General features: G+C 44.7%; 2 protein-coding genes across 2 annotated transcripts; both read right to left on the reverse strand.

Moving 5' to 3' along the window:
* Positions 1-2,065: 2,065 nt before the first annotated feature.
* LOC135904846 (pancreatic triacylglycerol lipase-like) lies at positions 2,066-18,346 on the reverse strand. Its single transcript, XM_065435831.1, has 7 exons — positions 18,137-18,346; positions 12,712-12,790; positions 11,957-12,096; positions 9,709-10,023; positions 8,174-8,426; positions 3,054-3,248; positions 2,066-2,382 (listed from the first exon to the last, which is right to left on the reverse strand). The coding sequence occupies exons 2-7, from the start codon at positions 12,761-12,763 to the stop codon at positions 2,117-2,119; spliced, it is 1,221 nt and encodes a 406-aa protein (XP_065291903.1). The 5' UTR covers positions 12,764-12,790; positions 18,137-18,346; the 3' UTR covers positions 2,066-2,116.
* A 3,596-nt stretch (positions 18,347-21,942) lies between these two features.
* LOC135904825 (pancreatic lipase-related protein 2-like) lies at positions 21,943-46,363 on the reverse strand. Its single transcript, XM_065435810.1, has 6 exons — positions 46,215-46,363; positions 40,656-40,846; positions 31,199-31,510; positions 30,313-30,565; positions 23,703-23,897; positions 21,943-22,361 (listed from the first exon to the last, which is right to left on the reverse strand). Exons 1-6 carry the CDS (start codon positions 46,234-46,236, stop codon positions 22,132-22,134), a joined length of 1,203 nt encoding a protein of 400 aa, XP_065291882.1. The 5' UTR covers positions 46,237-46,363; the 3' UTR covers positions 21,943-22,131.
* Positions 46,364-69,651: the final 23,288 nt, after the last annotated feature.

The following is a 69,651-nucleotide window of genomic DNA, read 5'->3' on the forward strand; positions in this document are numbered from 1 at the left end:
CGGGCCCCGGAGCCGACTTCGCCTTGATGATGTGCAGGACCACCCTGATTTCTTGCTAGGAGAAGTCTCTCTCGAGGTCCTCGTTGGGAGAGCCCGAGTAGTTCCGTTGTTCAACGGTTGGAGGTCTCTCAAGGTAGAGCTTCACGATTTCATCACCCATCTCAGGGATGTTTCCTGTGTACTCGTGTCTGAGCTTGGTCATTTCCGTTTTCGCCGTTGTCTTCGTGCCCGACGGGTCGAGCAGGTGCTTCAGTATCTTGCACGTCTTGTCCGTGTTGATGTTGCCGTCAATGGCGTCGCATACCTCGTCCCAATCCTGATTGCATAACTGGGCGCAGTGTGTTTCGATGTTCTTGTTTAGTTCCGCGATTTTGGTTATGGAGCAGCGATTAAAGCGCGACTATTTCAGAATGGAGCAAGAAAGCTTGATTTCATTCAACAAAATAAAATTCCTACTTAATGTTACGTACTTGTGGGGAGAAAAAATAGACAAATCTGTTTTACTTGATCCTTTATCAGAAATACATGTTTTTCAGCACTCGCTGTAAAAGGGGGCGTGGCGTTTACGCCGTTATCAATTGCAGTACGGTCCCACTGTTGATGCGTGCAGAAAGGCGTGCTCGTAAAGTTCACCTACTACTATACGGTCCCCTAACACGTTGTGCTGTTTGGGTTGCCAAAGATTGTTTGAATTCGGGTGGCGGGGTGTTTGCCAGGCTGTATTTCATCGTTGTTCAACCCATTAGTCAATAGTAGTGAGTTACGCCAACCAGGTAATTATTTACTATAGCTGCCTTCATGCGGCTGTGCTGGTTTAAGAGCTAGGGATGTGATGATGCCGACCAGCGCTCAAGGTAATAAGCTTTTTCTGCTTTGGGAAAAAAAACTTTGTTCATGGGTACGATTTTTGACACCCGTATGGGTGACGATTTGCTGCATCGATTTCCGTGCTAAAAGTTCGAAACGCCCATCGAGTCAAATTAAGAGGCATTTGAAAAGGCAGCTCTAGTGGCAGGCCACAAAAACAAATGTCGCGCCTTTGACAACAAAAATGTCGTCACTTCTTTTTTAATGGATATGGCGTCGCTGTGTTTTGTGTTCAGCCGGAAGAATGCTATGCCTCGTCACACATGTGGCGCTAAGTCACATGAACTGCCGATGAACCGCCATGTTTGGAACGTATGGGCTTCTACTGTACAGAAGCTTCGCTACCAGGTACGTATATTTATCTTGCCAACCATTCGTGACATTGGGCATATCATTATTGGCCCAATGGGCATATCATTATATCACATCGCCTGTCCTGTGTAATTCTGTCTTTTGCTGCCATTATTTTTGCGCTGCCTTTAATATGAAGATCGGCCAACTCACCCAGTTTTACACTCTATTGCAGATCATTAGAGAAGGCGGCTGTCCAATAGGAAACAGATATTATGAACAAAAAAACAACTGTGATTTTGTTCTCGGAGCCCTTGCGAGTTTCAGTCGAGCTTACGTGTCCCAAATATATACTAATATTGCATTTTTGCCAGGACACGTGAAAGCACTGTACACAATTCACACTTGGACGCTTGCGACTGCGCCGATTTTTTTCGCTGTAGTCGCAGCTTCGAAAACATACTTCAAGAGTGACGATATATATTTAAAAGGCAACGCGGTGACCTTTAAGAGTGTACTATATGGGGAGTTAGAAAAGTTATCAAAATAATGGCGTAGTTTGTTTGCTCTGTTTTTCTTGCAGCATTGAAATTCCAAATCCCGTACAGCAACTCCAGCATGGGGCCTGTCCTTTCTTACGCTGACTACGTCATAGCCGACTCGGAGACTGAGTTGCGCTGTGCCACTAGCAGGATAATGGGTTCCGTGTTCGTAGCCGGCTGCTTGGCAGACGTCCTAGATCGAGCGCTATACGTCGCGTCTGCCTCGCGAGTTCTCATTGCATTTCTCCCTGTTCCCTTCTCCGTCATCTCGCAAAATGGTTGCGAGTGCAATACGCACACGTGATTCGTCCAACGAACCCCGCAGGTACTACCATGATTCCGTAACTGCTCCATATAATTTGTGAACTGCAATCACGAAATTGTTGCTAAGCCCGCCACATTCCTTTATTATTGTATTATTCAGGCTGATGTTCGGCATATCTGGACGTTGCACTGCCCGACTCGACTGGCAGGCAAAAGGGTGGTTCGTTGTTTGTTCTCAGGAATTGTTCGCCACGTCCGGGTGCCTTCTCGCTGCCGTAGCCCATTTCGCCGCTAGGAAGCTGGTCACATTTCGTTTCAGTAACGCCCGGTCGACATGCAGTGGACACGAACTTGCACGAATCAGACAAAATGGACTCGACGAAGTATTTGTGCGCCCTCCTGTGGCGACAGGAAAGACCTGGAGCGAAATGAGAGTGCGCATTGCCGTTTGACTGCAGCTGGACATTCAGTAAAACGCGGTTCGAACAACAGGTAACCCATGAGCAAAAATATACGGACTGCTGGCTCACAGAAAAAAAATACTATTTATTCGTAATCCAGGCGCAGTAACTGAAGTTGATGAATGCATTGGAAAGTTCTCAATGACAAATTTGGACTGCAGTACTGAATTTCAAGTTACATTCATATGCGGAGAAGAAGAAAAAAAATCGGCTTTATCAGAGAATCCCTGGTCCGTATATTTTGCTCAGGGGAGCGCAAACATTTCCACACAGCATGTGAGCACCAGGAAAAAGTACGAAAATAATGCGAATTGCGTGCCGGCTTTCCAGCAGCTTATCTTTTCAGACGTTCATCGCTTAGACAGCAGCAATAAATACAGCAACATCTAGAATTCCTATCGCTTCTACGAGCACAGGTCACTCGTCTCTTTGCAAGTGCACATTTAAAGAGTACCCCACTGAAAAGCTGAGGAGAAGAGAGTTACTTCAAAAGACTCAAACATAGCGGTAACGTTGTTGCGTCACTCATCGCCTTACGTGTGACCTCACTGATCTGACCGGAAGAAATGATGAGCGATAAGAGAACCGCTCTTGCGTGCACGCTGACGCTAGATCTCCGTATACGCACTAAAAGTGTCGCAACCAGGTTGCCTCTCCTGGAAATTGGGATAAAAGTCCACGTGGCCGGCGGCAGCTTGCATGCCAAGGTCCCCATTGAGCACGTTCCAGCCGTAACTGGTGTGGATAATGTCCACGAACATCGCATCCGCCTTGCTCACGTGGACGTCGCTCTCCTCGAAGAGCGGACCCGCTGGATCCAGGGCTGCGCAGTAAAGACGCGCACTGTTAGCCCTCGCACAATGTTTGTCGTTCAGCTAATGAAATTAGAGCGCATTTGAAGTAGACTGCTACGGTTGCAGTCTCACCCTCCTGGTCGATCAAATTCCTCTTGATCAAATACTTTGAATTTGGTTGACGGGCAACGCCATTCCAACACAGCTGGGAAAGGGGAAAGTGCTAATAATTAATTTGTTTGACACACACCATGGAGTGAGACTGCGCTGTGTCAGTTTGATGAAGAGGCTAAGTTGTCACATTATTGTATTTATATGTTTCATAAGAGCTCCGGAGCTACTTAATTATAACTAGAAGCAATTTTTTTAGCTCTTTCTTTTTATGAACATCCGCCTCTTGATATATGAACTTATCAAGTGTTAATAAGAAATCTGCTAATGCCTATCCGTGCCTTTATCTTACGATAGGGCCTCTATTTATGACATTTGTGCTCAAAAACGCCTTTATGAATAAAAAGGATGGCCTCTTTTGTTAGGGTAAGCTGGGCCCTATAATGCAGCTACGGTTTCTATCAGCCCGTTCCGGAGAACGATGCACTTGCGCAACTTACGTAACCTTTTGTGGTCGTTCAAAAGGAGATAGTACTTGTCTCCTGCTGTCTCCTGGATCCTTTCAACATACTATTGGTCGGCCGTACGTGAGTAGTGCTATCGTTAAAGCCGCATTTAAGAAACCTTAAATACTGATGGGCCACATATAATTGCACATGTAACCTTAAATTAGCCATAGGCTTCATTGACACTTCGACTCCCTCGACTCGATTACTGCGAACTGCAGTTCTGAACCTCCGTAATAACTTCAGGGCCTATTAGAGAGACTATACAGGGTGTTTCAGCTCAGCCGGGCCAAATGTTAAAAAAATTATCGTTTGAGCTACGAGAATGCAACCAAGTTGATATTCCTCGCAGTCCTCTTGACCAACTAAAACTATATTTTACTATGAGTTTAGGTAATTAATAAAAAATAATTATATAACCAACTTTTGAAGCTTTGATTTAAATGCAAAAGCTTGTGTAGAAGTTGTAGAGCCTAGTGAAAAACATCCAAATATTTTCTTTCTGTGCTGATAACTGCAGTGGTTTTAATTTTTCCGGCCTGCAACCAAAGCGCGCGATATTTGAAAAAAATACCACGTGACTACGCGCTTGCGTACAGCGACATTAGTGTGTACTCAAACATTCTACCATCGAAGTAAATCGACGCTGCACGCAGACTGAAGGCATGTATAGGCCGCTAAAATTATAGGTGATGGTCCCACCCGTCATCCACGATGGCGATGCATCGTTGATGAGGAGTGCGACTTCCTCCTCCTGCTCTCCGCCTTCCTGGCCCTTTACCCTGTCAACAGCAAAAACACTGGCAGAGCTTCAAGAAATACCATGCGTTATTTATCGCATATTCCATCGCTTCAACTGACAAGATGTCTAGGCAAAAGTGGAAGCCACGACCATTGTATTCTACTTCAGTTGCTCAAAGTCTGTTCGGGCGTTCGGTCTGCGTGCATCATCGACTATTCGTTCGTGGAATCTTTGAAGGCACTGATGTTGCATGCATAAGTGCGCATTCACGCGGTACTTTTTCAACTCTTGCGTGCTTTCTTTACAGTCCGGAAAAAATTAGAACAGCTGCAGCTGTTCGGGCGTTCGGTCTGCGTGCATCATCGACTATTCGTTCATGGCATCTTCGAGGGCACTGATGTCGCATGCATAAGTGCGCATTCACGCGGTACTTTTTCAACTCTTGCGTGCTTTCTTTACAGCCCAGAAAAAATTAGAACAGCTGCAGCTATCGCCACGGAAAAGGGTTGTTGGACATTTTTCAGTAGGCTGTACAACTTCTACATTAAAGATCCTGCGTTTAAATTGATACTTTCAAATTTCTTTAATTAATTACAATTAATTACTTAAGATCATAGTGAAAGATACTGTGAGTTGTTTAAGACAGCGAACAATACTAAGTGAGTTTATTCACGTAACTTAAGCTTGGATTTTTTAATGTTTACCTTGACTTTGCTGAAACGCCCTGTAGTTCTCGCAGACGTTTGCCACCTCCCGTATTTTTATTTCGCGCCTTTGCTTGATCGCTTCGCTATTCTTTCCGTCTTTCTTTTCCCCTTCCCCTTCCCCTAGTGCAGGGTAGCAAACCAGACGCTCTTATGGCTAAGTTCCCTGCCTTTCCCACCCCATTTCTCTTTCTCTCGCTTTATGAGCCTTCGAAGTGACTACCATGGGATCTTCAAAACCACCGATGCTTAAAATACGGCGAAAGCTCCTGTGTCACTTGAAGAACTCCTGGAATCTCCTGGACTACTCTAACAAGCACATTCGCAATCTTTAAAACTCCTGGAATATAAGTACACCCTAACAGCACTCAACTGAATGCTTCAGAAATTCTCTCGGCACAGGGCGCTTGACGTACGTCACTTTTCGAACCTCGCGACTGTGCCAAATATTCTATGAAGCAACCTTTCTAGGCACGCTTTTCCCTTCGTTTGTCGAATAAACTTTCAAATCTACATTATATGTTACGTAATTATTCGCTATAGCCCAGCAAAACTATTCACTGTATCCCTTACAGACTTTTCGCTTCACGCAAGTATACAGAAAACAAATTTCACGAGTGTACTTATTTTGTTCATTTTAAATATCTTCCGATGTGGAACGACGTATAAACAAATCGGCTATTATCTCTTCGCTTGCGCAAAGTGGCCGCGGCGGGGTAGTTACGACGCCAGGCTTAAACCATGTCCCCGCTTATTCTATCCCAGGTACCCTGTTCGGCTATCTTTTTTTCTTTTCTAACGTTGCGTCGTGCGGTACCTGAACCAAAGCGTGACAAACGAACGAACAAACAAGACCCGCTGATTTCTCAAGTTATAAATTATCTTTAGAGTATGTATGTATGTATGTATGTATGTATGTATGTATGTATGTATGTATGTATGTATGTATGTATGTATGTATGTATGTATGTATGTATGTATGTATGTATGTATGTATGTATGTATGTATGTATGTATGTATGTATGTATGTATGTATGTATGTATGTATGTATGTATGTATGTATGTATGTATGTATGTATGTATGTATGTATGGTAACTGAAATCATGAACTGAAAGTTATAGTAAATATTTACGCAGCGCGTCTTTTTGGTAGGAGCTGCAAGTGCATTTAAAATAAAGCGGGAATGGTATCTAAAACGAGTATATATGCAAAACTTGCGCCCGCATTTCGATAGGGGTGACATGCGAAAACACCCGTGTAGCTGCGCGCTGACGTGCGTCCTGCAGGACTTTTATTAAAGTTTGTCCAATTCAATCCCCCACTATGGCGTGCCTCATAATCAGATCGTGGTTTTGGCGCGTAAAACCTCATAATTTAATTATTTATTTTATGCAGAAGTGTCGCTACGCTCTGTGTCTCTATCTCTTACGCAGCAACGTAACTGAAAGCCACAGATAAGAATAATTTTATTGCTCTAATTATCATCTAATATTTTAGGAACAACAAAGGGAGACACCTACGCGCACACACAGCGCTGAATAGCAACTACGTGCTTTAGTCGAAGTACAAAAGCCTTACCTTTCCACGCATTACTCAGCTGCGCAAACGAATTCAGACTATTTTTAGAGGCCCACCGAGAAGGCTACTGGCAAAATTATTTTTGTTGGCAGCTAATTTCCCAACCTTATAGTATATTTCCTGGATAGCTTGCGTGCGTGATTATGCAATACGCATCCAGTCGTCTTTTTCCTTTACCTTTATTTCTTTTACCTTTATCTTTTTTTAATGCTTGAGCAACAACCATTAGACAATGCACTTTTTCTGCGAAGCAGTTTTGCGCAAATTGCTTATCTTCTCCAAGATAAACTCAGAAACGCCGAACCAACGCCGGAAGATTACAACGGAAGATTAGGTGCCGAAGACAATGGCATGCACGCAACAGGCTCTCTACTTGCTGCCATTGTCCTGTGAAAAGATATACGAACCGTGCATTCCAATTGATGTGTAAGTGACAGATTAAGAGAACATAGCTAAAATTCTGGAAACACTGCTGTGCCCGGTAATCTTACCCTTCATCACCACCAATGGGAATTCGGTACTCTGCCTTCCACGCCGTCCTTGAATTGACGTTACGGCGCAAGCATCCAGACAAGCTAACATGAGAAACAGAGGATAACGAAATTGAACGCAGAAAGGCCGATTGTGTCAGCAGTCTCTTGATTAGTCTCCCTGAAAATGAAATCGAACTTTTATGCGCAGCTTCGTAATGGCTGGTAAAAAGGCTCGGATGAACTTGCTTACAATTGCTAACGCACGAAAAAAAAAAAAAAAACGTCGCCCTTCAAATAAAGCATTCCGTTGCCATTCATTGTTACGCTGTGTACGTATGTCTTCTTTGGTGCTGTTCTCACCCGCCATGATTTATCAGTGGCTATGCTGTTGGGCTGCTGAGCACGAGGTCGCGGGATCGAATCCTGGCCACGGCGGCCGCGTTTCGATGGGGGGCGAAAACACCCGTGTACTTATAGTTAGGTGCACGTTACGTAACCCCAGGTGGTCCAAATTTCCGGAGACCCCCATACGGCCTGCCTCATAATCAGAAAGTGGTTTTCGCACGTAAAACCATAATTTAATCCCGGTGCTGTTTTAGGGCACTGAGCCGCGTTAATGCGAAGATTCTATTCCAGTGCAATTCCTTTTCATGCTTCATCAGTGGTCCGAGTGGCACTTCACCTGCGTTAGAAGCAGGACTGCCCGGTCGTGATCGTTGAATGACAGGAAGGGAATAGAATCTAGCCCCATATAGGAATCGTTACACTATACCGGCCCTACATTTTGCGTGAGCCCAAGATGGCTTTTCAAGCGCAATAGAGGGTATATGTCCACACCAGTGATCCTGCCCAAGCTGCGTCCTGTCGAGTTGAGAAAGTGGCGGCCGCAGAAGCCAGACGCTTGACCGCCCAGGCTGAAGCCGACTACATGGATGTTGGCAGGATCCACAGCGTCAGGAAAGACGCGTACCAATGATTGCAGCGCTAGAGACACCTGGCGCCCGATGAGAGCGCTGTTGCCTGCAGCCGCGAAATAGTTGGGGGAGCGGCAGCCGTTGGCCCAGTCCACCAGTATCACAATGGCATCCTCCTGCGTGTCGCGTTGACGCACCCGAGAACCTCAGGCACGGGAGAAGCAACAAGGCACATGGAAACAATATCCTGTGATATTCGGCACAAGAGCAAGTAAACAAGGAGAAAAAGGGGAATATAGGCTTGCATTAAAGGGGCCCCTCACCAGGTCTGGCCATTTTTAGCTGACAAGCGCAGAGCATACAATGCCCGCCCATGATCGTGTTTGCGAAGAATTACATCGCTACGCGCCGCGGAAAGGCCTGAAATTTCAATCCGAACGTCGTTTCTCCTCTTCACTCGCGGCGAATCCGCCCGGAGAAGGACTGTGACGTAGTCGTGCTGCTGCGCCTACGTAATGGTGTCCGCAATGTGACGCCGCTCGTGGTGACACGTGACTTCGAGAATTATTCAAGACAACATCTGTTATCTGTGCGATCCGTTGCTTGAATTGACGAATTGAACTTTAGAGAAATAATAAAACGCACAAACCGAATGTCTGCGTATTTTTGTTTTACTTCGCACCGAAGCAAGAGAGATGTACTTCCGCTTCGTCTGCTTGTTCCCATGGTCGTGCAGTCACGTGCGCAGGTACCGAAACTATGCCATTTTCTACCGTGTTCCAGCGCGTGATCACGCTCTGCGATCCGCTTGTGCTGCCACAGTATTCGTGTAGCACTGAATTATCCGCTAGTCATGTTTTCTTGCGCACAGCGCGCGAAATCATGCGCTGCGCGATTGAGACAACAGCTCGCGCGCGGCACAGTCAACGGAAATGCGTAGCGCAGGAAAAAAAAAAGCGAGGAGAAAGAAATGGACGCGGGGCCTGTGACGTATGCGTCACGCGATCCTCGAGCTCTGGTATAGGAGAACGCAGGGAAGGAATTTCGCTTGCGAAGGCTAAACGGGGCGAGTGGACAGAGCGTCTTGCTTGGCAGTGGAACCCACCTGTTGAAATCATGGGTTCGCGGCGCTGAAATATTTTTATCTCAGCTATTAATGAGCCGATTTGAAATTTTTTTGCGGCAGAACGCTCCCTAGAGGACACGTGACAACTTCCAGCGTATAACCCAAATTTGCTATGGGGCCTGGTGAGGGGCCCTTCACGAAAGTTCTGCAACAGTGTTTCGCCATAGTGCTTGAACAAAGCACCCGTCACTCGTGAAGTGGTGCTCTATTACTGGTGCAGCATACCCCCCACCAAATCGGAGACGTAACACTGACTCGATTGGACTACTGGTTTAGCAGCCAAGCTGCAGCGAAAAAGAATTAAAATTCCCTCGAAAAGTGCAAATCTGTACCTTCTTGAGCAGAGATGTTTTGGTGTAATGGAGCCACGGAGAAGCGACGGACTGCGTGAATCCGTGCAGGAGAACCACCAGCTTCCTGGGTTCCCGGAATAAATGCGTATAGGAAGCGATGGACCTAGGCCCCGGTTCCGTAAATACTGTCGGAATGTCGTCGTTTTGCCGGCTGTACACGTGGAACTGCGTGCCCACGTCTCGTGGATTTTGGGGCAGTGCTATTGGGTGAGTCATGCGGTCCCACCTCGAGAAGCATCCCACGCCGGTGTAACAGACGCTCTCGTGGAGCAACTCTATCTTCTTTCGTTGCTGCTGAAAGGCAATGCAGAGGTGCGATGTCTCAGGAGTTTCTTGCTGACATGCTTATTGGTTAGGATACTAACACTTCACCATATGGGAAAAGGCCGCTCGTGGATACTAGTATGTGCACGTGTCTCCCAACAAAGAGCGATATTTCCAGACATCATAAGTAAACGCAGCGCAAGCTAAACGTCGGTCGCCTATGCCTATGTCGGTCGAAGAGATTCGAAGAAAATGAACCGACGTTATAAATGTATCGAGAAGCGGGCTTGTTTCATCAGTCATTTCGGCATGATGCCCAAGGGGATGCACCAAGCCTTGTCCTGTCCATGGCAGAGCTAGAACGTGCGAATGCTCAGGCTAAAAATTCAGCATGGTTGGCTGGGATATCTTAGCAGGTTTATAGCACGAAAGTACTGAGAAAGTAAGAACATCGCATTTTGTCTTTCCCGTCCGTCTGTGTGGTTTTGCCTTATCAACATATGCGAAAGTAGGAATGCTCGTGCTTTTACGTTAAAATGCGGCCGTGTTAGTCGTGCAGACCCATAAGAAATTGTACAGGGTCGTCCACTCTTAGGGGAAGCACCTCATTATAATTCAGTCGCATGATTCCAATTTTTTTTCCAACTTTATGCGAGAAATATCTGATGACCCCCAACGCAGATATAATCAAGGTTACTCTTCAGCACATATGTCTAAATTTAAGCTTCTATAGCGCTCGAACGCTAAGTCCATGTTTCCCCTAGCAGTGAACGAACAATCCTGTACATTATTAGAACACAGAAACAATTGTCTCTTGATAACCGATAGCGCGTCGTGTCGCGAATGTGCAGCGTGTCCCTCCCATTTTGCTTCAACAGCTGACATGTTCTAATGCTGCTGTCAGTGTGGAAGGCTTCCGCGCAAAGTGTCATAAATACAGTACAAGCACAAATGTATATCCGCAATTTACTTTCTGCAATGTGCTTGGGACATCAAAATTATAACAAATATTTTCATTTCTCAAATGGCCCAATTTGTTGTCGTTTATTTCACTGACATCATCACTAGGAGATTGCTCGTGCCAATGGAAACGTTCGTAGAGAACGTTTTTTATGATATTATTAATATCTTTATTAGAGACATTTAGGTTGACGTTGTTCGCCATAGAAGAAACTGGGTGTACTGCCCTTCTATGGCACCTGAAATATACCAGGAAGCGCTGCAGATAATGCGATCAGAAAGAAAGGGATAAAAATATAGTTATATGTTCTCCCAACGTTTTACAAATGTTTGCTGATCAGGAACCATATTCTCAAAGAACGTTTTTGGGCTAGAATTGCCCGGAAAAACAGGCGTAAGCCAATATTCATTAGGGCATGTTATTACAGCCGCTAGGCGGTCAATAGCAAACTGCACTTACAAAGTAAATGCTTCGTGAATTCGGCCCCGTATACATAAGCACCAACGTCTATATAAATTTATCTAGTGAACATAATTATTTCCCGAGTAGTGGACATAAGTATATAATCCTGGGCAGCCATTTAACAACGTCGAATGGCACATTGAGGTCCGCAGAAATTGTGACGTTCTCACTTTCGAAGGAATGTTTTATATTTGCAATAAAAAGCGGCAGAGTACCTCGTCTGTGTTAAAAGACTCGATATGACGCATAGTTGCATAAATAATGCAAACGTATCCCCCTCCCCTTGGACCCCATTGGAATTCAACCAAGAAGTCACGTTGTTTTATGCCTTGTGTCCCGTATAAGAACGGTTTGTGTTTGGTTGGTTGCCTTCACTAACATAATGTTCTCTCACATGGTTGGTCAGTGCCTGTTCTTACTAAATTCCCTAGCGTCTACACTACTTTGTGGATGCGGGGGCCCACATTCGCCTTTTTTTTTTCTTCAGAGGCGGTAGCCTGGAAGCGTCTTGTTTGCAGTGAGCATTGGTTGTGAACTCACCTTTGCAATTTCAGTGTCGTAGTCGATGGCTTTGATTATTTCAACATCCCCAGACTTGCTTTCTCCAAGTTCAATGTAGTCTTCGTGAGAAGCGCAGACCGCAGCGGTTGCTAGCACGGTCACCAAAAAACTCGGTCCCGCTTGTATGGCGATGGTTGGGTTAAAAGATATGTTCACATGAGTGGCCTTTACTTTTTTAATGGACGTCAGGTGCAGTTTGTTCTAACAAACCGAACATTATAGCACTCGGGTTACTGGACAGGGAGCTATCAAATTTGCGCTTTTTTATTGTGTATTTTTCTCGCTTTGTAATTGGTTGTGTACTCATGTGACTGCGCAAACGTTACCATTTTTTACTCAATTCGAAAAATGCGAAAATCAAAACAATATCGTATTTCTAGTTTGGGTATCAGAATCTGCAGTTTATTCAAGCAAGATGAACAAAAATTTTGAAGATTTCTATTTTTTAACTTAGCAGCACGAGTTTTCCAACTACCCTTCACAACACATTCCTTAACAGCTAACTTGTAAAATATATTTCCTTTTATGCAGAAATGAGGGAAGATGCTGAAAGATTAAATGATATATAGAGAGAAATTCACTTTAACTGCATACCCGTGAACAATTACCCGTGAACGTTTTTTTTTCGTTCTTTTGTTCATCATCATCACCCTAGAGTAAGCACTCAAGAAGCAAAAGCAGATTATAATGACGCTTCCTGGCACGTTACTTGCCAGTGGCTCTTGAAAACTTACATAATATGCAGCGTATTTTCATTATTTTGAACTGCCAGGAAGGGACAAGCATGTTCTTTGTCGAGCCTTGAATTTCAACCTATGATGCAAAGAGACATAGAAGGCGTATATCAATCATAATGACCTTTACATCTGCACGTGTGGAGTTGGCATGACACGAGAAAGATAAGGCAGCGATTCGGCCTGTCGGCAAGTTCGTATCTGCAACCTTGTCCTGCAAATATCATACGCTAGCATAGCGTCTGCTGTTCTCCTGTAAAACGAAGCTGCTAAGGTAAGTTCCGCAATGGTTCTCGTGAGGCGGTGTGACGGCGTGGTCGATATCAAATGCAAATGTAACGCAACGTGTGTCGTAGGCCCGAAATTAGTTTGAATTTTAATCATGAATGATTGTAAAATTAAAGTTACCTTCCGTACATCTCATTCAAATGGACAACAAATCATACGTGCGGCTTTCTGTAGTCAATAACCCGCAATATTTGTTAAACGTTGCCTGCGGTGGTGGAAGTGGACGTCGTGGTGCTGCAACGCCGCCTGCGTGGGAGTCGTCACCAAGAACAGGCAGCCACGACTGCACTCTTAAAATTTGCACACCCTTATGGATGTAGTAGGGGTGTTTCGGTTTTTTCACCCTTGTAAACACCCTTGAAACGCCTTTTTTTTTAAAAAAAAGAATGTTCCACAAGAAAACTTTCTTGGAACAGCTCAATCCTTCTTATTTAATCCTAATTTTATAGGTGTACATTAGCAAGGCTATAGCATGATAAATGAATGTTGGCAGGTTACGCATTTATATTATACTGCTGCGCCAAGCAGTGGGACATCCTGTGTCCTTAGTGCAGCATGATTTGTTATTACGCTGTGCTGCCTGGTGGCAGTGAACCATCACTGCAGAGGAAGATGACGAAAAGCATGGGGTGTGTGTCTTGCTGCTATGGCGAAACCTTAAATTTTTTTGCCTGAAAGGACTTCACATTAAATATAGTACTACATGCTCAACCAGGGGAGCAATGTGGCCACACCTTTCACATTCTGACTCATGTACTGAACAAGATAGTTACATAGCTAAGGCTAGGCAGCATTTACAGTACCTAGGCGCTCCATTGACTACGCGCCTTTAGTGAACGCTCAAATACTTGCAAGAACCCGCCATGGCTACTTAGCGGCTATGGTGTTGGGCTACTAAACACGAGACACGCCGCGGTTGCTCAGTGGCTATGGTGTTGAACTGCTGAGCACGAGGTCACGGGATCGAATCCCGGCCATGGCGGCCGAATTTCGATGGGGGCGAAATGCAAAAACACCCGTGTATTTAGATTTAGGGGCACGTTAAAGAACCCCAGGTGGTCGAAATTTCCGGAGTCTTACGCTACGGCGTGCCTCATAATCGGAAACTGGTTTTGGCACGTAAAACCCCATAATTTTTTTCTGTTTTTAAATTTATATTTTTGTCAACCATACTACTAAACTACGCAGATCGCGATTGCAGTAGCGCACAGTAAATGCTACCTTCCACCAGTGTCGTTTCCCACGTTCTGTGATTCGCTGCAGGCATTAAATGGGATTTCTTAGAGTATTCGCCGCTCCAAATTTACTAGGCTCTCTCTATGGGTTATATAAGGTATAGGGAGCCAGCGCTATCAAACATGAGCCGTTACTGCACATCGGAAGTCACAAGTGCGGTTGCGGCCCATTTACTTGAGCACATCTTGGCTTATATATCGCAGTGTTGAAAGGCCTGCATAAATTCAATACCTAAATGCATTCCCCCACAAATCGCTTTGTGTTTTTCAACTTTTGACTCGACATCATCGCAATGCTATGTATTCGAGTACTCTGGAAGGCCTAGACAACAGCTTTTCAATAGCCGTTAGATCTCGTGAATTATTATTTCCACAATCTCTTGCGCCCCCTCCCTAATCGCTTCCAGATACCCCCCCCCCCTCCTTTTCTTTGTGGTCGAAACTACTCGTAACAATTTTTATTCTGGAAATTTACAAAATATCAGTCATCCTCAAATCAGGTGTCACTTACCCTAGGGCATATATTAAAAGAATATGGCAACACTGTACAGTTCTCTAGGAATGGCTCCATAAATTCCCCTCTATTGCAGCCAAAATTGCACCAGCTTTTGTCATCAGAAGATTTCTCTTTCGATGACACAGCAACTTTAATCATGTACTATGACTCAAAGCTTAGTGACTGAAAAGCCGGCCCTGCAGAGGTGTAAACGCGTGGTAAGAAATAGTATTTTATATCCGAGAGTACACCGCGAAATTAGGAATAGGACGAAAGAGGTTTGAAGAGAACGGCACTTTCTATTAAATAAAAATTTTATTACAACGAAATGGCTATATTACACATAGGGTCAGTTCACGTGCAGAAAAGGCAGTATGGCTTCATAGATAAGAATAAGCGACACTGTTGTATATATCTTAAAACATAAGCTTGATAATTCGGACAGACTTCGGCAGAAAGTTTACAAACGAAGCTACGAACTTTTTCTTAATCAACCTCTAAAGCATAACACGCGCGTGATTATTGCTGACCGATTCAGCTTCAGTGTAAACGATTTCCTTTTCTGAGAATGAACCACAAGCTTTATCACACAAGAACCCTCACATTTTAGCAATGCGATATACAATTAAATTAATAAGCTCTTTCTATGCATTCGTGATGGGGAAAATAAGTGTGCTGTGTAATTACTTAGCTTAACAGCCATGCTCTGAATATTACGAACAGTCTTCTCGACCCGGAATGTGCCACTGTAAGAGGTGTCTGATATTCAATGTCCACTTGACATCTTACAAATTGTTTCTGTGATTAATTAAACACGTTGCCCCTTGACGTACCTATTACCCTTCTTCGCGTTTCTATATGACCGAACAAATCCTTTCGCTTTCTTTTTTTTCGGGGGGGGGGGGAGTGGGGGGGGGATTTGACTCAATGCAATGCAGTTCGGACGTGGAAGGGCGCAGTGACGACATTGTTTTTCATGTGCCATTGGCTTTCTTCAGAACCACAGAAACGAGCCGCGTTATAGCGTCATGGAAACATATTTAAGAAGCATTTCTTGGACGCTCTACCACTTTAAGATAGCACTTATGCCCTAAGACATATATCGTTCTAATTGAACGTTACTAATTAGCTAATTAAACGCCCTTTAAAAAATGGTCTGAGGAACTGAAGACTACTACGAACAATAATCTGTTGGTGTCATACGTCAAGGTGTACTACCCTAATGTTAAATGTTTGTTCAAGCTACTTGAAACACCTGATATACAAAAAAATACTTTTACACAATGCCGTGTTCCTAGACATAGATAGGTAATACTTTTTTGTTAATGCCAAGCGCTACAAAAAACATGCCCGCCGCTGCTGTGATGTTCGTGAAGGAAAAATTGGCGTTTTTTTGGGGGATCCTCTGATTTTAATAAACTCAGAGACATTTATGCAGGCCTGCATGAAAGCCATGAAACCCACGAAAGACATCAGAGACACACACGACATACATTAAACGTATCGCGTCGAGTGAACCGCGTAGAGGTCGATTTATTATTGGAAAACCGTTTCTTTAAACACTGGTATTCGATTTCAAAATTACACTCTATAACAGCCTCACTAGTTTCAGGGAGGTTATTCATGAAACAGTGCCTCTCTCAGTGGCAATACTAGCTAGTTGGATGTTAAGTTTATTGGTTATTGCACAAGTGCGGTTCTGGTACTGCTTTCTTTAATAACTTGTTTTTCTTCGTATCAGTTCCAGATAGAACAGACTGCCTAGATATGTTACTGGTTGCCGACCCAAAAGTATACCACCAGGCTTGATTTTTGGCGGGAATATAGTTGCTCACTAGTCGCTCCATTTTTTTTTTCTTCTGATGTCTCTGTTTTAATTTGTGGCATGCCACAATGCTAGACACTGCCTACAAACAAGGTAGTATTTTTCTATGGTAATGACGGAAATAGTGAAGAAATATGTCAATATTACAGTAATGGCATTGATATCGGCTGGCCGCTCGGCGCTCTCACGCTCTGACGCCACTTTGCTGGGTTTCTTGTTTATAGCGCCGCTATACCTTGTGCTTATATAATTCTAATCGTAACTACTGACAGCGCCGCGTGCAGCATTTGCACTTGCGCCGACAATGTGTGATCGCACAAAAGCACACACGTGATTGTTTACCATAATGCGAAAAGCGGCTGCAATGTCTGCTTGCCTCTAGCAAGCGTAGCAGCACTTTCGTCGCTTCACGCGCGGAAGGTATCGCCTGAGGCCCCGTGTGTTTGGCAAATATGTTCTGGGAGTAAGTGCCCTGCGTTCCATTTCCAAATATATTATCTGCCTGCTAGCCCAAGTCGGTTCGACAGTCGGGTTGTCACGGAGCAAAAGTTAGTGAACAATAGTTTCAGTCATTAGGTGCGCACAAAATGACAAATGCGCTGGTAGGTTCGCTAAATGTATCTGGAGCTGTTCGACTGCTTTTTACTGCTTGGTTAACGCACATGTGTGTTTTCATTCATTGGCATTTTAGATGTTCGTTTTGCTTATTTCTAGCTAAATTATTTCACTTTTCTAAAGCAGAGGAGCAATTCTGGTTAATCTCCCTGCTCGTTCCTTCTGTCATCCTCTCATCAACCTAGAGGTCGCGAGTTCTGATTTCTAGACGTGGAAACCCGCATTCAGATAAGGGCGAAACGCATTTTGACTTTCTAGTCATACTTCAGTGCACGGTAAACAACGCCGGGTGGTCAAAATTACTCCAGATATATGTCATGGCAGCTTGCTTTTCAATGAAACTAATGTTAATTATACCTTTATTACAGGTGCGACGTTCTAAAGAAAAAAAGTTTCGGCGCAAACGGAACGCATTCATTGCTGCAATACTTTATCACGTGCGTGTACCACTTCAAGAGCAGAAAAACACGGGGCTTTCAAATACTAGCTTCCAATTTTCATTACTTTTTAGTAAGATGTTGCATTGTACAAGAGCTTCAAGCAAAGGAGTTAGAAGGTTTACCTTTCTGGTTGTAACAATGAGTGATTGTACACAGTTACTCGTTGGCATGCTGACGTTATGTTCTGTTTGATGGTGTGATATAGGATGACATCACACCATCAAGAACTCTTGATGCTAGAAAGTAATACATCCGCTCTGACGACCTAACATCAGCACTGATGTCCTTCCCCAAAAAAAAACAATCAGGTCCAATTATTTTCCTTTCAGTTGAAAAGCATTTACTGGCTTCAACTCACTCTACACAACAGATTTCTTTAAGGGCAGCTGAATTATACTTTAGCGTGATATAATTTTCTAAAACAGGGATATTTTATTACGTACAGCTTCAGTAAAGAAACAACCTTGTTTCCACGGTCATTTCATCGATTTTCAGGACGGGAAATAGAATATACGCAGTCTCTTACCTGGTATAATTCCCCGTTGCGACAAGCACAGCCTTCTGAGCGATGACTGCGGTGAATTCCTTGCTGTATCAAAGAGCCAATCCCGTGGTAAAAAAAAAGTGGAGCGCGTGTCACGCTTCTTGCAGAAGCAGGCCTGCTTTTCTCTGACAGCAAAAACAGGAGATGGTCAAATGCTGAAACCAGGTGGTGACCCGCACTCTGCCGTTCGGATTTATGGCTCGTGTTTACTGGACATGACAAGGGTAAAGGAGTTCCGAATTGCTGAGCGCTGAAAGCTCATATATACACGTCTCCGCCTGCCTGCATCACTCCTGCCCAACGTATGTTGCTCTTGACATGAATCCATGCGGGCGACCACGTGTGTATGTCAATGTTCTGCCGCATCTTCCACATCGAGATTAGAGCTGCATGCATAAGAGAATCAATCAGTGCGCGCTACAATGTCCCGGAGGTCACGCCGAACAGGGCACATCGTGTTTTGTGCTCTCGCTGTACTTCACGCAGACGTATTGTTTGCCTTGGTGCTCATGTGTCTGTGAACACGGAGAACTTTTCGTAACGCAGCCTTCGATCTCTACGCACACCTCCCTTCTGCATCAAGGTTCAAGCTTTGTTTCTTTTTTTTTTATTATCCGTGACCTAGATAACTACAGCGTTGCTTTGCTCGCGCCTGTCTTGTTTTTCGGACCTGTTCACTTTGCTAAGAGCAGCTGCTGATATTGTGACTTGATTCACTGAAATGTTTAGGCTGTCGTCAAAAGAAGTCATTGATCACAAAGCATACTAGAACAATAAGCTGAGCTATGCAATTTATTTGAAACGTGCTGCCGGGAAATGCTTCGTAAAGTCATGTGTAGTAATTTGTACAACTTTTTCAGTCTCTTCTAATAAAAGGAAAGCTGAAACAAAAGACAGTTACTGTAAACGAAGAAAGTAATAAGTAAAAACAAAACGAAGTTGCCTATTGATTCTTGTCTAGTGTGGTTCTTCATGCGTCTACACTTGATACAATTAAAGCTTACCCGGTGAACGCTAATATATCATCCTATAGGTTGTTCAAAGCCAAAATAAATGCTTGTTTATTTAATGGCCGCCTACTGCGAAAAATTTTTGGCATCTGTTGCTCTTGGATACTGCCTCCACGGAAACGGGCATGATCCTTTGGAATTAAGACTCCGGCAGTCATTAGCGTACACTATTCTAATATCCTGGTACTGTAATTGCAAATTTGAGGCGGGGAAGAAGCAAACGCTTATTGAATTTTTTTACGAGCATGTAGGTGGTCGTTCTTCGTTTAATATTTTGTGGGTGTCGCCTTGCAATATTAGTCGGATTTGTTTTGTGGGGAGGTGAATTTGTGGGGAGGTGAATTGGAGGTGAATACTGAGTCACCTTTATTTGAGCAAGTTCATGTACTGGCGAGGAGCAGGGGTAGGAGAAAAGAAAGAGAGAAGACAGGAATGTTAACCAAAAACTCACCTGGTTTGGTGCTCTACGCTGAGTAAATGGGGGAATAGGAAGATGAGAAAGAGGGGAGGGGAACACGTGGTGAAATCGCGCACGTGCGCGGACAGCACCACTTAACTGACAAAACTTTGATATGCAAGGAATTCAACCCCCTCAGACTCACATGCAAATTTTGTACCCTCACGCCTTAAAAATAATTCAACGTGAAAAACAACCCGCACATGAAAGAAGAGGGAGAAGAGAAGAGAGAAATGAAGTTTGTTGATTGAAAAAGCCTCATAGAGAAAGCGCATGCTCCCACACCCGAGCTATTTTTTTATTCTACATGTCAGTGTGTTTTTACATTGCATTGCCTTACATATGCATTGCGTTTTTCCTGCCAACTTTATTGCTCTTTTTGTGTATGCGTAATTTCTTGCACTGGCTATCTTTCAAAGTATCACAAGCTTTCCCAGCAAGCGACGCCTCATGATGGTGGTAAGGGCTCTGTGTATTTGCTGTGCATACACAGAGCCCTTACCACCATCATGAGGCGTCGCTTGCTGGGAAAGCTTGTGATACTTTGAAAGATAGCCAGTGCAAGAAATTACGCATACACAAAAAGAGCAATAAAGTTGGCAGGAAAAACGCATACTAATATATTCAATGAAAGGGCCACTAGGCTACCTCGTCTTAGCTGTTGTCACGGGCGCTTGGTTGAACGTCTGCCTCAGCTATCGGTGTCTGTGGGTTCATTTGATTCCGCTACAGTCATCCCATCGGCAAAAGTGGGCAGAAGCATTTACCGTCCCGTATCCTGGCATTTTCAGGCGTGAACTGTTTTTTGAGAGAGGAGGCTGCACCTTCGCAATCCGAACAGCGCAAAGAATCTCAAAGGAAGTTGAGATGCGGCTTCTAGCGTGGCAATGTCACTTGTAGCATCCCAAGTCCGCCATACAGTTAGGAATCCTTTATGCACGCAATATTTTATGGATTCGCCCTTCTACAAATTTCTATTAATTCGTAATAGGAATGGCCAACAGTGCGGCGTGCAATTTGTGCGGGTGCGATGAGACTCTAGAGCACCTTCTGTGTCACTGCCCATCCTTTCACACTCAACGACGAACTTTACAAGCGAAACTCAACCTGCTAGATAATCGAGCACTCTCAGAAGAAAAGATCCTTGGACCATCATAGCCCATGCATTCTTGCATGCAAGAAGGCCACAAAAGCCCTTCTGTGCTTCTTGAAAGACACTGGATTGTATGAACGCTTGCGACAGGGGAGATTCCTCTGTGACTGACTGCGAATGACTATTATCTTTCTTTTCTCTCCTTATCTGTCCTTACGTTTTCCCCTCCCCAAGTGTAGGGTAGCCAACCGGGCACGTCCTTAATTAACCTCCCTACCTTTCCCTCTTAGTTTCTCTCTCTCCCTTTAACGAAGCTTGGTGGGGATGTCCTCCCATTTCTGATCATTTAAGCTTTAAAATGACTGAGTCCCTGGGACTGAGTCACAGGCCTCAATGACAATAAGTTTATTTTATCTAAGCAAACGTTGATGAAAAGCTTGACATACGAGTTGTTTACATCTTTAAGTCAGCTACGCGTAGCCTAACATTGGATCGACGAAATTCATCCGAATTTACAAGCACACGCCTTGATGCCCTGGATCCTAATTTACAACTTTGTATTCCGTCCGACCTCCCACGACAAGACTGTATCCTTCTAGCCCGTCTGTGGCATGGAGTATCATATTCAAATGCGCACACCTTTAGATTGGAATATTCAATTGCGACTTCTGCTGGTGCAGCGAAACAATCGCGCACGTTCTTTGCGAGTTCCCTCGTTTTAACTCGCAAAGAGCAGGCTGCTCTCAGCCACTCTAGACCAATCGGACAAGCGCCCACTGACGGAAGACAACATTCTTGGAAACTGGCCTACACAAACATCAGCGCGAGAGCTGTGAAGGCGCTGCTGCGTTACTTAAGAAATGCCGGACTGTGTGCCGAATTGCGACTTTGCGCTGTATGACGTTGAATGTATTAGTGGTACGTTGACACTGTGTATACCTATGTGGCGCCTTCGCAGATTGTGTGGCAGCGCCCACAGCTGTGTATATATATCTATATATATACATACATATATATATATATATATATATATATATATATATATATATATATATATATATATATATATATATATATATATATATATAAAGATCAGCACCACGTAAAAGACATTCTGCCACCAAAGAGAGTTATTAAAAAACAAAAGCACCTTTTTAAGTGAGTAAGCGCAGCGCTTCCCAAGCAGCAGACTTTACCGCGCATATTCATATATAGACTCGACTGCAGTTGTTGACGATGTTTATTTCACACATGATTACAAGGCGAAGAAATGCAATGTGCAGCTTCTCTGGTACGTGCGTGCATCTGCAATCTCTGCCGCACTATGCCACTGGGACGGTTAGTGGTATCACTTTAGTAGCTATATATAGCTTCGCCCTGCATGAGACCGTGCTGCTTTAGAACATGCAATGTTGCTTCACGCCTTACAGAAGGGGTTGTTTCCGTTGGTCCACAGGAACTGGGCTCCACGACCTTCGGCACTGTCGCTGAAGTAACCCATTTCGCCATGAGGTCCCGTAGAATTGCACTTCGAATCCAGAAAGCTGTCAATGCTTTCACAAGGGTTCGACTTGAATAGGCAATGTCGGTTCTCATGTATGGACTCCATGAAATACTGTACTGAGCGGCGGTGATGGCAAAGCACATCTGAAAAAGAAAGTTTACAGTGCGCTTCATCAGTAGTTGCTGGCATTGGAGCAGACTTTAAAAAAATGTTGTGGGTTTTTGTATGCCAAAACCACAATTTTATTATGGGGCACGCCTTAGTGGGGGACTTCGGAATAATTTTGGCCACCTGGGGCTACTTGACGTGCACCCAATGCACGGTATACGGACGTTTTTTTTTTTGCATTTCTTTCCCATCGAAATGCGGCCGCCGCGGCTGAAATTTGATCCCGGGCCTTCGGGCTTATAGCACTGCAACGCCATAGCCACTGCGCCACCACAGCGGGTACGAGCGGACTTGTGGTGCTTGTAATTTGCGCTGTTTTTCTCTGAGCAAGTTTTTCTCTCAAGCCTACTGTGCCTACTGTGCGCCATCGTCCGTGTTTTTTTCGTTTTTTTTCTTTCTTTCTTTTGATTCGCCTGTATAGTAATTTTGAGCCTTTTCCTGCCGAGACTTGGTAGCAATATAAGACACTCTGTCATACACGTGTGCAAACTGCCTTCCACAGTGACATCACTTTAAGTGTATCCTCTGCACGTCGCTGAGTTTGATGACGTTAAGCTGCTCGTCACGTGAGGTTGATGTGCAATGGCGGCCTCACCTCAGATTTACTCATCGGGCCTTTAGCTCTACATCATCCCCAAATTGTAAGGCACAGCTGCTGAAATATTCGGCTTGCGTGCCTTTTTCTACAATAAAATAAGATAGGACAGCTCTCGCAGGCTGAACGTCGTCTTCTACGTGATCTGCCGTATTTCATACAAAAATATGCGGCCTCACGTACTTTCTATGAAATCATATAAAATTGTTCTTGTTATGTAATTTTTATTGGTATAGTAATTCCTTGAATCATATTGACTTGCCGAAACGACACAATAAAAATTTTCTTAATAGTTTTTTTTTCTTTTTTATTTATTCGAATATAGGTGGAACATAGCTTACATTTTTTCTCCGGATGCGCGAAGCGCTTCGCATCGAATTGTGGTTTAGTAAGTATCAGTGCAGTCCAAACCCGACAATGAATCAAAGTATGGTCCAGGCGTCGACCAATGGCGCTACAGTTTTACGGAGTAAGAGCATTGTGAGACCGGCCCCTGTTTCGTCTCTATTACAATGCCGGCGTTGCTGTGGATACCTCCCGGACTGCCCTAGACTGCCCGAGAGGCGGCTTTCATCGCATGAGCGTGCGCGTATGCAACATCTCGGGCACTCCTGCACAGTCCGGGATGACAAATCAAAGAGACTCAATGCCTGCGCAACTCTGAAATAACAGTAGCCCTGTCAAAACACGAAGTCACTAATGTAAGTACAGGTATGCTTACCGAAAAACCAGCAACCTGGCTGCGACCTTCCACCGTTTGGATAGAAGTTAACATGGCCGAAGGGGCTCTCTATGCCCAGCAGTCCTGCAAGAACGTTGCTCCCGGCTGTCGTGTGGATGGCGTCTACGTATGATGCGTCCTCCTTGCACACTTGGAATTCATAGGACTCGAAAAGTGGTCCGGCTGCGTCTAACGCTGGAAGAGAGTGACGTCAGTTAGAAAAATCCCTGTATTTTGGCACGTTTCTGTGGAAAATCGCCTTACAATGCTATATTCTGCATGACTTCCCCTATGAAAATGGTCATTGCCTATATGTTTCCTTTATGTTTCCTTCTTGTGCCCTATGTGACCTTTATGATTCCTTGTCCTTTGTGTGACCTCCGGGACGCCAACTTTGTGTGTACCACATGTTTACTCATCCTAACGTATACCTCGAGGAAGTGACCTTTATTATGCCTCTAGGATGTGTCCTTTATGTTTACGGCAGGATGTTAACTGGGTGTGTACTATGTGTTACCTGAGTGTACACTTGAGTGCACATGTAGGTGACATAGAATGCACATAACAACTGTCTGTACATATAATACAGGCAGATATATCTGTACTTTGTGACAGCCGTTGATACACTCTGCAGAGTCATTGTAAGTACTAAATCTTGACTTATCCTTTCCTTTGCCCCAAGAAAACAACCCTTATTATAATTATTGTAGTATGTGCCCTTTGTGTTTACGGCGGGATGTTACCGAGGTGTGCACTTCAGTGCACACGTAGGTAACATAGAGCATTAATCTATATATGGTGCATGCACTCTTTATATCTTACCTACATGTGCACTTGAGTGCACATGTAGGTAACAGAATGTGCGCAGTAAGCATCTTTTGCGAATGGTACAGTTAGAGCTATCTGTACTGTATGTTAGTCACTGGCAGATTCAAGGAAAATGCACTGCTTGCACCCCTCGCACTAGACATGCCGACCGGCACTAATTGTGGCTATATTGTGCGGAAAATCGAGCATGCCATGAAATAGGAAGGTGTATATAATGGTGCCATGCATTCTCCTAATAAATAAAGTATTTCTTACTTTTTCAACCTGCTATTCTCCAGTAGCAAGCCATATCTAGAAATCTGCAGTATTTAATCTAATATGCAAGAATTTCGTGAAAGTTGTGCGCCAGCTAGGCTATCAAATATAGTTCATTGAGTGTTTAAGACGGTTCTCATAGCAGGCGTCTTTCAGATGCTCCGCTTCGCCTCCAGTTTGGGAAATAATCTACTGAAATTGTGTATATATATATATATATATATATATATATATATATATATATATATATATATATATATATATATATATATATATTTATATATATATATACATATGTGTGTATATATGTGTATATATATATATATATATGAGCACTATGTTACCTGTGTGGGCACTCTATGTTACCTGGCTGTGTACTCCCTCGAGTGCTCATCCAGGTAAGATAGAGTGCGCTTATATATAGTGATTATCTTTTGACACATGCTACAGATAGATCGTCTACCTGCACGATGTATTAACTTTAACTACTGGCGTATCAGAGTAAAAAAAAAATGGGGGGGTGCACCTGCCTCCCCCTCCCTATCTATCTTGGCCGTATTGATCACCACGCGCCATCAACACTACATACGTACATCAAAGCCTCATGCAGCGAATAATCCCTCACGACAAATAACAATTGCGCGGCGGCTGGAGACGCGGTGGCACGACGCGCAGTGTTCGATGGCTTGCGCTACATGAACCGCAATAGAGGCGGACGCCTCCGCGGCCAATCTGCCGCTTTGCTAGTGAACGTATATGATTATACAATCATTTAAGTAGGTGTTCTCGTCGCTTTCGCGCTGACCACAAGTACGAGTAACTGCTGTGTCGATATTAGCACGCGTAGAAGAAGGGCAGCGCGGATCCCGTAAATGCTTGCTTGGGCGTACAACTGAATAATTCACAATTGTGAGTTGGCTGAGTATGAAAGTTGTGTGCGGGGTATGGCCCTATTTGATTATGCGAGCATGGAAGCAGTACGCCTGCTTCACTTTGGCCGATGTTCCGCTGCCGCTGCAAGCCAGCCATCGCCACATTTTGTTGCCTTTATTCCTTACGCTACGGGAAATATGGTTCCACCTATTCAAGATAAGGCCTGACATTCTCAAAAACACGCCACTGGGCGCCATAAGAAGCGTGTATATGTGTGGCGATTCCGAATTTCTGATCGGTGGGTGTCACAGCTATCGCGGCTGCCCGCACACCGTGCGCCATGGCAAGCAGACGGAGATGCACATGGTGCGCGCTGATTGGCTCGTGTCCGCCGGCAAAAGTTCGTGCGTAGTTCGTCTAAAATCTCTGTATATACTTTAAAAAACAAGGCAACACACCAAGACACATTAAACTCAATAATTTGTGTTTAAATACCAGCCTTCCTTCCAGCTACGATTTTTTTAAATCTCGAAGGCCGTGCTTTTTCAACATGTACGCCCTAAAAGAAAATACAGATCTCGGAGGCTAAATTCACTTGTTAACCGCAGTGCGGCGCTGCCACAGTTGACGGTGAGCTGGGCCACGTTGTGTTGCGGTGAGTGGTGAGAGTGCACGTTGCAGTTACACGGTAATTTTTTTTAATAATATTTTCGAAGTGCCTAAACAAACTGTGATCCGTACCGTGTGCATTAACCATCAAGAAACCTCTGGACTCGTGTAACGCCATTAGTTCGCCTTATGTTTCCTGTGATACGCCAGTGTCTTATGTGTACTACAGCGCCCGTCCGAGCTGCCTTTGTTCTCGCCTGTCCGCGTTCGCTCGTGGAATACCTGGTACTGTGGCTTCGAATTATGGTGCGTGGAAGAATTTGTTGAAAGTTGTGCTTTCGTGCACGGGTATTCATCGGCAATTCGACAGTGTTCGCGCCGGAAAGAGCGTCGTCGCGTGGTGCCTGCGAGACTAAGGAGCCGTTTGCCGACCACATTGAAGGTAAGCAGGTCTGACGCTTGCGCGCGTTCTCGCAGCTTCTGGTTCATGTAGTAAGCTTTGTGGAACGACAACAGAACACGTTCTGAGCGTATGTTGACCATGTTGCTCTGCACATTTAGCAAAGCGTTTCACGAGGGGAGTTTCCGTGAAATGTATTATTTCTTACCGCTTACTTGCTTTATGGAGTGATGTGCTACCACCGCTGATCGTTGGGACTTAATGGGCAAATATTTACGTAAACGCTGAAAGTTACTGTTTTCTCGGTAGTTTCCCGGCAAGAAATCCTTCCGTAGATATGAATTTCCGCAAGTTACGTGTGTAATACATGTCGGTGTGTCACGGGCATCGCGAGTTGGCACGCGACTGCGATGTTTGACACTTGAACAGATATTAGCTTGTGTGAAGTTTACTTTATTGATAGTGTTCAGTTTGAAGTCCAGCTTCGCGAGAACTTGTCTGCATTGTTTGTGTTCGACGTGCTCGCGTATTTGTCTTTTATATTGTAGGGCAAGTATAGACCGACATAACAACAGCGAAATTTCTTTTTAATCGAGGCATATCAATCAGACGCTCGTTTTCATTAATATTTTCATCCGAAGAACAGGATGTCAGTGCCTGCGATTGTTAAAGACAGTGGCTTGTAGCACTGCCTAATAAGGGATGCGATTTTCTAGCGATGCTTTCCGCTCGATGTTTGCCACTCTTATAACCCACCTTCCATGGCTGGCTGTTCTAGTTAATAACGATAGCCGAAAGTCGGTCAGATCAATGAGCAAAAGGAGTAGCATCGGAAAAGGGTCGCTACAAAATCGCGGCCTAGGTTTTAGACCCTTCGTAATCGATTGTTCGTTTGATTTACTAGATATTTGAGTTTTGGTGATAATTTCCCAGGTAGTCTGATGTTTGCTGCTGGTTTTATTCCCGCCTGAATTTTACCATATAGCAGTGTAACCACTTGAGATATAACTACGAGACATTTGTACAAGCAGGCACACAAAGATTTGTTGGCCAGTTAACTTCTCCTAAATGTCATGTACTACTTAGCAGCTGCTGCAGAAATGTTTAAACGAATTTGTGAGCAGTTTATTACCTGAGTGGACTGGCAGCTCAGTCTGTTTCAAACAACAATTAGTTAAAAGCTTCTGTGTTGCCCTGATGTTTTTATGAGCTGTTTTTGACTGCTCCACGTTTCTTAGCTGCGTGCATACAGGCCAGGCTGTTCTTGCTTATATGAATATTTTTGAATGAGTGAAAAAGATTGGCTTTTGTTTTATTTTTCAGGTCCCAAGCACCACATTCCAGAGGTCTGCTGTGAGCAGACGTGGCGAATTGCAGTAACATCCAGATAGTCCAATAAACTGTTCGTAGTTTCAGACAAACCTTTGCAAAGTATAGTCAAAACTTTCTTTTAAAAGTGCGAGTACTGATCCAACCTGGTCTTTCTATCCAAACATTACATTTTATATTAGTAATAAAGACATAACTAGAACAGCAGCACTGCAGTGAGGAACGTACACATGGCACTCCAAGTGTTATACTAAAATAATCTATGAAGTCTAATTACTTTGTAATTTTATAACAAATTGGCATGAATTTCTGTGCTATAGCAGAGTTCCAATCCGTGCGCTGCATCATGTAGGGAACAGTAACCTTACAATGAAAACCAATGCAAAACTTTTCAACTCAGGAAATGTTTATAAAAATAAAATGTACACACGGAACTCTTCATCTATGCATGTCTACGTAAAACACAGGATTTCATCACTGCGGCCACATAAAGGATGCATAAAGGTAGGACACACGAAGGAAACATAAAAGCAGTGGCCAAATTTCAACATGGAGGAAACATAAAGTACGGTAACATAAGGGATACATAAAGGGAGGACACATGAAGGAAACGTAAAAGCAGTGGCCAAATTTCAACATGGAGGAAACATAAAGTACGGTAACATAAGGGATACATAAAGGGAGGACACACGAAGGAAACATAAAAGCAGTGGCCAAATTTCAACATGGAGGAAACATAAAGGACATTTCCTCATGTGAACTGCGGGAAACATACAGTAAACATAAAGGGCATAACCATTTTCATAAGGGTTAGACAATTTCGAGAATATATGTCCGAGTTTAAGCAGCTTCCCATCATACATATTCAGTGAGCTGCTCCTAATTCCTTTCAAATTTTGGCTGATTTGGGACCCGTTAATCTATAGAGTTTTTTTTATTCACTAAAAGAAAAACTAGCGCTACCGTACTGTTCTATATGCATAGGAATGCAGGGACATGGTGACTTTGGATTGGCATTTTCTCGTAGAGCTGAGACACTGTGAGGACATGTCTGGCTAGCAGCGTTCCGTCTGTCACAATGTTTCGTTTCTTACTAAAACCGCGTGTAGAATGACAATTTCTCTATACTATTATGTAAAAAAATTCAATCAACCGTGACCATTCTTGCTTGGTTGTGCAATTTATAAAACATGAGCAGTATACCGGTGACCGCTAAGGTTAGAATAAAAATTGCAAGGTCAGCGCTCACAATGCGTCAGTTTAAATTTTTGTTTTTGTTTTGCTCGTTCGCTTGTTATATTTAACGAGCGTAAACAGTAACGAAGTGTGCCATAAAGTAAATATGTGACTTATGATGATTTCATTCTAAGAAAGCAATATATGCGAGAAAATTGTGAAGCTTTAAGCCAAGCCCCGTGGGAGACAAGTCTCGCACGCCTACATAACGGCATTGGTAAGGTGGCACAGAGTCTATAAGGGAACTAGTCACCTTTTTATTAATAACCACTTCTCTCAGCCGAGTTCGTCATTTATTTTGGTGCTTTCGTAGATTAAAGAAAGATAACTTAGACTAAAAAGAGACCTTGGATGTGCTCGCAAACGACGTACCACCATGAGAATTAACGGCTTCCTGTGTCGTCACAGACTGTGGTAACCACCAGCAAAATAATTAAGCATAGTACTTGTTTGGTCACGAGGGGAATTACGAAACTGAATTATGGCTTTCGCCTAAAATTTTCATATCCAACAAAACAACTCATGCCAACATACTCTGAAGGCTGCCAACATAGCCTCACTTCGTGTTGGCCGTATGTGTCCCTTTACAAGTACGAACGCAAGTGGTCCTACATAGTGTGCTTAATTGTTAGCAACGTATTTGAATCATCGTGCGCGAAAAATTATGGGTGCCAACTTACTTTATTTTAACTGTAAAAGTAGATGCTTTACTTTGGGAGAACCTCGCATAGGTTGAAGTAATGCAACATTTCCTATAGAAACGCTCAATAATTTCTGGATTGCAACATGACTGCGGAGTTCTTTTCTGCTTATTCGTACTGCGGTCTGTGTACTTTCAGATACTTCTGTTTATGTTTGTTGTGCTCCGAATAAACTGTAGTCGCAAGTTGTCGCCTGTCCTGTATCTTTCTTGCTTTCGTCCTTGTCTTTCAGTGTGCGCTTGTTAAAACCTGCAATTTCTTAGAGTTCTGCAACCTGCAAATTTCTTAGAGTTCCTAGATGACGATTTAGGCAACCTCCATATTTTGTAGCTCCTTGGTGCGCTCAAGCATCGAGGATGGACGAAAATTGTATGCATACCGGTGATGCGCCCAATTTTGGTTCCCGTCGCGTTGAAGAAATGACGTCCGCAGAATCCGGCAACCTGTGCGCCAAGACTGTAGCCGACCAGGTATACTTGTGTGGCGTTCATGGTGTCCGGATGAGAACGTATGAGTTCTTGGATCAGCAAGGAGATCTGGCGCCCTACCAAAGCAGTGTTTGCTGCCGCGGAGACGTAGTCTGGCGACTTACTGCCGTTCCTCCAGTCGACCAGTACCACGTTCACATCATTCTGCAAGTATTAGCAAAGAGTATGGCATGAGCGAGGCTAAATAAAGAAATTTCCTTCTCGGGGATACTTATTTTTACGTAAGCGTTCAGTCATGGTGCTACTAAAAGCAATAAGTATATTTCTTTCGCTTATAGATGGAACTCAACCTCCCAAAGCAACAGAGAGGCTTTGAGAGACTTAAGTGCGCCTACATTTTTAGCCAGTGGTTTGGCTTTATTCACATGCGTCGGTTCGTATTGATCATGTACTGAAATTATGCAGGCCTTTTCAGTTTTAAAAATAATTAGTTTACCGGGTTTACGAGCCGAAACCACTTTCTGATTATGAGGCACGCCGTAGTGGGCGACTCGGGAAATTTGTACCACGTGGGGTTCTTCAATGGGCACCTAAATCTAAGTACACGGGTGTTTTCGCATTTCGCCCCCATCGAAATGCGGCCGCCGTGGCCGGGATTCGATCCCGCGACCTCCTGCTTAGCAGCCCAACACCATAGCCACTAAGCAAACACGGTGGTGCCTCTTCAGTATTGAACACCCTTATCTTAGACCAACTCAACCAAGAAAAAGCGTCAACACTGCAGTTAGGGCACATTGAACGATCGGTCGCGTCGCGTGGTTGTTTTGAGCAGCTCACCAGATTCAAGAAGGCTTCCTTCAGCTTGATCACCCAATTCTTTTCCGCTGAAGCGCCGAAGCCGTGGATCACAAAGACCAGTTCCTTGGTTTCGTTGAAGTGAGCGACGTCGAGCGTGGCGTTGTCAGCGTAGTCTAACAGCACCGGAGTATCCTTGTTAAGTCGAGAGTGGAGCAGGAATTTCGTCCCAATGACTTCCGGCGACTTCGGACTGGAGACAAAATGGGAAAATTTTCCGCCTAGGCGATCGAAGCAACCGACCTTGTCGAAGCACACCGTGTGATCGCTGTAGAAGGCATTCTGTGGAAGTTTCTGCGGAAATTAAAGGCAGAGCGTTTGTAACTGTTGCACTGTTCCCAGCGACAAGATGTCGAATTGTTTGAAAGCTTTTTTGTTTCGCGTGAAATATCTTTCAGCTTAAAAGCTGTCGGAAAAGTTTTGTTTTGATGAGGCGGATACATGATTGTAGAATGACTGCAGAGTGCCTATAACCATAGAATCGAGTAGAAAAGTTATCAAAGAACATTTTCCTTTCGTATGCAATAAAAATGCAGTGCTGAGTTGTCTGTTTTTCTTTTTGTCAATTTCTATGGGAAGTTCTGCAAATGATTATCTGGGAATTGGAACAATAAAAGAGGAAACGGGGTTGTACACTCGCGCGTTGAACATTTGAAAAGATGCAACATGTGTAGTTACTTTGGCGGCTGGCTGGCAAGAACCTTACCGGGCAAATAAGCTAGGTAGCAAGAGCAGGGAACTACCCTACGTTAGCATCCCTGACCTACAAGGTCAAAAAGCAGATTTCGGACACACCCGCATACGTAGTCATCAGCAACAATATGTTAAATATTTATTGATTCATTGCCATATAAACGGACGGGGGTGCAGGGGAGGGGATTTCTCGTGCGGCATTCAGGAATGGGGTGCAAGGCAAAAAGGAGAGTAAAGCATCTGTGACACGTGAAATCGCAGAATCTGAACGGATTTCTAGACTTGCAGAGGGATGTGTCAGCATGGCCTCCATCACGCTAGCAGATGAAGAGCTGGCATATTTACGCATGCGCAGATCATAACCCCTGGCTCGGACAGCACGTATATATTGGTGAACCATTCACAGTCACGTTGTTGGAAGTTCAGCACTCGTCCTTATCGTCTCGTCTCAATCCGTGTCTTTCTTGCGCTACCACCTTTTAAAATATGTACCAACACTCCCAGTTCGCCACATTGCACAAGGCGTATTATAAAACAAAACCAGTCTCTCTTAAAAACTCGATGAGGAGACGTGAAGTTTCTTTTCGGGCTATAACTGATCCCGCGGGAAATATAAGGTGTTGCAGGCGCGCATGCGGAAGGTTCTTGCTCTGCAGATTCTTCAGGAGAGTGTCTCTTTCATCTTGGAATTGCTGGCAGGACCACAAAAAGTGCTCAATGTCTCCTGTCTCGTTGCATGCCGAACAGTTCGGAGAATTGATTCGCCCCGTTTTAAATAACCAGGCCGGTGTATTTGCAGATCCTGTCCTTATTCGATATAGAAGTGTGGCTTCCTCTCGGTGCAGTCGCTTGGTTACGCAGGGCATATGCGGTGGAACCCAAAGCGACGCAAAGTGATTTCGAATGTCAGATTTTTGCACTTGATTACTCTTTGGGGCCTTGATTTTGGGAGGATGATAGAGCGCGGCGTATGCAAGCGCATCAGCTTTTTCGTTTCCTGAGATACCAATGTGGGAAGGAATTTATTGAAACTTTACTGTGAAGCCTTTGTTGTTGAGCTCTTTCACGATGGCTAGTGATTTGCGTGGGAACTTGAGGGATGGCAAACCACGGTATATTTGTTGTAATGCGGCCTTTGAGTCCGTAAGGACAACCACATTCTGCGGAGGCAAAGTCTTTAATTTGCGCAGAGCAGAAGCTATTGCTGCGCCTTCCACAACTGTCGACGAGGCTATACAGTCCAGACGGCCAGACCACGTATATCTTAGAGAGGGAATATAGAATGCAGCTGCACAGCGGTCTTCGTCTGCCTTGACAGAGCCATCTGTGTATACTTGTAGGTGACTCGGGTAAATCGTGTTCAGGTGTTCCAGGACTAATGACTTGGCTTCTGCAGATGGAATGCAGCTCTTTGATTGCAACCGTGGTACACTTAAGTTGCATATGATGTCCTCGAATGTCCAGGGTGGTTCTATCCTTTCCCTTTGTCTCGAGCAGCGCAATCCTAATACGCGAAGCGTGTTCAATGCTGCATAAAAATGTGAGCGCGGCCTGTTACCTATACGTCGTAAGAGCGCTCTACCGGGCGTAGACTCACTCAATCGTAGGAGCTGGATCATCAGAGCCTGGGAAGCCTGAAGTCGTAGAGGGCGTGACTCAGCTTCGTAGAGCACTTTCTTGTTTGACGCTGGCTGAGGGACTCCAAGGCAAAGTCGGATACCTTTTCTGTGGATGGCTTCTAAGCGCTCGTATTGGCTGTCTGAGGGTGACATCAGAGGTAGCTGATACAGGATTCGACTTGTAACCAACGCTGTATGTAGCCGTAGCATGGACGTCGGGTGGTTGCCCCAGCGTATGCCAGCGACTCGCTTGAGCACATGTAGCCTGGGTGACGATGACGCCACAACGTGGTCAACACCGCGGCGCCAGAGTAGCCTGTGGTCTAAGGTAACGCCCAGAAATCGGACGTTGGTGACTTGTCGAATCTGGTATCCGTCCAAATTCAGCGTCAAACGTGTAGATTTTCTTTTCACTCCAGGAAATAGTACGAATGATGATTTTTCTGCTGATAGTGATAATCCAATCGTTGCCAAGTGGCCCTGAATGGCTTTTACTGCTCCCTGGGCTATTCGTGCAAGGCGGCGATGCTGGTAGCCGGAGACCCAAATGCAGATATCATCGGCATATATAGATATCTTCACTGGTGTTCGATGGTTTAGTACTGTTGGGAGGCTACTCATGGCAATGTTAAATAATAAGGGAGATAAAACACTCCCCTGTGGCACACCACGAAATATACGTATTTCATCGCTCAACGTGTCGCCAAGACGAACTCTGATGCGACGATCATTGAGGAACGTATGTATGAAGTGCAAGAGATGACCCGTGACGCCTATAACTTGCAACTGGCTGATGATGGCTCTTCGAGACACGTAGTCGTAAGCCTTAGAAACATCCATGAAAACAGCAAGTGTCGACAGGCCATCCGCACTGTAATGCTCTATGTGGCTTAGAAGGTCTAGTACACTGTCTTGAGCGCTTAGATGCTGCCGAAACCCAGTCATGCACGATGGTAGTTTTCGACCCTCCTCGACATACCAAGTGAGTCTTGTGCACGCCATCTTCTCCATTAGCTTCGCTGCACACGAGGTCAGTGATACCGGTCTGTATGAGTCCAGAGCTGCAGGATTCTTTCCAGGCTTCAGAACCGGTACCACCCATGCTACCTTCCATAAATGTGGGATAGCCCCACTGGCCCAGACTTGGTTAAAAAATGCCAGCAAATCACGCCGTCTCTCAACCGGTAGGTTAGTCAGCATCTGATTACTGATGAGGTCAGGTCCCACCGCACAGCGACGTCGGAGGCTGCTCATAGCTAGTTCCAGCTCTCTGAGTGTGAAAGGAGCATCCATTATAGACGACGATAGCGGCGGTGGCGGGTTGGTTGTGCCAGCTGACCTTCCGGAAGAGTATATTTCAGCGAAGTCATTCGCAAGGCAAGCGAGTGTCTTGCCTAACTTCAATGCTAGGGCTTCAAATGGCTTGTTTGGTCGAAAGTTTCCAGCAAGGTTATTAACGACCCACCATATCCGTGGAACTGGCGTGAAGACCGATAGGCTTGCACAAAATGATGCCCATTGATCTCTTCTTAGTTTCCTTGTATAACGTCGAATTACTGCGTTAATCCTGTTATATATAGTCTTCATTGATGGGTTGCCTTTCGTCCTCATCAGCCTCCGTTCCGCTCTTCTACGGGCAGCGCATAGATTTTTGAGCTTTAGATCGGGAGCGGGGAAGTGGTCGGGTAGCTTCAGCTCAGCGGTAGCCAATCTCTTGCTACGTAGCATGTCCGCGAACAGGTTTCCAGATGATTCGCTTAGGCCGTCCCTGTATGTATCCCAATGCGTCACAGGACAGGATCTTCGGCCGTTGGTTCGATATCCAGCAATGTTAACGAAGACAGGAAAATGATCACTGCCCATTCTATCTTTACTAGTCGTTGACGATGCGAGGATGTCCGTTGAGTGTAACGTCAAGTCAATGACACTGTAAGAGGCCGGTGGTCGAAAAAACGTTGGCTGTTGGTCATTTGCCACGCAGAGTCCCTCGGTGTTTAAAGCACTAACAATTTGCTTTCCACGTGCATCAGTCGCCTTGTCGCCCCAGAGAGTATGGTGCGCGTTGAAGTCGCCACATATAATCCTAGGAGCTGGGCAGCGGCTGCAGAGGTCTCTGATAATTTCTCCCATCGAGACCTTCAGGCGAGAGCTCACATACACAGAGGCCACGCTGAGGCTTCGATTTCCCAGCCGCACTTGTACAGCAGTGACTTCCAAAGCACTGCTGCAAAGGTCTTGAACTGGAAGAACGTAATGTGGTATTTCACGTCTCACATATAGCATGGCGCTTCCGTTCGGAAATGTTGGAATACTTTGGTTTCCATGTGCGACGTAACCAGCAATTGTTCTGGAACCTGGAAGACCAGCCTCGGACAGGGCCAATATTGGCACAGGCATGTTGCGTAAGAAAAGCGACAGTTCAGGTAAATGGCACGCAAGACCCGCACAGTTCCATTGCATAATAAGTGGCACCTGTGGACGAGATGGTGAACATTGTGTCCTGACCGCATCCATATTTTTAGGTGCTTTAAGAAGAGGTAGAGCTGAGAATCACTGACTCGAGAGCGAGGACTACTTCGAGCATTTCCTTCATCGAGCTAGCCGGCATCTTCTCTATGTGTGATCGCAAGGCCTTGAAGAGAGCACGTAGCACCTGCTGACAGTTCTCCTGTGGTGTGTTTTCATCGCAACGCGATTGGGGTCGCTGCAGTACAGACACATAACTTCGCTGTTCCGGTTGTTCAGCAGTCTTCTCTTCTACGGGGCCTCTGTTCATTGATTTGACTGTTTTAGCCTGTCCGCTGCGCGATGGCAACACTGTGTCCTGGATTCCTGGAGAAGGCTTCAGGCTTGGAAAATCAGTTTCACTCTTTGAGCTCAATTTCATTGCGTCTGACTCTCTGTGTCTTTCTGTCGTTGTCTTCGTCGTATTTTTATGTTTATGTATTTTTTGTTTATGTTTATGTTTATGTTTATGTTTATTATGTTTATGTTTTATTTTGTTTTATTATTTTTTTATATATTTTAGGACACATGGTGAAACCCTTCAGCGGTATTGTGCGAGACGCTCGGGCGGAGCAATTGCCGGCCTTGTTCGCCAGGCTAAACCCGCCTGTTGCTACAATTCACCACCACCACCACCACCACCATAAAACAAAAAACAAAGTAAAAGTGAAGGAGGAAAAGAAGCAAAGAACAGAGAGGGATTCACGATGCACGTGAATGCAAGTTGCAACTGGATGCCTAAGCAGCGAAAACCTATGATTCTTTAATAATTATGGTAAATTAACGCACATTATTAACGCGCACAACGAAGAAAGTGGACAAGAACGGGTGCCTCCGGCCTTGCCAACTTTGTTCTTTGTGTCCCTTATTAATTTGCGCTAATTTACCATAATTATTATGCTAGACCAACGAGCCCAACAGTCAGTCCTCCCATGATACCTTTAACAGTTTTTTTTTTCCAGTATATTCTTAGCCAGGTTCTGGATGTTCACACTTGTTTTTTTTTTTCGACGCTACCAAATTTTGCGTCACGGCTACAGGACTTCAAAGGTAACTTATCGGAGAGAAAGAAATCACAAACAATGGGAAACAATCGTGTTGCCGGTAGTGGGCGTGGTACCGTTGCTTATACGAGGCATGATCAACGCTAATTTTCCGTCTGCTATAAACAAGTCTCAAGAAGAAGAGTAACTGCTAGATTGACGACGTAAGAACATTTTGAGAGCTTTGATATATCCGCTGACCCTACTGGATATACGCTTATACAGACAACGACGTCAAATTATGCCCCGTAATTATTCGCAGTTGTTTTCAAGTAAACTGTGATTTTTATGCTGATAAAGAACCACTGATTGCTGGATTTTTCTCCGGTAGCCTTGTTTCTCCTAGGCGCTGTTATATTTAATCATAAGTTTAATTTCCGTAAATTATACGTGCGCTAGAGTAGGAAAAATTTGTTGCTGCCAAAATTTCTATTGACTTCACTGTGACCATGCCCCCTGCTCTCACACTAATAACACAGTTTAGTTGCAGGTGCAATGACTTATGGTATGTACACCCACTAGTGCCGGCATGAGCCACACGTAACATGTCAGTCTTAGCAGCACTTGTTCTTTAATCACTCAATCAATCTTTATTTATCCAGAAAATCTGGATGATCTTCATGGATAAAAGCCACTCTAGGCAACTTGACTGGGTCCCTAAAGACCATTACATTGACAGTGTGCGATGTTCATTCTACAATTAAAAAGCCGGGAAAACGAAAAGAAACATGTCGCAATTACAATGAACGTTGGTGCTCACTAAGGTAACAGATTTAGAATATGAAGCACACCAGATGTTAACATAGGATAAATAAATTGATCATTTTAATACACGCACTCTAAATGCACAAAAAGTATCTGTAGCTTAAAATAAGCAGGTAACGTTAACTATGAAGAATACAAGAATACAAATTCGAGAGACATATACGAAATAGTTGATAAGGCAGATTAATACTCTGCTAAGGCAAACAAGGTAAGGGCAGTATATAAATAAGACATAAATGTGTCATTCCAATAATCGCAACGTGAAAATAATGTTACGATATTCTATTGAAGCAAGGCGTAAATAGAGCGCCTTAGCACATAGGCGGATAATTTGGACATGCATTGTTCATAAAATTTGACTACTCGATTCCCAAACACAATCAGAAGTTGTGCAGCCTTCATTTTTTATGACGCATTTTGTTTTATTATCACAGCATTCAACAATGTCGTACGTTCAACTACCATGTCACACACTATTTACCACTGTGCTGTTCGATGTCCGGTCTTACTCAGTCATTTTTGTTCGCGAACTACCTACAAGTATCTTGGAGTCACTTTCACGGCTTACTTAAATTGGCACAAGCACGTTGACCTCATCTGTTCAAAAGCGCTTCAGAGGCTTGGTTAAGTCAAACGCACGCTGAAAAATTCCACTAAAATGTGCAAACTCACGACCTACAAAACGCTAGTTCAACCCATCCTTGAATACGCCTCTATAATTTGAAGTAGTACAAAAAAAAGCGATACGATTTATATACGGCAGGTTCGATCGCCACTTCTCCCCCTCCTCGCATGCTCAGCTATTATCCCTACAGTCGCTGGCTCGTACACGCGCATGTGATCGTCTTATCATGCTTCACAAAATTGTCAGTTCTTCTGTTCACGTTTGCATGCCTACATCTTATGTCACCAGCTCTGTGCGCAGAACCAGGCGCACTGATTTGATGAACATTTGTCCCACTTAGTTCGCAACTGAACTGCTTTAAATTTTCTTTCCTTCTGTCAACAATTGAACTGTGGAACAAGCTTGATGGATCCGTTAGACGACTACCCACGGAACAATTTTCTGCAGAAGTTATAAAATATATATCGTGTTAGTATTTGTTAGCATTCTTACCTCTGATATGCATTCTGTAAACCTGTTTTGCCTCTTTTATGCGACCATTTAACCTGTTATATTGTGCAAACGTGTTCTTGTACCTTCTAAGTTTTGTACTGACCCACCCCCTTGCTATATCTCGTATGGGTACAGCAGTACTTGTAAATAATAAAAATAATAATATTGTTTAAGCAAGACACGAGGCATCGTCCTCTTACCCACCATATCTTATTGCGTTTTATCAGAAACTGCAGTGTCCTTGTTGTATTCATGGAGCGTTTTTTTTTTCATGCGCATCAGGTGACATGAGTATTGCAAGCGACCTTAAGTGGCATTGACCCCTAAAAGACTTGATGGTGTAGATTATTGCGTCCCAGTGTCAGCTCCCGCGTATCATCTCCAGCGTACAAAGAAACAAAGGAGTTTTGCGCTCTTGTAGTTCTTTCTGCACCGAGTTCACCGAAACACAGTAACGTTCGAGATACATAGCGCTGAGAACCAAACTGTCAGGCCCTCCTCGTCACGGCAATAAGCTCATCCTAATTCGGCACGCTCAGCACACAAGGGCGCCATTCTTTTAGGGAACTCGTTGTGTAGTCAGATGCATCGTGGTAGGTGCACGAGCAGCTTCCACTGCAGTCACGTTGAGCAGCGTAATTTGGCGCACAAAAATAGCAATAAATACGTGTTTTCACATTCATCGCCGAAAAAGGACGTGAAAAGCTGTCGCACAAACTGGCTCATCTAACCTTTTCTCTTGTACTGTGTGTCTCGCCTTTGCCGCAGTTCCCCAACGTGATCGCATGACAAGGTGGCCAGCTCTCATTCTCTCCTCCCGTTACAAGCGTCCGGAAAGTTCTATTGTAAAGAAAGGACCATATTCGTATGATGCTTCTCAGCTTATCTAGTTGACGCATACGTTCCAGTAATTCACGAGGAACTTATTTTGTCGACACGGTAAGAAAACGACACATTTCAGCAATGTGTCATTTTCCTTCCGCGTTGTCAAAGTAAATGTCTGCTAAATTCCTGGAACGTATTCTTGTCCTTTGCAAAAGAATATTTGCAGGGTAAAAGTACTAATTACTTATACAGTTAAGAGCCGATTTTTGAAAAACGTGTTTTATTTTGCGCAACAGCATTCGCGATTTTTACACCGTCTTCGAAAATTGAATGACCTTATTTTTTTTTCAATCTTATTTCTCAAGTTTTTTTTGCGGAAAATTCGCATTTTTACGACAAACTACAACGGAATATGCTTAATAATAACATCGTGGGTTTACAGTTTCCGCTCATTTATGGTGTTCTCCGATAACCCTAGTCTTCCCAAAGCCCCCGAAAGTAGTCGTATGGTGTCGGACCAAAGCTGTGATGCTGCGACCCCGCAGAGATCGGCCACGCACAATAAGGTAGCATGCCATTTCCGCATTATATATCGTTTGTCTATAATGACCCCTCTGTCAGCCGTTCTTTGCTATCATCGTCAAAGCAGAACAATTCTCTGACCGTCTCGCTTACAATAAAGTTCGTTTCGCTAACATAAAGGCGTAGTCTTTCACCTTGTATCAAATTTATTAGAATTTATTCTCTGGACGCGCTCTACGGCCACTGAACATGACATGATTAGAACTAATTTGCAGCAGGTGTGAGTCTGCCATTGTGATCAACTTTACTTCGCTCAAGAAACATAACGAAACGGCATCTTTCGTTCTCACCTTGACTGCTTCGTTGGCGAGGTGAATGCTTCGAAGCATCCCTTTCCCCCACTTCAGCTCTTCGGTGGAAATCATTTCCATATCCGAGCAGCAACCTTCTCTCTTTTCTTTCGCATCGGACTTCTGTTGTTCGCGATGAAATTTTTTGCTGGCTTCTTGAGTGGCAGCAAGCGAAGTAGCTAGCAGTGAAACTGATGAAACAAAAAAAGACGAAACGATATGAATTACTGCTTTTCGCTTGTTAAGTTCTCCCCCTATGCAACGAAAAAGCTGGCTTCGTTAGTGGTAACAAGCGAAGTAACTAGCAGTGCAACTAATGAGACAAAAAAGAAAAGACGAAACAATATGAATTACCGCTTTTCGCTTGTTAAGTTCTCGCCCTATGCAACGAAAATGGCGACAAGAGTAGTGACAATAGTTGCTATGGGCAATAAGAAAGATAAAAAAAAGACCTCAATGGTCTATTGCTTAGTCCTTTTAACACAATGCTCCGCTTTGTTGTGTTCGACCCTCTCGATCTCTTTTTTGTAGCATAAACTTGAGAAAAGTTTCGAAAAATTTGAGTCCCTTAGGAGCCAGATAATTGATTGTTCGCATTAAAAATAAATTCGATTGGAAGTTGCATTCATTACTACCGTTTACTACTTGCTCGCAACCCAGCATAAGCCACGCAGCCATCGTTTCTGAAATTTAATTAATTCATTCGTTGCTATTTTTTGCTGCCACCAGAACAGTTCCACAACTGCTGGTTCCTGTATTCGGCACTGTGAACTCATATGTGTAAAGAATGTATGACAACGACTTAAAAGTCATAAACTGAGTCATAAGATGAGTAGCTGGCGCCGCTGGCTACTGATCTTCTGAAAAAAAATGCATTATTGCTCGCCACCTGTCACACGTAAACTATCCTTTATAATCATGTCAGTACGCGAGCGTTTTTTTTATTTCTTTTTTGTGTTTTTGACTAGGCATTCCCCTAAATCTACTTTACCTCCCTCTGCGTGCAATAAAAAAACTAACCTGATTGTCCAGGCACTCAAGCAGCAATACATACTTTGAGAAGACTGCAGGTCACTATCTCTCTGTGTGTCTTTATTGCGTTATGCTCTGTAGCGGTATATAATGTTGCAAGACGCATGGATTAATCGATTCACTTTCTGTCAGCCTGTTTACTCTTCTGATACGTATTCAGTCCTTCTTACAAACGATACAAAGCGCACTCCACAGCCCCTTCAGTGGGAGTGTGTCTACATTTCAAGGCACTCCTTTTTCTCGAGACCCTCGGGGTCGCAACGAGCTTGTTAACCGAGGAAGTGAATGCTTGCGCACCCAAGTGCATTATTCGAAGCCGTTGACTGCAACTCGGCACGCCACTTCCATGCATCACGGCACGCTATTGCTGTGCCATGCTTAATGGGGTGGTACCACTCAGTTTTGAATATTTGGCTCGCTTTTCCGCAAGAGTTGTTGCTAAGCTATGTATGCGGTCCTGTTTTTCTTTTTTCTCTCATCTTTTTTAAGTCCAAGAGCATCAAATCAACTGAAAACGTTTTCAAAACCTAAGTCGAATCCCAAAATGTGTCTCGAGGGCCGATGTGGTATACAAATAATAATAATAATAATAATAATAATAATAATAATAATAATAATAATAATAATAATAATAATAATAATAATAATAATAATAATAATAATAATAATAATAATAATAATATTATTATTATTATTATTATTATTATTATTATTATTATTATTATTATTATTATTATTATTATTATTATATTTACCATGCCCAGTAAGAACCCTAAGCTCTGAGTGCTGGCGCACGCATACATTTACAAACAAATAACAAAAAAAACAAAAAAAGAAGGAGAATAAGTTAATAAATAATTAATAAACAGAACAATCTTCAAAAGAAGAGTGTACATACGACAAAGCGTAATGTGTATAGAAAAGAAAAAGGAGGAAAAAGGCAGTTGAACAATGTGTGAAACTATGACACAACAACCCAAAGGTCAGAAGGGAACAATGGTAGCGAATTATGCACATTATCGAGGTAATGAAAATAAGCCCTATAAAGACTCGGAATTCTGGGGACAGTTGAATGTTGATGATGACAGGCAGGAACGTGGAAAGTCTGTGTTCTCTAGTGATCTTGCGCGGACTACGAAACATGATGCAACTGATAGGTTCGGGGCATGTGAGTATATCATCAAGAAGTTTGAAAAGAAACAAACTGTCAGCGCGATTACGTCGGCAGCGAAGTAAGGGCAAAGCGGTGATGTTGAATGCTTATAAGCTTTTTTCTGGACCCGATTTACAATGTCACTGTTGGATCTAGAAATGCCGCTCCAGGCGACCTCGGCATATTCGAGTTGAGGAAGACAGTTGCGTACAACTTGCGGAACGGTGTAGGAGAATTGAATTCTCTCGATAGTCTGCAAACAGAGCCAAGAGAGCGCGTACCCCTCATTGCAACGCGTTTTGTGTGAGCTGAAAAGTTTAGCATGATATCAAAAAGTACGACGAGATCATTGATCTCACAAACCTTACACAATTGTACAGAACCTACAGAATAAAAAAAGGAAATGCTTGCTGTTGTGCATGTGAAAGTCATGACTTTGGGCTTAGCAGCATTCAAGGTGAGGTTATTATCTTTGCACCGTTTAGAAAAAAGAAACAGGTCATGCTGCAGGATGCGACAGTCATCAACAGTGTGAATTTGCTTTAAAAATTTTGACGTCATCGGCACATAAAAAGGAATGAAGGATCCCAAATAGCGGAAAGAACCTCATTAATAAATATTAAAAATTTTTGCAGAGGTACTTACGAGTGGGAATGCGAACGCATTATAGCTGCTTTCGCGAATTGCTTTTCTTCTGTGCGCTCTTTGTTCGCACAAACTCTCGCCTGTATTCTAACTGCGCCCAGTAAGGCCAAGTGAAAACGCGCCAAGCGTCTGAACGCGCTCGCTTGCCCACGAGGAGTTCATAATTGGAAGGACTGCTCCGCGGCATTCAATTGTACATTCATGCTTTTATTTTTATACACTCGTGACGTGGCGCCACCTCGTGAACATTGGCTGCTCCGTCATGTGCCCAACGAGGCACGCTCGTTTAGTCAACCAGAACCGTGGAGCCGCCACGATGTCGGGGAAGCGACTCGCACTTCGGAGGCCCGCGCTCGATTCCCACCCAGATCTAAAGTTACCTCGTATTCTTTTCAAGGGCATTGATTTAATTTATTTACCTGAGAAATTTGACCTTAATTTGACTACTTTTTGATGTGGTGTTACTCTTTGCCATCGGCCATTTTTGGTACCATTCGGTCACGCCGCCGACTACAACGTCGGATTTTCACGTAATGGGGTATATAATCCTTCCGCAATAGAAGAAATGAGTCGCCCTAATGCTAATCCTTGAGGAACGCCACGAGTCGCCATGCAAAATGAAGACGCATGGCCATTGACGTTAACATAACATGAAATAAAAAGAATATAGCTGCACAAGAGATTGTCAACTGACGAGTCAACACCAAAGTGTGTAAGCATGATCAGAGGCAGTGAGTGGCTGACTACATCAAAAGTTTGCTGAGGTCACAGTAAATGGTGCCAACTTGCCCCCCTTTGGAGTACCGGTGCGGACATCTGTGTCATAAACTGGCGCGATTTGGGATAGTGGAGCGGCCTTTGAGAAGTCAATACTGATTCGGAATCAATGAATTTTTCACACTAAAAGACAATAGATTGTAAGGAGCGTGCTAAAAAATCTCAGACGTAGCACAGAGAAGAGAAATCGGGTGATAATTAAAGACGTCGGTTTTACAGCCAGACTTAAATGCAGGAAAAACACGAGCAGTTTTCTACATGTGAGGGAAAGGGAAGGCATTCAAAGAGTTATTAAATATAGTTGTCAATACTGGGGCAAATTTTATGCCCTAAGCTTTTAGAATTGCGAAGGGTTTGCCATCAGGGCCGCATGATAAGGAAGGTTTCAAGCGCTTAATGCGCACGTTGATGAGCTTTTCCTGAAACAAACACAGCACTAGATGCAAGAACCGTCGTCTGCGACTGAGTGACACCATCGTTGAAACCTGAAGCTGCTTTACGTAAGTATGAGAAATGGGCAGCAAGATATGCCGCAATTCTTCGACTTCTACTCCACTAGAGCCAAGCAGGCGAAAACACTGCATGTTTACTACAGTGCTTGCGGATATACTTCCAACGTTGCGCCAGCAGGTCGGAGACGCTCTTTTCCAAGAATACAATATATGAGTCATGGTCCCGCTTATAGAGGCATTTGCAGAGAGCCCGAAACAAGCAGAATTCTTCTCTCTAATCATTAGGCACAAGACTCCTAGATCTTTAGTGCACGCGATACTTATGCTTCAGGGCAGCGAGAAGTTCAGACGAGCTCCAGTGGGGATATTTATAGCGTTCGGCTTGTACTGAGGCATATATTTAGGCATACTGCTCAAAACAAGCTCCGTAAACTGATCTAGATAGAGTTTAACGCCGAGAAGCCAAAGCTTGACTGTGAGATAGGCAGGTATGGCGCCCTGCGGAATGGTTTCGACCGCCTCGCTTCTACAATGTGCACCAAAATCTCTATACGCCAGTTGGCATGACACAGACAAACGGTAATGCTGAAATATTGCAGAATAGTATATGGTGCTACGCGCAAGCCACTAACTCGACATGATGACATCGTTAGCACTGTAAAGCGTCTTAGCATGGCTTTTTTAGCAGTCTAGTAATATTAAAGCTTGTAAAGCATGACATAGAAGTTGTTAACCTTGTCCAATACTTGAAGTTACATTAAATAAAGAACAGTTTATGAAGTTTTGATACATTCTTTGGTGCCTGCCGATGTCAGCGTAGAGCTTCCTACTTGTGCCAATTCGCTCAGAGACTTATAAATTTCAGAAGTAAACTGAAATTCACTTTTGCTGCAGATAGTTGTCGATTTTTCTCTGATATACTTTCGTTTTTTCATAAATGGTGAGCCGCAAGGTTTTTAGGCACACATAATAAAAAAAATGTAGATGAAAAGAGATGTCTTGTCTCTTCGGTTAAATTGGGCACTAAAATTGGCTACTTTAGCTTAGCCTTACCACATCTTGTTTGTTTGCCTCTTTGTTCCTTTTTTTTTGAAATCTCATTGACCTGTCAATGTGCTAGTACGAAAATATACGCAAGTGCACTGAAGGAAACCACATAAAAAGCAGCTATTTAAACCGAATCATGCCTCCCCCCCCCCTCACTTCGTGCACCGAAGACATTACGTTAGTTCATATATGATACGAAGCCTCCTGATCCTGCTGAAGCGTACACCTTAGAAATTTGCCTAAGCAAGAGAATAGACAGCAATGAACATATTTGTTTCAAAAAGATAAGTTTGCCTTTGTCGAGGAAGTTAGGCGACCTTATGCGCCGTACTGTTCGATTGTGGTAATGGGCGCCAGGACATCGTGCAAGTTTACATTGGCAGAACCGAACAGTACTAGGCGTGCAAGAGAGTTGGCATGAAAAGTAGTATATGGAGTTTGCAATCTACTCACAGAGACAGAGCTTTAGAAACATTGCCAGCGGCTGCGGGCTTTCCCGGAGACAGGACTGTGAGTCGGCTGAGCCTAAAAGATGTCCGTTGCTGGCAGCTTTTTTATCGTGGCGGACCTTATAGCATTTGCGTCCATGTAGAGAGAGGGGAATTCTCTGGGAATAGATATAAAGCCGTTGATAACGGGCCATTTCTTTATCTCACCTGGGCACTCCTCTGTTTCTCGCTAGCTCATTATCAGTCGTGCGAACGGAACTATGCGATCTTTTCTTTTTTGACGTGCTTGCAGGGCGTCAGACGACACGCTACTACATTAGTTGAAGCGTGGCGTGTTCTCGATAAGGTTACATGCCTAACTGGCACAATATCAAGGCAGTGTCGGTTTCTGCCCTTCTTTGTACAAACAAAAACGTGATGACTTACCATGAGCGCCCCGTAATCAGCGAACACCAAAGCGATCGTACGAGCGCAAGATAGCGCTGCAGGACGGTGAGCAAGGGCAGATTTTTGTAACGAAGTAGCAGTGTTAGGGAGTTGATGCATTTTACACTGCGCTTTGTCGCGCACGAACGCATTCACGGCAGCTCATCCTGCACCCGATTATCTAAGAAAAATATAAGGAGCACTTATTTCTTATATGACAGAACTGGGTTGTGACCTCTTACCGCTGTAAAGGTATTTGCTAAAAATTATATCGCATGCGTTTGTCAGCCACACCGCGCCTACAGAATATATTTGAGATGATTTTCAGCTATTAAACGTGGTTCCATAATACATGCATACCTGCCACCCGGAATCTTGCCAGCATGCCCGAAGAAATTGCGCCGCAATATTTTCCTTCCTTCTCCTTCACTGAGGATTCGTCACTTGGACTGACCTGTATTTCCTATGCTTTGCATCTTCTATATTTACCTCTGAACATGTTCGCTGACCTTGAATATAAAAAGGAAAGGTTGAGGATGGTTGCTGAAATAATGAAAAAAAAAAGCTTGGGGGTGCTTGAGAGTCAACTGTCTTTTCATACGCACGTGCGACCTTTAAGGCGTGATAATACTTCTGCGAATAAAACAACAAACAGTGAACAGCCCTGTGACCTAAAACACTTCGCAAGGACAACTGGAAGCGCTAACAAAGCGATAACGGCGATAGCTGGCTAATGAAACACTGAACAGCTGCACGTCAGATTTCAAAAGAATAGAGATATTTGAGGATTAAAAAGGCTCACATCACTCAAGAGATACGCATTTGGCGCCGAACAAATAAAATGTACATTGAAGGGCATTGTGTTAAAATCAGTATAAGCGTCACACAGGGGCAGCGTAACTCTTTAGGTCTATGAATAACCTTTGGGTTAACGGACGTCGGTAGAAGAAATTTTTAGAAAAAACTAGAAGTTCCCGGCAGTTCTGGAAGTGGTGCTCTGCTGTTGTTATTTATTAACTATAAATAAATGGGAAGGTAGACTACAACAGAGCCAGCAATCTGAATACAGTCAACTGAGGCAACCCGTTTCCCCATATAACGCGCACACACCACCGACACAAACATACTAAGCTAAAAAAACATGAATGTAAACGAAAGAAAAAAATTCTGGAAGAACTCATCTCACGATGACTGTCGGCGGTAATGCGACGGTAATAGCAATAAAGAAATGTAGCGACGTATCATATTCCTGAAGTCACGTTTATTTCACACGTGTAGTGGTAATTCTGACTTTGGTTGCTTCGGCTTTATGCCACCGGTACACCGGTATCGGCCCACTATGAAGTGGCACTCGTTTGCCAAAGTTGCAGTGAGCACAGCGGCGTGACTACGACTGTACGGCGACGACGCAGTTCCGACGATAGAAAGACGAAAACGAGATGACGTCGATGGACCGGCAAAGGTGCTATGACGGGGAAGGTGTGACAATAACGAGATGATGATTTCTACATTATGACTAGGGGCCAGATTCTTAGGCACTAAAAATGTATGTTTTAGGCGCCTAAAAAAGCACTTGTAGCCTCATTTTAGTATATAAACTGCTCGAAAACAATGACCTGTTTCGTGTATTGAATGCGTATAGTCCATTTTCGACGCAAGAACACCGAGGTAGCATTCATTTGTTAGATTTGAAAGGCTGCAGCCTTACTGTGCAAGCCACCGCTTCACAAGGATTTGCTGGGAAGACGAAGGGCCGTTGTTTTGTCCATCCGCGTACTAGAGCCAACACGCTTGTCTTTGTCCACCTCGGTTGTGTCTGTGGTTTTTATTGCGCTAAGTTATTTGTTCAGTAATAAATGAGGGATCGACGTTGGGCTAGTTGGTGTTCGGAACCTTCCTTATGAAGGCTCTCAGAACACTCAGCATCAATGACCCTTATTTGCTCCGTAGTACGACCGAGTTGACTGACCACTTCAAAGAGAAAATCGCAGGAAGCCTTTCGGGGATTTCCATCGAAATAAAAGACCTTTACTACACCCTGCCGCACGCCCCGCTGTGCCTTGTTGTAAGGAGAGCCACTGACGTGGCCGGAAGCCTGAACTTCCAAAATTCGTTCGGGATCAGCATCGATTACTTTATTGAATTGTTGATGTGCTACGTGCAGTCCACTGCGATCACTTTCAACGAGGAAGCGTTTGTCCGGAAAAAGGGCATATGCATCGGTTCTCGTTCAGCGCCCGTGCTTAGTGACCTCCTTTTGGCAAGTTTGGACAGGTGTCTTGAAGCTGAACTATCCGGGTCCAACGTGCACTCTGTTCTTCGGTATGTAGATGATTTTCTAATTGTGTTGAAGAAGGCAGATGGTGACCTTGCTTCCCAGATGAAGACCATCTTCGCCGTTTTTGCCCGTGTGCTGTACGATTTTACCCTCACCAGTGAGCTCCCAAGGAATCTAGAGTTGGGGTTTCTAGACACTAACCTAACCTTTCTCGATGACCACATTTATTGGCACTACGCACCACGCTCAGCAAAAGGCCTGCTCCCCTTCAACTCCGCCCACTCAAAACTCGTTAAGCAAGCAATAGGGACCGCCGCACTAAAGAGAAACTCCCTTTCAGGGTCGTGCGTCCGCATGATTGACTCAAGCTTCAGAATTCAAGTAGGAAGACTGACTATTGGGGAATTTCCTGTCCCGCTAATACAAGACCTAGCGTAGGCAATCCTGAAATCCATCTGAAAATGGTCGCAACACAGGCGGATTTCCCGCGACTGGTCAAAAACGAGCGTTATCCCCTACGTACACATTGTTTCTCACGGCATCAAGGAAGTCCCTCAGCAAGTAGGAGGTCCTGTCGTTTTTTCAAGCGCAAAAACAGGTTAGGCCGGCTACACAGACATGTTAACCACGAAGGACCCAGAAAAAGAGTATATGCATACTGGGCACACAAAAACGCCTGTAAAATGTACCGTTAGAGTTGTGTACGAGATTCCGCTGTCCTGCAAGAAAACGTACATGGGGCGAACCATGCTGTACCTCAATGATCGCCTCAGAAAACACAAAAACAACCTTCGCCAGAAGCAAGGGTGCAATTTGGCGCTACATTGTGGCAAATGTGGCTGGACAGCAAACTTCTGTGCGTGTTGGGTTATCGGCAGATACCGACAGACTTACGCGTGTTTGATAGCCGTAGCAAGCGCTGTTCACAAAGGAGGCAATGTATGCGTGAGCATGGCTTCGATAGCTTTAAGCAAAAAAGAAATCACATTCCTAGACTGCTCCTGAGGAACAGTCACCTTTATAAATAGATGATTCATCTTTCCTACACAAAAACTTTAATCAATGCCTTCTACCCTTGACGATATTCTAGGCGCATGCGGGGAAGCTGCACCCGGTTTGTATATATCGCCTTGTTGCAATAAAGACTACGTTGTTAGTCAGTGCTGGTGCTGTCGTTCTTTCACTTGTCCTCGTCTTACGCGCTGTTTACCCCGTCCAAATACGCTTAATACGTTTCTCTTGACAATATGAGCAGGTATAGTATACATTCAATAGCCAAACTTCTTTGATTACACTGACGCTTCAAGTGCAACAAACACGATAAATACAAAATACGGCAGGAAAGTGACTGAAGCGCAGGATAGTGCTGTGTGTGTAGGCAGACATTATTGCAGGGGAGCTGAGTTAGTTGCTGGTCTACTGCACCGCTCAGGTAAGCCGTCATTGGCAGATATATCTGCACAACCACAAAAGAAGCTGAGTAGCCGAGAAAGGTGGCCACTTAACTACAGTCGACAGTACTTCCAGTGAACCTTGCACGCTTCGGCCGAACGCACGCGCAGCGCAGTCTAGTCAATAGTCTTTCCAAGCAGCAGTCGGAAGTACGCCTTACTCAAAGCTGCACCTTTCTCGCTCAAATCCCCGCTTGCACTATAACATGGAGTTGCGAGCCCACTCCTGAAGATGGATACTTTGGATGCTCTCTTTGTCTGACTATGCTAACCAGTCAGTGTTAGGCAGAGGGTGAAAGGCCCTCGCAAGCTTTGTCTGCGCAAGCGCTTATTTGCTAGGTCACATTGCCAGGTGGTTTTGCCATTAGCAGCAGTCTCTGTTGTTCTTGCCAGGTCTTGTGGAAATAAATGAATGAATGAAATAAATGTGCTTTCGAAGCAATAAAAAATATAAACTTGCAGTTTCGCAGGAAATACGAAGCATTGATACAAAAAGCGAAGTATTATACAATCTGAATTAAATTTCGTAGTTTCATATCGGCCTTGTAAAACATTCGTTTACTAACTAAATTACCAAGTATGGTGTCACGCAGGCCCAGGCAAACGTGAACAGATCTGTCTCGATGACCGCAAACGCTCACTTTCATAACGCTGGCGTGATGAAGAGCGGCAGCAGCGACGTACGAATTCCCCTTCGTGCTTCCTGTCCCTCATTTAAACGCGGACTAGGTGCGCGTGCACACAGCATAAACGAAGTTACTAGACATCTCGGCTCGCCTAGCCAGACATGGCGTTCTGATGCGTCCCATGTCTAGTCACGGCTGGGCCAGAAGAAGAGGCGAAGGCGCACTTCCTCTCTCTTCCCAACCCCCTTGCGTGAGCGAGTAGACAGCGTGTGCTACGCCAACATCCTTCTAGGCTCACCCTCGCAAGCTTTTTCTCGCAACCGCAGCATATGGCTCCCGGGACGCGATCTTACGGCACCTGGACTTTATGCGGAAGGAACCTCACGGTGACATCGTCGCTGACGGCGAAAGTTCGCTTGTAGTATGTATATAATTTCTATTGCAAAAAAAGCGCGCCAAAAAGCATTTTAAGTGGTAAAAGCAAAAATACGATGAGCAAAACGAGAACAAGGTAAAAACGGGGGCCAACGTTTCGACAAGTGTACTTGTCTATTTCAAGGCGACATATGCTTTCCTCGGCACACTATACATACATACATACATACATACATACATACATACATACATACATACATACATACATACATACATACATACATACATACATACATACATACATACATACATACATACATACATACATACATACATACATACATACATACATACATACATACATACATACATACAACCCGCCGCGGTTGCTCAGTGGCTATGGTGTTAGGCTGCTGAGCACGAGGTTGCGGGATCGAATCCCGGCCACGGCGGCCGCATTTCGATGGGGGCGAAATGCGAAAACACCCGTGTACTTAGATTTAGGTGCACGTTAAAGAACCCCAGGTGGTCAAAATTTCCGGAGTCCCCCACTACGGCGTGCCTCATAATCAGAAAGTGGTTTTGGCACGTAAAACCCCATATATTATTATTATTATTACATACATACATACATACATACATACATACATACATACATACATACATACATACATACATACATACATACATACATACATACATACATACATACATACATACATACAAGCAAACATGAACACATATCCCTCGATAACCGCGGAAACTCGCTGTCAAAACGCTGCAGTTAGGAAGCGCGGCAGCAGCAGCGAGCGAATTGACCTTCGTGCTGCCGCTCGCATCAACGCGAACAAAACCGCAAAAACACATCGCAGCGCGGGCTCTGTACACGTCACAGATGGCTTTCAAGATACAGCGGCCCGGCCGCGTGCACGCGGCCACCCGGGCCGCCCGGGCCGCCCGGAGTAGAGCGTGGCCCCATACCTACCCTCCCCCCGAAGCCTTGCGCGTGACGGAAGGTGGCGCGCTTATGATCACCGGCTCACCTTCGCACGCTTTCTCTCGCACATACAGCATACGAAGCGCGGCGACGATTGTATCGCCCTTGGACATTATACGGAATCTCATGGCGACGTCGACGGCAGAAATGCGCCGTGAGTGTCCATACAATTGCTTTCGCAATAATAAGCAATTATAGGCATTATATGGTCTCTGTCAAGCTACTTCTTAACCCATATGTCGGGTTTATGCATCAAAAGGGAGGTCCCTCGCGCGCGGGATGAAATAAGCATTTTTCTATAATCCGGTCTTTAATGTGTGACAATGGTATAACAAATACAGGGCGACGACACCGGCACGAGGACAACGGGATGACGACGACTGTAAAAAGAGAATGGCGTGGCAACGGCAGTACGATGACAACCATATGAGAAAGCGGGAATGACTATGCTGGCACAACCACGACGGCATGATCGAAGATTACAGTATGACAGCGGATGCATGATAGCGTCCCTGTGATAACAACGCCATAACGACAGTGGCATGACTGCGGCGGCGTAATCACAATTTAATGGCGGCAGCACGATCACGATACAATGACGAACAAATAAGGACATCGATGTATCGACGAACGTGGTAAACGATGACGGCATGACGACAATGGGATGACGATACTGAAGGGATGAGGATGGTGAAACGACAGCATGACGACGATTACATGATCATGAGGGTATGACGACGAATGCATGACGAAGACTGTATGACGATGATGCAGAGACGACGATGGGATGACAACGGCGTGAGGACAATGGCATGACGACGACTTCATGATGACAATGGCGCTATGATGACTTTAATACTAAACCTTTATGAAGACGATGGGTGACGACGACAGCATGATGAGAGTAGAAAGATGAAGTTGAAGTGATGATGATGTCATAGTGATGTTCTGACAATGGATGCATGATAGCAACTGTCTGACGAAGAAGGCATGACAAGAGCGGCATAATCACGATCGAATGACAATAGTATGATTACAATACACTGACGAGACAAAAAGAGAGAGAGAAAACTTTATTTTTATGGAGTACGGAGAGGGCTGGATCCCCGTGGCGGATGGAGCCTTCAGTCCAAGGACCCAGTGGCGCTGGCAGCTCTTTCGGCTCTGCTGATAGCTTTCGCTTATCCTCTAATGCCGAGCTGATCAGCACCATCTCCCACTGCTTTGGGCCACCCCCGCTTCACCTGTTTGTCACGCGACGAACGAAAACCGCGAAAACTGATATAATATGTGCATATGATATGATATGTATATGATATGTATCTGATATGATATGTGCACACTGATTATGCAGGATGAGACCGAACGAAAAAATTATAATTATTTCTGATTCAATGCTTTTTTCGTCATTAGCCCTCTGCTATTGGTCAAACGTTTTCTGGCTGCGCCCACTTACCCTATCTGTAACGCTATGTAACAAAACTGCGACAACTCGCCGTGTCAATGTGACGTGCACGCCGAACAAAACTGATTTTTTCCTGAATTGCCGGAGGCTGCCCCATTCCGGAAGGAATAGAAGATGGCTGCCAGCCGATCGCTCTGGCACTGGCTACTCGTAGCTGCATGGATTTGTTTGCGTGAAATATTTTTCGTAGCAGTATAACGTTATTGAGCCCTTTCGGCACGTATACGACATCCCACTGCCAACTCTGATGATGGTGCGTTCTGGTGACATTTTGAACCTTCCATGGCATACCGCCGAGATTTTCGACCAGCCGCCGCAAGCTAAGTTCAGGGAAGTGGACCAATCGCAGACGACGGCACCACCTTTCCAAGCCGGTTATCTAATTTCACTGTGCTGGCTCGGCCCCACTGAAACCATCTGCACTTGAGCGTGCTCCTCACCTCTTGTCAGCCAATTTGGTAGGAAAAACTGCTCAACGTAGGCATCTACGTAGGCATCAACGTAGGCATCTATGCTATCCTCTTTGAAAGCAAAAAGGTTACCTCCTATAAACGAGGTGCGCGTTTGATTGGGCTTTTCAAACAACGCTGCGGGTTACCGCCCGATGCTTGCGTTCGTGGTAACGCAAATATGACGTCAGGAGATTGGAATAAAAGCAGATTCGAACAACTTTATGTTATAGTGCCCCTAGTAACATCTTTTGGTGGAAGGTTCTGGGTACGCCCGATTGCAACCCTGTCCTGGATCTCTGCAGTAGATGCCACGTTTGTCCCGTCACGATGCCTGAAGACAGTGCGCAGTCTACGCAGTACACGCCAGCTCCGGCATTGACCATTCTTTTGCATCTCCTCTACCCCAGTACAATCTGTGGTACGGACACCACTGACGTGGAAGACAGGCTCGTGTTATACGAACGCGTCAGAGATCACAGCAGGTGGGACGAGACGATGGCTTATGCCAACATGTATTTTTATGTATGGGCTACAGCAAGCGTCTGGTTTAACACGCACGAAGAACTGACAAGTTGGGACGTATGAAAGCAAACTTATACGCGACTGGTTTGGCTGATCAGTTGGACTACAGCTTGCAGCGAGACAAGAACTCGCGTCAAGAGCTCAGTCGTCCACGGAACCCTATAAACCACGTATATTGAAGACGTGTTAGCCCTGCGCCGCAAAGTTGACAAAGACATGCCGGAGGCACACAGGGTCGGGCGTGTGTTAAAAGGCTTAGCTGACGATGCCTTCAACTTGCTCCTCTGTAAGAACTGCTCCACGATTGAGCCCATTGTCACTGAATGACGGCGGTTCAAACAGGCTAAAAGCAGACCGATTATTCAGCTCTTTGACCGCCTCCCTAATACCACTGCGACTTCCTCATGCGACAATCCGGTGGCAACACTTCAGCTCTCGATTTCTGACAACCTCGGAAGCACTGTCCGCTATGGCTACCGCCACTTACCAGACCCGTGTGCACGATAATCTTGCAACCATATCTCTTATTCAAGCCGTCTTGCGTCAAAAGGTTGCCAATATGGGCGTTCTACTTCCACGTACTGCCAGTCACAACCCTCACGCCATGTGTCCCACTCGTCATAATACTCAACACCACGACGCCCCAGCCGTTGCTGCTGCTTTGGTTCCCCGTTTCCCACCACACCACAGAAATCCTTCTGAATGGCGCACGCCCCACGGTAGACCAATCTGCTTCTCTCGCTCTCGCGTAGGCCATATTTCCTGCCACTGTCGCAGCCGACGGTATTCCCAACCCAGCTTTCATGATGACCGCCATCAGTACTCTGGACCTTACAGTTCGTCTTCACGCTCAGACCCACTGTACACTGAATCCACCGTTCAAAGAGACTGGTCAAGCCGCTTGCTGTCACATCAGGGTCGTCAGTCGCGCTCACCACGAAGGTGCTGCTCTCCGTCCACTGCTTACTCCGGGCACCTGTCGGGAAACTAGACAGTGCACCTTCCGGAGTTGAAACTGAATTGATGACCCGTACCGAAGAACCTCTGCCGAGTGTTAATTCAAGCCGCAACTTGCTTGGTGTTTTGTTGAAGGAGCGCTGACCGTTACCGCTCTTATGGACACGGGCTCATATTTCTGCAATGAGTGCTACGCTCCGCTACCGACTAAAAAATGTCCCTACGCCAGCCGTGTCCCCTAAAGTTCGTGTAGCTGTCGGAAGCCAAACAGCCCTTCTTGGTATGTGCACTGCTCGCATTGCTGTTGCCGGCCACCATACTTATCTTCACTGTTCTCAGTGATTGTCCAAACGATGTCATTCTTGGCATCGACTTCTTGACCGCTCACTCAGCCCTCATCAATTGCTCTAACGGTGCTCTACAGCTCGAATTGCCTTTGTGCCCTGATGTCACCTTTGCAGGTCACGCTCAATTACGTTCCATAGATTTCCTTCGGCTTCCACCTCAAGCTGCCACCTGCGTACTTATGTCGGCGTTCCCGTCACTCCCTGTTGGCGATTATGTAGTAGCTCCGCTTACAGATTTAATCCTCACCCGCAACCTCATTCTTCCGCACGTTATTGTAGCTGTTGCCAACAAGAGAACATTCCTCTCTGTCCTCAGCTTCTCGACTTCCACCCAAGTTTTTCCTCAAAGGACCTCACTCGCGGAGCTTTCTGCCTTGGGCGACTGCACAAGTTCTGCTTTCGCCCTTGACACTAATCCTGCGGCCCTATCTTCCACGACCGCGCCAATTAAGGAATTTGTTGACAAAATGATATCTCCGGGCCTTCGAACTTCCCAAATCGAAGCACGTCGCGTTGTTCTAACGTCCTGCCTCGATGTCTTCGACGTCAACAATCGTCCTTTGGGCCGAACATATGCAACCCACCGTATTGACACTGGCGATACCAGTCCTCTTCACCGACGCCCTTACAGTGTGTCTCATTCTGAACGCCAAGTCATGCAGATGGAGGTAGAGTAAATTCTTGCCAAAGTCGTTATAGAGCCTTCATCTAGCTTTTTGGCATCACCTGTCGTGCTTGTTAAAATGAAGGTCAATAGCTGGTGATTTCGCATCGATTATCGCCATCGCAATCGAATCACTAAGAAGGACGTTTATCCTGTACTACGAATTGATGATGCGCTCGACTGTCTTAATGGTGTCAAGTATTTCTCATCACTCGACCTACGGTCTGGATATTGGCAAATTTCTGTCGATGGCCACGACCGTGAGAAGACCGCATTTATAACCCCTGATGGCCTATACCAATTTAGGGTCATGCCTTTCGGTTTGTGTACTGCTCCTGCAAAACTTTTGAGCGCATAATGGGCTCGCTTCTACGCGGTTTTAAATGGCCAACCTGCTTTGCTACCTGGACGATGTTGTTGTTTTCTGCTCCATGTTTGAAAGCCACCTTCCTCGTCTGTCGGCCAATCTTGACGTTTTTCGTCGCGCTGGTTTCTTCTTGACCACCTTGTCGACGCTACCTGTGTCCATCCAGAACCTGCCAGAGTTCATGCTGTCCGCGAGATCCCAGTTCCGCCTTCTTCTCAAGAGGTCGGCAGTTTTCTTGGGCTCTGCTTTTATTTCCCGAGATTTGTCAGTAACTGCGCAGACATTGCCCGACCACTTACTGACCTCTTCAGGAAGAACAATGCCTTTTCTTGGGGTGGGAAACGAGCGAACGCCTTTACGGCACTGATATCTGCCCTCACATCACCACCAGTGCTGGCTCATTTTGGCCCGGCCACAAGAACGGAGCTTCACATCGACGCAAGTGGCCGTGGTATTGATGCTGTCCTTGCTCAAATACAGAGTGGCGAAGTCGTGTCAAAGCGTACTCCAGCCGCCCACTTTCTCCATGAAAACAAAATTACTCGATTACTGAGCGGTAGTGCCTAGCTCTCGTTTGGGCTATCGCAAAATTGTGCCCTCACCTATACTAGTCGCCCTTTCACAGTTGTTACAAATCATCATGCGCTCTATTGGCTGTGAACCCTTAAAGATCTCACAAGGCTTGCCTGTTGGGCATTACGACTACAGGAGTAAACGTTATCTGTAGTCTACAAATCTTGAAAGTTGCACAAGTATGCCTACTACTGGCCCACCCTGATGCACCAAACCTCAAGCTGACGCCTGCGTCTTGGCCATCACTGACTTTCTTCATAGGCTGACGAACAGCGCCATGATCCATTGTTTCTGGCCCTCATTGACCATCTTCGATCCGGCAATGCCGTTCTTTCAGTCAGTATGTTCTTGCTTCAAGACGTATTGTACCGGCGCAACATGCACCATGATGGCGAGGAAGTTCTCGTCGCTTCACATCATCTGTGCAGGAATGTCCTCACGCAATTTCATAATGCTCCAACCTCTGGACATTTAGGCGAGGCCTTTATTTAGGCGAGGACATCTGGCGTGGCCTTTATCACTCCGTTCACCGATATGTAACAAATTTTGGCCGGTGACAGCGTCGGAAGCAAATTACGACACTTCCTGCTGGTCTCCTTCAAACAATTAAAATCCCTATCGAGCCGTTTTATCACGTGGAGCTATACTTGCTAGGCCTCTTCCCCACATCGACCACGGGGAGCAAATGGGTTTCGTCTGCAACAGATTGTACCAAGCGATACACAATCACTCAAGCACTCCCGACCAGCTGCGCCGACTGATGTCGCTGATTTCTTGCTCTATGGCATCATCCTTCAGCATGGCACAACTCGTCAGCTACTCACAGGCCGTGGTCGCTACGTTTTGTCTCGCTTGGTTGACAACATTCTCTGTTCGTGTGCTACTCATCATAAGTTTGCCACTTCGTATTATCCCCAGAATAACGGCTTTGCTGAACGTCTCAACCGTACACTGGCCGACATGCTTTACATGCATGTTTCAGACGATCACAGTGATTGGTACATTGCTGGGCCGTTTGTCCCCTTCGCCTACAATTCATCCCGTCATGAAACAGCCGGCTACTCATTCTTTCATTTTCCGTCTGGCCGTGACCCCCTTTTGCACTTCGACACTATGCTTCCGCGTGATTCGGCGTCCACCACTTCATATGCTCATGGCGCCATGGCCCGTTAGGCTATCGCACACATGGTAGCTCGCGATCGGCGCTTTTCATCACAGGTCGCACAAAAGTCTATTTATGATCGTCGACACATAAATGCCTACTTCCCTCCAGGTTCTTTCGTCCTGCTCTGGCTCCCACCTCATCGTGTTAACCTTTGCGAGAAGCTGCTGTCACGCTATGCAGCACCCTATCGAGTCCTGCGCCAACTAACTTCGGTCACCTATGAAATATCTCCGCTGACATCCAAATCATCGACTGCCACACCACCAAGCGACATCATGCATGCTTACAGCCACAAGCTTTACAACCGCAAGCATCATAGCAAGCACCGGGACGGTGCTTGTCCGCCGGGGGTTGTCACGGTTAAGCGATGAAGACGACAACGATGTAGGCATGACTGAACGCTCGAGCAAGCCGGAACCTTGTTTTTGTGCTGCGTAGCCTAACACTAACCAGCTACTGCCGATGAAATACTCCTCGTAATAATAACTATAACCCCGACATGACCTACCCGTCATAAACATTCTTTAACATTAAACGAATTCTCATTTCATACGGAATGTCCTAAGTGTTCATATTTTCCCTCAATGGCTCGTGGATGGAAGAAGTTGGATTCTTCCATTATAAGCAGCCAAACATTTCCTATTATTTTATCATTAGTTGAAAAATAATTACATGTCTTACAATTATGACCTACCAGTGTTATTATTTTTCCTGCGCAACATATTGTATACATAACCCTAACTTGTACTAGCGATACCTAAAATGGACCCTATGGTTTATTACCACTTTGTTTGACCATAACATTAATACAATGTATTATTCTCTGTTTTTTCTGCTTACCGTACTCCTTAACTATGCTTATTGTCTATATATTTTGTGTAATCACATTTCTACACATTTACATGTTATGTGTTATGATTACTTATGTACATGCCCTTCCTGTTATGATCCCCAATGGGATCGATGGTACTAACAACTAAGTAAATAAAAAATAAAAATAAATACCTTGACAGCGTCACCAAGAAGTAGCAAGTTTTTCGATGGCGAAGACATAGGAAGGACTTTCCTCTTACTAGGTAGCAGCTCTCGCAGCTTGTCCCTTCAAAATTAACAACGTGGTGGTCCTGCAGCAAACAGTGTACAGACGACTGTGGGGTCGAATGTTTCGCTTTGTCTGTCAATAGACCCTCAGGCGCTCCTTGTAAAACTTAACCTGCCACCACATTTCCAATTGTAGGAGGAAACCAGCTCTTCTGACGGTTTCACTTCACTGGCATGCAAAAAAAGAGTAAATAGTCAAACATATCTCGCGACCTGTTGTGATTATTCATGCCATGCCAAACATATGCAGTTCAGCAAGTGCCAGAAAGTTTGTGCAACCACACAGCTGAGTAAAACATCTCAGGAATGTTTCAAATTGCCAAACTACGCTGAAGACGTTGTCCCCAGGCACAATGATAGACAGTGTCAAACCGCCTGACCCCTGAAAGTGGAAGGCAGCATTCGAAAAAAAGCCGCCTCTTCAAGGAGAAGTTTAAACCTTTCCTTACAACCATATATTTGAAAAAGCCCAGGTCGAAAGTAGTAAAGCAGTGATCCTACTCAGCATCACAAATGAAGAGGCATTGCACGTTTACAACTTGTTCTTTGCAATGGGGGAAACACTGAAGATTTGCAAAGTGTACTGCGAAAATATGAAAAATTGTTTATTGACCAAGGAGATTATGAGTACTAAAGGCATGGGTTCTGCCTTGGGACGAAAGATGAAGCAGAACATCTCATCGCTTTTTGCGGGAGTTCATGAAGCAAGTAGTGAACTTTCGGTCACCAAGAGGAGTCGATCAGTGATAATAGATACACACATGTACACATTACCCGCCATCATGGTTTACCAGCTGTGGTGTTGCACTGCTAAGCGCCAGGTCGAGTTCCGGCATCGGCGGCCGCATTTCCATGGGGGCGTGTGTCCCGTGAATTGGGGGTACGTTAAAGATCCCCAGGCGGTCAAAATTAATCCGGGGGTTTTGGGGGGTAAAACCTCAACACTCTCTCTCTCTCTCTCTCTCGCACACGCACGCACACAAAGAAACTCACACAAAAGCTACTGAGAGAAAACGGCCTCACGTTGAAGAAAGCTGAACCAATTTACAGATAAACAGAAATTTCCCACCCACAGAGTGCCTCTTGGCAAAGGCAGACGGGCAGGTGGACTACACCTGCATATCAGATTATGAAAAAGCAGCACGGCCAAGATGTTGCCAAGGCGGCAGGGTACACGCACCAAGACAGTGTCCTTCATACAATAAATCACGCTATGCATTCACGTAAATGGATGAAACATTTCACAAGTTATTCCTAAAACCAAAATGTGAGTCAGGTTTAAGCAGAAATAATTGTTGAGTGTGATGCAGTCAACATTGTTGTTTAAAGAATTCATGGTGGTACCACGATCGGCAGCACAACTTCAGGGAAGATATGCAACCAATAAATCAAGAATATACTGTAGAGCAAGTTGGTTGTACATTATGATGTTTCCAGGCAAAGTCGGATCAAAATAAAAGATTACACATGGCACGGCTGCGGCGTCATTGCGGCGCCATTTGTAACGAATTAGTCGATGTCCGATGTGCTCATGCCGGAGCGCTAACACACTTTACAACGTTGTCAAAAGTGGACGCTGCAAGAGAGCTTCGCCATCTGGTACGTAAGGCACGTTGGATCGCTGAAATATTCCTGGGAACTTGCTTCAAACATATATTACACAGCCTCGGTCCGTCTTTACGAACGAATTTACTGCAAAATACCACATGTTATGGTCCAACACTGCTCTAGCTCTCGGCAATGGATGGAAGTAGCCTTCACTAAATCATACTGCCATCTCAATGCATTTCATACGTGCCCTCTGCACCTTGAAAAAGACTATTGAGCAACTCCCCTGAAAATGTTATGGCTTCGAAGAAGATTATCCGGTGTGCGTTTGGCAAAATTAACAATTGGCCTTTTACTGAAGCAAAGGTACAAGGAGGAGGGGTGGCGGTCTTACTTTTCGTTGGCCCAGAAAGTCACGCAAGTGCATCTACAGCGTCTGAAAGAAACGTACTTGAACGCTCAACTATAGACAGGCTGTGTCTTGTCTAGTGCATGTGACTACTGTGAGCACTTGTCTCATCTTTCTCGGTTTCTTTCACCCTTGGTTCACCTTTCTCTTGGTTCTGTCACTGTGCTATGAAAACAGCAATTTTGATAACTTCTTGTCCGTTTCCCGAGGCAGTGTTGAAACGAGCTAAAAGCGGAGTCTTCTAACTTTATAAACCTCCTTACTTTATGTGTGCAAAAAATGTCTCCAAATGTGGATGGTTTCTACATACCCCATAGTTAAAACTTGCCTTGTACCAATTACGAACGGGTTTTCGTTCGCGAAAAATAGGACCATTCTTGTGGGATGTAGGCCTTCGGGCATATTTTAAGGCTGACCTCTGTGAATAGTGAATAACTGCGCCATCCCATAGAAACAGCGTTTCTTTTCAGCTCGCTAGACATTGACGCCAGACGCTGTGTTGAAGTTCCTAATTCCTGTAATTCTGCTGTCACGTTAGTTGCCTTAAAAGTATACATTTCATTGGAATCAACCTATTTGAGCTTTATGTTTCTTCAATTATGTCTTGTGTACAAGAATGGATACTTGAGAGATGGTGCTGAATGGCACAGTGCTTTGATTTCAAAAAGTTTATTTGAGACATGTGATAAGTGTCGACCATTTTACTTTCCAGTCATCACACATTCCTACGGCATTCAACAAAAAAATGAAAACAACCAATGAATGAAACCTACGACCTGCACGTGCGCTAGAGATAGCTGAGCTCTATTACAGTGATGGCTATCGAAGGGGTACATACTGATGCATGCATTACCTGCTCGGGCTATCTTTTTCCCTCAAATACCTCGCGCGGGCGACGATCGCATTGCCTAACAAAATGCCACTCGTCAAAAAGCGCGAAGCAACCGCATGATTTGCAGTGGGCTGCAGAGCATGCGGTTGTAATTGTCGATTGTAATTAAGCTCTATAAACCCGTTCACACATCGGCCGGACTGCTCAACAAGCTTATCAAATGACAGCGAAATCTCGTAAACCACATTTTCCGCACATTCCATAGCTCTTTTCAGGTTATGTAAATTGTAATCAAGTATGCGATGATGACGATTTTTCCTCTTTCCTGAGGTAGGTCGTGTGAGCCTTCAATTCTGCCTCCGCAGAATCTTTTTGACAAGTTTTCAGCTACTGAAACTTGCATTTGCATTGGATATCCTGCGTCAATCAAGCGCCCCGATTGCTGGCAGCAACTGTCCATCATTTTGCGTGGGCAGGATTTTTTGGTTGCTTTATTAAATCGCAGGTTAAAATTGCTACACTTCAGAAGCTTAATGGAAATGCGCTGCATCCATGGACACAAGATGCTTATGGCTGCGCGTTTGATATTTACAACAAATGCCATCGTCATAAAAGAACTTCAAATCAAGAAATCTTATTTTCCATAGTCTGGGAATTTCTGTGCACTTCAACAGATTTAAAATGCTCATTGAGAGCAGTTAGCAGAATAAAAGCGTCAGTGTCGAAAGTGTATGCATCACTACGAAGAAATACTAAAAAAAGACAGCAGCCTTGAGCGATTCCTTCGGCTCTGCCACCTTGAGGACCATCGGACCACCGTCGCATATTTGTTTGCCTGCTTTTAAAGCGATAGCTGTCCTTGGCTCCTCCCCTCCACCTTTGCGGTTTGTCAGTTTCTGGCCATTTACTGGCAACTTGGGACACTGGATGTCACTAGGTGATACAAGGCACCGAATATAGGCACCAGTGAACGAGCCTAGATAACCCTGGTATGGTGACCAAGTAGTATGACCCTGTCTGTTCTGCGTAACAAAAAAATTACTTCCTACGTAAAACCTGAACATAAGATGTCGGCTCACAGGCATATCTAAAGAACACCGATCTATTAATGGAATAGTTAGTTATATATAACGTATTCTTTTATTTTTTTTATTTAGCCACTCGATATGTACCATTGTGTGTGTGCGCGTTCTCTGTCAATCCTCCAGAATGTCCCACTACGATTATTTCATGAAGCTCATCAAACTAGACCAGCTTTTGCATAGCGTCATATAGGTATCACCAATGAACAAAGTTTTGCTTCACGTTGATTTCAACATGTTCGTTGCATCTGCATGCAATAGCAACAGGGTCGGATTGCGTTATCAGAAGAAAATCAGAATAAAGAAATAAAACAAGCAGACATGAACATGTAATAACTAATCTGAAAATCAATAAACATGTACATATGCAAATATGTAATATATATCGAGAATGCCACTTTATTTCCAACACACTAGAATATATATATATATATATATATATATATATATATATATATATAGACACGTGCGTACGTACGTCAGGGTTCGCACAGAACATGATACGCTGAGGGACGCTTGCAGCGCGATCAATGCAGCATGGGTTTTACGAAATCTTTTCCACTCAAATAGTTGTGCACGCCCACTGCGGAGGGAATAGGCAAGAAGCCAGTGGTTGTAGGATTGTTGGGTAGGGAGAGGGATGATCGGTTGTAGAATAATGTAGTAATATATTGTAAGAAATTTTAGAAAAAATGTAATAGAATGTTTTCATGATAAAGAGGAGTGTTTAAATGAGCACGTCTTGCTTAACTTCTTTGTGATGTATGCAAGTTACCTTTTTATGGAATACTAACGTATGTTGTGGACTCCTAAACACGTCAGAGACACACTTTATCACTCTCAGACTATCCCTGCCTAAGTAGGCTAGATTTAACTACTAGTTCAAATGTGTAGCTGTATGAAACCTTGTATTTGCAGTAGTTTGGTCAAAGGCTTGCGCAATTTTTTTTTTCTTTCTGTGAAGTAATTCAATATTTTAATATCTAAATATATTTGCTTCGGGCACTCTTGGTGCGTCATGTTTGTTTTCCTTTCTATTGTGTTTTCATAGTGATGTTGCCTTGGGGTCAGTGCAGTAACGTTCGAGAGCGTGTGCAAAGCAGCCATATTTTCTGTTCGCATCATTCAGTAGGACACCGTCAGAACATCTACCTGTCCGACTTATCGGCAGCGTATCATTTCAGATGCCCTTTAAATACTATTTCCTGTCACCTGTGCGGTGACAGTGTGCGGCGACAGTGACCGATTGGGATTGTGTGTCTATGCTCCCTTCTTTCTTTATCTCTGCTTTGTTATCACTTTACTCCCCCTCCCCTCTTTCGCCAGCGTAGGGTGGCAAACCGGATCTTCCCCTCTGGTTAACCTCCCTGCCTTGCCCCTTTCCTCTCTCTCTCTCTCTCTCTCTCTCTGTTCCATTTTTGAAAAACCAGTGTTTGTGAAAACTGATGTTTAAGCCGCCGGAGACGAGACCGTTCCTGTGTTAATTCTTTCTGATCCGATTATTTCTCTGGTAATCCCAATCTTTTGCAGGAAATATCCAATATCGAAGTAAACAAACAATAAAATATTTTCAAAGATGTGAATGTCAGCAATGCTAATTACATCATTTGTCGACTTTGTGCCGCAGGTAAATATTCTTGCCAAGCACTGCCAGAGACGAAGCTTTGGGCAGTACAGAAGACGACGACGCACACTGGTGTTGCTTGGACTGCCTTCCATCTTGCATGCCTTGCATGCCAGTAGACACGTTGTAAATACCCTGTAAACATATATTAAGCCTGTCTTCTCCCCGTAGCAATATGACTCTCCTTGTAATTTTACAAATGTTCAGGCATCGCATCACCCTGAAGATAGTAGGCCTCTGCGCTCCAATTCTGGAGCCTGCTGCCTGATGCATGTAACCTGCTTTGGGTGGTATAAAAGTGGTCTTCAGATAATCTGTGGCCGCATGTCACACCATTATAATTTTGAATGAAAAAGTTTAAAGAACCAGATGCTCCTTACAACATATTAAGTTTTTGGTATTTTATGAGAAAATTCTTCGACTCATTGCCAAGGACTCCAGTGGATTTTTTCGTTTATCATTATTCACTTTGTCGTTCAGATTCATGTAATATAAAATTTCCCCTTCATTTAAGAAATTTGGACCAGAAAGGGTTAAAGAATTTCCTTCCTTTTCAGTCTCCGTGAATCGTTATGAAGGTGCTGGCTGGGGATTATTCAAGGTCAAAGCTTTTGCTACAATTGATGTCGAAAGCGGAATGACGCAGTGCCATCTATGCGTTATCTGAGCGAACGGTTTTTTTTTTTCAAGTATATTTGCAGTGCTGTTATATCGGGCACGTGGCGGCTGAGAATCCTGTGAGCTGATATGCAAAACAATTTATGCAGCGTTAATGGTGGGACGTCGTTGTTGGCATTGACGCCGTCGATACTCTCAACATTATTTTCCATCAACCACCTGATACTCGGCAGATCCTCCATTGTGAGCGCTTATTTGTATCGCACTTATTTGACCTTTCTTTGTATCGTCGACGCTGTTTTCCCGAGCATGGCAACGAAAAATTTCACGTCAGCACACCACCATCTTGTCAAGAACAATTATATGCTATGCACATAATGTCATCCTCGTATCTCACCAGTATTGCTCGTTCTGGCGTCCGAAATAAATGTGCAGACACCAACGCTCTCCGAGTCTGTGTAGAGCACAAAACTTTGCAAACCCAGCGCTGTTGTTCAGCGATAGTGCATGCGCATTTTTCATGGGCCGGAATGCGAGTCCATTGATTCTTTAAAATTTCAGTTAGTCAAATAATAATTGGGGGGTTTCACGTGCCAAAATAATGATCTGATTATGAGGCACATCATTCGCACATTCAAAGTAAAAAAACACAGTCGAATCATTTTAAACTTGAAGGACAGGTATGACCTAACAACGTTTCAGCCTGACAGGAACAATGTTTTAAACAGTTGCCTGTCGTTGCCACTCTTTTAGGCGGAAAAATGCGTGTACCGTTATTTGTTGCGAGGGGCACATACTGCGTTTTCTATGTGCTTATCAGAACATCGGCATTTGATGTGTTCACTAGCACTTGGGCATTTCTCAGATACAGTGTTGCACTGCATACAATAAAAGCAATCTAAAAAAATAAAATTGGGCATTTCATCGCGTCTGCAATTACTTTTTGTTTTCTCTTCTAGAACACCCTAATGTTTATCCCACATTAGTAATGGCAATCGGCTTTGTTATTGTACTCGTACAACCTGCTCCGTTGTCAAGGGTATCTATCCACTCAAATTCTATCTACACCCGCTTCTCCCTCAAGCAAGGATATCCTCCTCTTCGCTCTATACTTAGAACCACTCTGTCTTCTTGCAGCAACGTTCGTAGTTTCAATATTCTGAAGAACGAATTAAAACTGTTAGAGAAATACCAATGATCTGGCCTTCACCTGCCGGACGACCCGAGCATCGATAAAACTCTGCCTATCACATAAGAGTGTTGTGCTGTCTGTCGTGTGCAAATAAATAACTTTAGGATCTCGGGCCTATGGTTTGAATTGGGGGCTATTACAGCATCAGAATATGGTTGCACTGAATAACCTTGCGTACCACCTAAATATCTGGGTGTTCTACTGCATGCTGTTAGATACGGGACCTTTTCCTGAGCCTCCTTCGAGTTCACCAGACCACATCGAATCGCGTCGCACCTAATTAAGGAGCGCAGAAACACATCTACCACGTTCCCGAGGCATGGCACGTCCAAACAAGTTGGCGTCCCCCACCTTGTGCGCCGCATGTGGAGCTGTTGTCCCACTGCTTGACTCTTCCCGAAAGTGTAGTGGGAGCCTGGCACTGTTCCAGGTAACGTGAGTCCCGAGCAAAGCTGCTTTGCGGCTCTGAAAGGTCGCTCGAGAACAAACCGCCTGCCCCCGCTGTGCGCTTGCAAGCCACGAGGCAATACGGCTGTAATGCACAGTGAAGCCCTGGCAGCAACCCCCTCGTCCGCCTTTGTGACGGCAGTTGCAAACTAGGAAGGCAATACCGCAGAGAAGTACTCCCTCGGACAGGTGGAGACAATGGAGCGACCCCCTGCGCCGGGTGTGACTTACATTCGCACGGGCGCTTACCATTGGCCGGAAATGACGCCACCTGAGCGGGCTCGCCGATTGGCCGAACGGGACGTGACTTCGAGACACCGATGGGGTAGAAAGCCAGAGATCGGGAGCAGCAAGAGAGCATTCCTTCATTCATCTCTTTCGAGCTTCTTGCCCCGGGCCGCAGCGTCCGAGTTGCTGCCGGCCCGTAATGACTTTATGACTGTTAATCTCTTTGTACTCTCACTGTAAATAATGTAAATAAACCTCCAATTTTCATCTCAAAGTCCTCGTCAACCTCGGCCAACTCCCGCACACAACGCCAAGGTCCAAAATCTGGGGGCAGCAATTGGGATTGTCCTCCAGATCCAACAATTCCTACAAGTTAAGTATACACTATACTGCGGAGAGCGCGTTCCAGCCTTTAAGCGTTACACACGTACCTTTTTCCTGCAGCGCAGAAGCCTTACACGTGCCTTATTGCGATAGCAACCATATGGACACTTCAGGCGCGTTTCCGCCAGCGTCGGCGCTGCCGTGGTGTTCCGTATGAAGTCCAAGCCAGACGCCGTATGCTGTGGGTGCGAGTAAAGGCATGCGTATGACGGTGAACCGAGGGTGGTGGATCGATCTCGTCCGCGCAAGGGAGGAAGGCGGAGCTGAAGCGCGCTGTCTTCCGTCGCACGCACAGCCCCCCGGGGGTGGGGGGGGAGAGGGAAGGGCTGGTTTTATTCCGGCGGCGGCTGAGTATGGCGCGACCGCGCGGGCCCTATCTTGAAAGTGATCTGCGATGAGTACCGAGTCTACGTCCACCGAAGGCTCATATTGCCTTCGTGTGCGCTGTGTTCTCGCCGCTTAGTTCGTGTTGAATCGAGAGGCAGCACGAAATCCCGTTCACTCTCTGCTTCTGCCACTCTACTTCACGTGAGCATTTTTACAGCGAGTGTCTGTGGTCATCGAGTGCGATGTGTTTATGTTTTCCTGTGTGTGCGTAACACCATGCTTGTCAATTTCGTTAGCGAATGTTTACAAGTTTATACAGCCGATGAAACTAGTATAGTTACTTCGTATGGCTGTCTAATAATTTGCTATCGCACTCGATGCCTGGCCTTTCGGGCAAAACTTCGACTTCTTTGGTAACTAAAATATCTATTTCGATCATATTTCTATGCCGAAACCTTTACATTCAATGTTTTCACAGAACCTCTTCAACATTTATTTCGCCTTGTAGTTACAAACCTATGAGACACGATAACATTTTCCGACCAGATTTTCCTGGAGGGCTAGGTTTGGTGCATTTGTGTGTGTGTGACAGTTAATTTCCTTATTCTTTTTACGGGATAGCTCTAATCTAATATTGCGAGCCTTGTAGCTTACCCAGCAACCCTGCTTGCAGGTTAACTTAGTCCATGCCTTGCCAGGTTTGGTGGTGCCTTGCAATTTTCTTTTTAGGCATTGGTTATGGGGTTCATGAGTGAGGTTTATTTATTGGTCGCATTTCTCACTGCTCGTTTTTTTTTTAAATCTTAGCGTTGCGTGCAAATTTTTATAAAGAGTTAATATCGATGCCGTTCCCTTCGTCGTTTTATCGGTCAGTGTACACCGGATTACGAGGACATGATGTACCTTGGAAGAGTTCGCAAAATGTCACTCTCCCCTTCCACAAAAGCCTTCTTTTACATATTACGAACTCAAGCCTTGCTAGTT

This window comes from Dermacentor albipictus, chromosome 1 (genome assembly GCF_038994185.2).
Source record: "Dermacentor albipictus isolate Rhodes 1998 colony chromosome 1, USDA_Dalb.pri_finalv2, whole genome shotgun sequence".
Taxonomy (NCBI): domain Eukaryota; kingdom Metazoa; phylum Arthropoda; class Arachnida; order Ixodida; family Ixodidae; genus Dermacentor; species Dermacentor albipictus.

Excerpts from the sequence above, each read along its gene's own strand:
- LOC135904846 (XM_065435831.1), bottom strand. The coding sequence starts at position 12,763 with ATGCTTGTCCCTTCCTGGCAGTTCAAAATAATGAAAATACGCTGCATA. Across the intron at positions 10,024-11,956 it reads ACGACACTGAAATTGCAAAG|CAGCAACGAAAGAAGATAGA; the intron begins GTGAGTTCACAA and ends ATTGCCTTTCAG. Across the intron at positions 3,249-8,173 it reads CAGCTTGGGCAGGATCACTG|CCCTGGATCCAGCGGGTCCG; the intron begins GTGTGGACATAT and ends TTTACTGCGCAG.
- LOC135904825 (XM_065435810.1), bottom strand. The coding sequence starts at position 46,236 with ATGTTTCTAAAGCTCTGTCTCT. Across the intron at positions 40,847-46,214 it reads GTTTCTAAAGCTCTGTCTCT|TTTCACTGCTAGCTACTTCG; the intron begins GTGAGTAGATTG and ends TTGTTTCATCAG. Across the intron at positions 31,511-40,655 it reads TCGCCAACGAAGCAGTCAAG|AAACTTCCACAGAATGCCTT; the intron begins GTGAGAACGAAA and ends TAATTTCCGCAG.